A 72089-nucleotide genomic window follows, 5' to 3' on the forward strand; every position below is an offset into this window, starting at 1 on the left:
GTATTTATTCACTGTACTAATAAACTCAATTCATTGTTGAGAACAGTATTTTGTCACTGTACTAATAAACGTTTATTTCATGTTGGGTTAGAAACAGTATTTATTCACTATATTAATAAACTGTCAATTCATGTTGGGAACAGTATTTAGTCACTGTACTAATAAACATTTATTTCATGTTGGGTTACGAACAGTATTTCTTCACTGTACTAATCCACTGTTATTTTATGTTGGGTTAGGAACTATTTATTCACTGAACAAATAAACTATCATTTTATGTTGGGTTAGGAACAGTATTTATTCAATGAACAAATAAACTTATTTCATGTTGGGTTACGAACAGTATTTATTCAATGAACAAATAAACTTATTTCATGTTGGGTTACGAACAGTTTTTATTCACTGTACTAATAAACTGTTATTTTATGTTGGGTTATGAACAGTATTTATTCACTGTACTCAATAAACTGTCATTTCATGTTGGGTTATGAACAGTATTCACTGTACTAATAAACTGTCATTTCATGTTGGGTTTGGAACAATATTTATTCAGTGTACTAAAAAACTGTCATTTTATGTTGGGTTAGGGACAGTATTCACTCTACTAATAAACTGTTATTTTATGTTGGGTAAGGAACAGTATTTATTCACTGTACTAATAAACTGTTATTTCATGTTGGGTAAGGAACAGTATTTATTCACTGTACTAATAAACTGTTATTTTGTGTTGGGTTGCAACAGTATTTATTCATTGTACTAATAAACTGTTATTTTGTGTTGGGTTAGGAACAGTGTTTATTCACTGTACTAATAAACTTCTATTTCATGTTGGGTTAGGAACAGTATTTATTCACTGTACTAATAAACTTCTATTTCATGTTGGGTTAGAAACAGTATTTATTCACTGTACTAATAAACTATTTCATGTTGGGTTAGAAACAGTATTTATTCACTGTACTAATAAACTGTTATTTTATGTTGGGTTAGAAACAGTATTTATTCACTGTACTAATAAACTTCTATTTCATGTTGGGTTAGCAACAGTATTTATTCACTGTACTAATAAACTGTTATTTCATGTTGGGTTAGGAACAGTATTTATTCACTGTACCAATAAACTGTTATTTATGTTGGGTTAGGAACAGTATTTATTCACTGTACTAATAAACTTCTATTTTATGTTGGGTTAGAAACAGTATTTATTCACTGTACTAATAAACTGTTATTTTATTTTGGGTTAGGAACAGTATTTATTCACTGTACTAATAAACTGTTATTTTATTTTGGGTTAGGAACAGTATTTATTCACTGTGATCGGATTAACACATTTGATTTCACTCTGTTATCCCTTTTCTTTTTTAAACAGAAATTTACATTAGGTTAATAAAAATGTTTAACAATTAAGCAAAATGAACAAACACTCAACATTACTTACAGTCTTGTATATTTAACAATTTGCAGTGAAGTCCTTATAAAACACTAATAAATAGGCTGTACTGTTGCCTAAATTCGTCTTTTTGTGTGTGAGTTTGTCTACAATAGTAAAACTGTTCCACATGTCATCATTCTTGGCTAGCATATTTCCTTTTGTGGATACAATCTGTTGTACTGTGTTAAGTTTTAGTTTGTATTTTCATCAGACAACTGATCTGTTGCTAATCTTTCTAGGTATTTATACTCGGTATTTTCTGTCCTTATTAAGTGATATTAGTATCTTCCTCAAGTGATGCCTTTAGCAGCACTGTGACTTGTGGTTGCAAGACCTTTGAATTAGAGTTCAGAACTCCTGGGGATATTATCTTCCTGTCAAAGCAATTTGTTTGTTAACTGGTTTTCTTCCTCTGGATCACTGTTTGAGTCAAACGAAATATGTGACTTTTTTTAACTTTCTTTTTGTTCTGTAAGGAACTGTTCCCTGTTTTTTTGTCTAGTTGGAAGTGTTTTTTTTTCAAGCTTCTCCAGTGGTAAATGACATTGTAACAGCAAATATCTGTAGGTGACTCGACATGTACCTCCACTGCTCGCTGGTTTCACTTTGTATGTGGAATAGGGCTGTCTGTGCTTTTACCAACAACCACTATATGGATTTTATCTTCCCAATGAGACTAAATCTTTTTCTTCCCCTCTTGGTCATTTTGTGAATAATAATCTGTCACAAATCATGTCCATGGAATGTGTCATAATCATGTCCATGGAATGTGTCATAGTACTTTTCCTTTGTGTCCATGGAATGTGTCACAAATCATGTCCATGGAATGTGTCATAGTACTTTTCCTTTGTGTCCATGGAATGTGTCATAGTACTTTTCCTTTGTGTCCATGGAATGTGTCACAAATCATGTCCATGGAATGTGTCATAGTACTTTTCCTTTGTGTCCATGGAATGTGTCATAGTACTTTTCCTTTGTGTCCATGGAATGTGTCACAAATCATGTCCATGGAATGTGTCATAGTACTTTTCCTTTGTGTCCATGGAATGTGTCATAGTACTTTTCCTTTGTGTCCATGGAATGTGTCACAAATCATGTCCATGGAATGTGTCATAGTACTTTTCCTTTGTGTCCATGGAATGTGTCATAGTACTTTTCCTTTGTGTCCATGGAATGTGTCACAAATCATGTCCATGGAATGTGTCATAGTACTTTTCCTTTGGTTGCCTTTGAAAAAACATGCTGGACTTATTTTTCCTTGCCATTCTATCACATTGAACAAGAGGTCAGTGGAGAGTCTTGAGGATCTATGAAAGACTGGGTAATAATCTAAGAATCATGTTGTATTGCTACATATACAACTGTATGCGTTCACAGTCATTTCCAATTAGCTTTCTGTCATAATCTTTGACATGGCTAATTGTGCCCTGTTAAACGTTTCAACCTCACTGTTTCCCTGTAGGTAATAGGGTGTCATGTGAAATGAGGACCTTCCAGAGTTATTTTTTTAAACAACAGGTTCATAAATTTTCCCCCAATTTCATGGTGAATTTTACTTTGGAAACTGAATTTGAGTTTTTGTATATATTATCTGTGGCTATTATTGTGCATAATGGTCCACTGGACAACTAGATTTAGTCATATCCTTGTTTGCAAGTTTCCAAGTGCAGAAAATTCCTGGACACCATTCAAATAAATGTGTTGTGATGGTGGTTGTAGGCAATGGGGTTATGGTTGGTCTTTCAGGCTTCTTTTTCTTGGTGACTTGGTCAGTTTATTCAGAATGCCCTTATGATTACTGTTCCAGTTGACATCTGTGTAAAATGATAACTGTCCTTGCTGTTTTGATTTTTGTTCTTGTGTTTTTTTTTTATATATAAATAACCACTTGCAGTATTGTTGCTGCATTCTCTTAGGAAGACAGTGATGACATGAAAGCATCTTTCGTACTTGTGATAGGTCTCTTCTTCTTTACTGCTTACACTGGAGTAATCTGAGCAAGACCCATGGTGTAGTCATCTTCAGGAATCGTCTTTTCCAGAAACTTCATTCTCCTTTAGAAGTACTCATATTTACTGGTTATGTTCTCACCACCACTGCTAACAAAGTCAGGACTGTTTGTCAGGAACGACCGCGTGTTATGGTGGTTAGGTCCTCTCCACTACTAATGATAACCCCTCCTTTACTTTCCACTATCCGAATTCAACGCTGATAAAAAAAAAAACCAATATGCCACTTATCAGTAGCATGTCCCTGTAAAGGTTACTTTTTATACAGCGTTACATAATTGGAATGTTTATACTTTTCAGTTTATTCTCTTAGTTATAATTTGAAATTTTATTGTTTTAATGCCTGCCATGATCAGATGATCAAGAACCTGTTGTTAATTGATAAATTCACCACCAACACAAAAGTTACTGGTCACTACTAGTCACGAGCAATAAGACAAGTACTAAGACGTTACAGTGGTTCATTTTTAACAGCTAGGCCTTATGTAGTTAGTATGTGTTTAATAAAACATTTAATTTTAAATATACGTTTCTCAGAATGAGAAAGTGTTAGTTCAAGCTCAACATTCCACTTTTCTGTTCTTTCTCCTGCTGAGAAAATAATCCAACTGCTATTTCTTCAAGTTGAGAAAGATAAGTCTCTAAAACAGATTCCATATTGAAAATGTCTCGTCAGTTTAACAGAAAATGAACATTAGTCGAATATCCGGGTGACGTGTGGGTTTATCGTGGGATATATTTGATCAACCACTAGAATACTCTGCCATTGAAAAAAAAACGAACACTATAATACCAGTAATATCAATCACTGTCTAAACATTTGTGATGTAGTGTCTTACTTCGCATTCTTCCAAGTCAACCTTCATTCCTGAGAAGAATTCTAATTTAGAATGCTGGAATTTCTTACCCTTAAACTACAAAAACCAGCCCTTGACCGAAAGATAAACACAAACTATCTTAAGTTGTGAACTTGGATCATTAAATTTAAAATAAGTCATTCTGGGCCAGAATAAAAGTAAAAGTGTAAAAATATAAACACTTTATCAATTTGATTATGAATTATATTATTTTTATAAACTGGTATACTTACTAATAATTATTTTTATAAACTGGTATACTTACTAATATTAGTATCCAACGAGAGTAATAAAGTTGATACAAGTGTACATACTACTGTTCTTTTGAAGTTTCAAGAAATTGTTGTTTAAATAACGTAAATGACAGCTTGTTGTGCTCTGGTATGAAATAATACATTTTTCTTGACGTAATAATACTTTTGGAAAGATTAGTATGAAGTTGTACCGATAGCAGCGCCCCGCATCAAAACGGAACTGTTGACTGTTATAATGTTTTATCTGTCCTATAAATAATAACAAGAAGCTTGCACTTATATTTGATTGTAAATATTAATTTAAGACAACAACAAAATCTGTCTTATCCGTTATCTATACATCAACAGATACGTGGACTATCGCCTCTTGATCTTCTTTCTATCAGTATACAGTTATATACTAACATCAACTTGGATAATTTACCTATGTTAACACGTTTACAATCACATACAGAATCATGTCGGTAGTGTCTATACATTAAAAATTACAACTGTAGTAACTATACTCTCAAACTAACATACAAAACCATGTCAATCGTAACTAGTTGGGGGCCTATTTATTGAAACTATGTATGTTTCATATTTGGTGAGTTAGACGCCCACTCTAAAAAGTGTATGTGTATTTGATATTTGACGAGTTAGTAGTTCGCGTCTAGAAACTGTGTGTGTTTGGTGTTTAACGAGTTAGTAGTCCACTTCTATAAGATACGTGTTTTATATTTGACGAGTTAGGAGTTCGTATCTAAAAACTGTGTGTTTGGTGTTTAACGAGTTAGTAGTCCACTTCTATAAGCTACGTGTTTGATATTTGACGAGTTAAGAGTTCATATCTAAAAACTGTGTGTGTTTAACGAGTTGGTAGTCCACTTCTATAAGATACGTGTTTGATATTTGACGAGTTAGGAGTTCGTATCTAAAAACTGTGTGTGTTTGGTGTTTAACGAGTTAGTAGTCCACTTCTATAAGCTACGTGTTTGATATTTGACGAGTTAGGAGTTCGTATCTAAAAACTGTGTGTTTGGTGTTTAACGAGTTAGTAGTCCACTTCTATAAGCTACGTGTTTGATATTTGACGAGTTAAGAGTTCGTATCTAAAAACTGTGTGTGTTTAACGAGTTAGTAGTCCACTTCTATAAGATACGTGTTTGATATTTGACGAGTTAGGAGTTCGTATCTAAAAACTGTGTGTGTTTGGTGTTTAACGAGTTAGTAGTCCACTTCTCTAAGCTACGTGTTTGATATTTGACGAGTTAAGAGTTCGTATCTTAAAACTGTGTGTGTTTGGTGTTTAACGAGTTAGTAGTCCACTTCTATAAGCTACGTGTTTGATATTTGACGAGTTAAGAGTTCGTATCTAAAAACTGTGTGTGTTTGGTGTTTAACGAGTTAGTAGTCCACTTCTATAAGATACGTGTTTTATATTTGACGAGTTAGGAGTTCGTATCTAAAAACTGTGTGTGTTTGGTGTTTAACGAGTTAGTAGTCCACTTCTATAAGATACGTGTTTGATATTTGACGAGTTAGGAGTTCGTATCTAAAAACTGTGTGTGTTTGGTGTTTAACGAGTTAGTAGTCCACTTCTATAAGCTACGTGTTTGATATTTGACGAGTTAGGAGTTCGTATCTAAAAACTGTGTGTTTGGTGTTTAACGAGTTAGTAGTCCACTTCTATAAGCTACGTGTTTGATATTTGACGAGTTAAGAGTTCGTATCTAAAAACTGTGTGTGTTTAACGAGTTAGTAGTCCACTTCTATAAGATACGTGTTTGATATTTGACGAGTTAGGAGTTCGTATCTAAAACTGTGTGTGTTTGGTGTTTAACGAGTTAGTAGTCCACTTCTATAAGCTACGTGTTTGATATTTGACGAGTTAGAGTTCGTATCTAAAAACTGTGTGTTTGGTGTTTAACGAGTTAGTAGTCCACTTCTATAAGCTACGTGTTTGATATTTGACGAGTTAAGAGTTCGTATCTAAAAACTGTGTGTGTTTAACGAGTTAGTAGTCCACTTCTATAAGATACGTGTTTGATATTTGACGAGTTAGGAGTTCGTATCTAAAAACTGCGTGTGTTTGGTGTTTAACGAGTTAGTAGTCCACTTCTATAAGCTACGTGTTTGATATTTGACAAGTCAGGAGTTCGTATCTAAAAACTGCGTGTGTTTGGTGATTGGCGAGTTAGTAGTCCACTTCCAGAAGTTGTGTGTACAATCATCATATACTTCAGTAAATAAATCAAATTTCGATATGTAATTTAGGTGATCTCATCACGTGAGTTTCAAACTGTGCCAAATTAATCGTACATCGGAACGTTTTATATATCTAACAAATTATAAAATTAACGGACCGGTAGTGTTTACGATATTTTCTATCTAGAACATTGTAATTTCATGAGGGCCTGATCATGTCGAGTTTGTTTTTGGCGCTAAACGCTGTATTCTGTTCACCTCAAGAAGTCTAGTTTTGGCAGTGTTAAACCACAGAATTATCACTCATCCACTGGGCGACTGAAATAATTAAGTGACAAAATATATAAATAGCAAACTTTTTATCACTGCATCTAATAAGGTATGAAAAGTAACTTAAAGCATCTGAGTGATATAATTTATGTTGTGTCAAATTAAATAGTTTTCTCTTTATAATTTATGTGAAGTGGTATAAACCTTGAATTTAAAATAATACAGAGTGAACCGAGTATGTTTGTTTGTTTGTAGTATTTAAATTTTCTTTTGTGTGTTTACCTTTTTCCTTAAATGGATAAGCAGTAAGTTTATAGCGCTAAGAATCAGGTTTCAATATCCACAATGAACAGGACACTGACACGTGGGGGCGTTATAATGTTACGGTTAATTCCACTATTCGTTGGTAAAGGAGTAGCTTAAGAGTTGGCGATGGGTGGTGATGTCTAACTGCCTTCCTCTAGTTTTACACTGCTAAATTAGGGACGGCTAGCGTTGATAGCCCTCGTGTAGCTCTGCGCAAATAAAAAAAAAAAGGCAAACAAACTGATACCTCGAGTATATCTCTAAGTACACGAGTTGATCTTATGGTCGATCTGGCTTTCGGATCTCTGCATCCCGAGTCCAAATCCGTGTGATACGATAAAATATTTGTCGCAATTTAAACTGTGGGTGCGTTACAAGAGTTACAGTCAATCACTTAATGTGGATAGTGGGTGTTAAGGTGTTCTTGTTGACTGGCCACCTTCCCTATGGTCAATAGCTCAAAATTAAGGATAGCAACAGAGAGCTTTAATAATTTTGCTTCAAATAAAATTATAGGTACATAAATTCAGCTTGTATGTATTTTTAGTTTTAAAGCTTATTTTCCTTATTAAAGATAATAAATAACTTACCCAATTTTTACGCCACTTGTACCTTTGTGAGATTCTTTTTAATCACATGCAAGTGTGATGCGTAAGAAAATAATTATAATTTATTGCAAATTTTTGGTCTTAATGTGTAAATTCTCCTATTCTTGTGGAGCAACAGACTGTTTAGGCTTAGTAAACTAAGTGTTTCCGTGTACATAAGGTAGTTTGTTAGTTAAACAAAGTTACACAATAAATTATATATACGCTCTGCCAACCACGGGTATCAAAACCAGGTTTTTGATGCTGCCAGCCCCCAGGCTTACTGCTGAACCACTGAAATGGGTGGCATACGTATTTAAAAATAGATGTCGCTAATCAGAAAATTTGTTTCCAAGTGTTACCAGCCAGCAAAGACGATTTTAATGTATGTGTTTTATGTTTTAGCTTAGAGCTCAGTTATTACAAAAACTAGTAACAGTGTCTGTTTTCTCTAAAATGATATTACAAAATACTATTTCTTCTCTTTTCAATGTTCAAAAAAACCAGCGTAAGTTGCAAGTGCATAAAATATCTATTTTTGAAAAATGGTCATTTCTGTGGTGTAAAACATATATTGGTTTGGTAAAATCATCGCTAAGCACGATGTTGCTTGGTATGTAGAGATGAGCTGAGAAAAAAATCGTCATACATTCAATCTGTTAGCTTGAGATGCTTACAAACAGACAAAATTGACTTGTAGCCTAATTTGAGCATTTGACTCCATTATAGAGTTTCACAACTTTTATAACAGTGATACTATTCTATTCTTCTACCATATATATTTTGGTGAGGAAATAATAAAAGGAAACTACTACAAAGCAGTGACTTCATAAGCATAAATTATTTCCATGTTTTTTAAATTAAGTTGCTTTCCTGCTAGCCAGATTTTTCTTGTGTAACGACCGTTTGTAACTTTTAATTGCACAAACATGATATCCGTCAAAGCAATACAAGTGAAAATAAATAAATAATAATATAAATTAATATTCAAGTTATTAACAAAGTCAAATGTTTATGTAAACGACATATCTGTGTTCATGTTATGAAAATCTGAGTTTAAAAACACCACTTTATTAATTATTCAAACAATTCCCCATATAATGGTCTAATTTTCTTCAGATTTTCAGTGAGGCTGAGCTAAGCAACTGTGTATGTATGGATGGTATCATTCTTCATGGATTTGAATTTATATAATGTCATTCTGGAAAATGTTTATCATCCTGGAAGAATCATTTCGGCTACAAGGCCCTTCCAGTATAATCCCGATAGAGAAAGTGACAAAATTAGTATGGTTTTAATTATATATATATCACTACTGAATTTTAAAAATAAAACAAATTTCCGTTATCAACGTATTTCAACGATTTTTTTAAAGAAAGGAAAAACAAGTAATATTTAAAAAAAGGTATGTATGATGTAGGGATGACAATAGCAAAAAGTACAGAAATAAGTTAGGGAGGAATACGTAAAACTGTACAAAAACCGGTACTGTTGATATACGGTTTTAAAACTGTACAAAAACCGCTTTTACGTATTGAAATATAAACGTTTTCCATTTGAATGAATTTCACTGGGGCGTTTTTTTGTTGTTGTTTTTTTTTTTTTGCTTGTTCTTGAAATATCTTAAAACCTGATTAGGATTGAGTATATGTGTGGCGTATGCCTGTTACTGTTGTATGCATATTGTTGGCAAAATATGTAGCTATAGATGTGCATTAGTTTGTAGTTGTACGTTTTAAATCGGCCATGAGTTAGGCAATGTTGCTATTGTGGTCTTATCTTCTTGTTTGTTTGTTTTTTTTGTCCTATCGTTTTGTATTACAGCGTCCTGGCATTCTTAGTCAGTTATGATTGGATACAAGTGCACCCTGGATGTTGACATGTTTGATAGTGAATTTTTACTTGAAGTGTCCTGTGACGTAAGCATTTTTTTTTTCCTCTGGGGCTAGAAAGATTAGTAAACAGTCGTGAGTTTATTACTCACTCTCAGGTTGTCAATGTTTGCTTGTCACAACTGTAACTGTTTTTTACCAGTTTTAAACAGACTATTCCCAGCTGTTCTAATCCGGGGTTGAATTCCTCGAAAAGGATAGAGCAAATGTACATTATTGTATAGCTTTGTGCTACAAACGATACATAAACTCGACCAAACTAGGCTTGACCGCCTATGTTATTCATGGGGATTTTAGTGTTGCCTCCTATCTCTACAAACCCACAAAGGCAAATATGCCCGAATCTGTACAATATTTCTTAAAGTTAATCTAACACTTGAATTTTAACCCATTTTTATTTGAGCAAATAACATCTTGAAACATATAATTTAAGTAGTTTAGGTTACGAAAGAGTGAACATACGAGGGCTGTTAAAAAAATACGCGGACTGTTTGAATTGCGCAACTCCAGTTGGTTCTGGGGGAATCCGCTTGGTGTCGCTAGGTTTGCACAGATCAGCTGATTACGACGCCATTTCCCGATTGCAGATATCTTCATTTGTGTATTAGCTACGCGGTTTTAAGTGAAGTGCGATTTTTTCGTTTGGCGGATTTCAGAATGAATGACCTGAAGGAGCAACGACTTCCTGTGAAATTTTGTGTTAAACTTGGAAAATCTGCGACTGAAACTTTTGCTATGCTTAACACGGCTTACGGTGATGTTGCTATGAATCGTACGGCATGTTTCAAGTGGCATGAACGTTTTAAGGATGGTCGACAGTCCATTGAAGATGATGAGCGTCCTGGACGTCCTTCCACGTCAACTGACTACCCACACGTCGACAAAATCAACACCCTGGTGCGGGCAAATCGACGTCTGACTGTCAGGAAGCTTGCTGAAGAGTGTGGGATATCAGTTGGATCTTGTTACGAGATTTTGACCGAGAAATTGAAGATGCACCGCGTTGCTGCAAAATTCAGCCCTCAGAACTTGTGAGTTTTTGGCCAAACACTTGATCACTGTTCTTCCCCACCCCCCTACTCACCTGACCTTGCTCTTTGCGATTTTGTCTTGTTCCCCAAACTCAAAAGACCCTTGAAAGGAAGAAGGTTTGAGACGATTCCCGAGATTAAGGCAAATGCGACGAAGGAGCTGGAGGACATTACAAAAGAAGCGTACCAGGACTGTTTCAACAAGTGGAAACACCGTTGGGATAGGTGTGTGCATTGGGGAAGAGAGTACTTTGAAGGGGTCCCAGACCTGTAACTTCTAAATAAAGTACATTTTGTTTTATGACGTCAGTCCGCGTATTTTTTGAGCAGACCTCGTACGTAAGAGTTTCTTTAAAATGAAAACGTACAGACAAGCTAAATAGCCTTAATCTCTTTTTCGGAATGAAAACATACAATTATGTGTTTACGTACATAAGAAAACACAGCGTCATATTTCACACCGATAAAAATTTTGTTCTCCTCTAGTTTTATGGTTTTATTATTTTAATTTATTTGTTGATATATAACATCGGAACGCTAAGGAACGACCACAGATGTGTCACTAATTTTCACATGAAGTCAAACAGATTTCTAACATTATTACAGGTATTATAGTGAGGTTTAACAGTGCTTAAAAAGAAGGAAACTCTTTTGAAATAAAACAAATAAAGATTTTATTTAAAATACATATTTACTGAAAAATATTAATAACAAATAATTACAATAAATTAATAATTATAACGTTAAGCCTAACTGGAATGTTTTGGAGGTATTTTAACGTGAACCTTTCTCTTCACTCAGTTAACAATTAATAACGTAAAGTGTTGACAGGAGTGTTTCAATTGCTTTATAGAAAATGTGTAAACGAAATAAAACAGTTGAAAGAGCTATAAGGACCTCCTTAGATGATACTCATAGAAAGTTGCATGCAAAGTTTTGTGTTATTTAGAGTTCATAAGAAGAAAACTACTTTAGAAATATGACAGGCAGGCATGTCCGAAATTCTCTACTGTTACCAGTTAACGTTATGCAAGAGAGTTGTGATAACTATGTAATGTTTAAGTTGTAGGTCAGAAACTTAAAACACCAGTTTTCAACTTTCTTTTCTCCATTACAGCATTTGATGTACACCTCCGTGCTATCAACTGTCTTGGCACATCGCTCACAGAGGGTACGGTGGGCGCTTCTAATAGCACACTTATTAGTGATTTTGTGCAGCAACTTTGGGGGATTAATTTCTTCGTAAGTAAAGTCCACAGGTTTCTGGGCCCCAGAAGTAGGTAGAGAAACAATCACGATAAGAAGTGACAGCAAACAGATATTTGAGATGAACATGTTGGATACCATCTGAAACAAAACAGTAGTGGGAAAATATCAATATTAATTTTAAAATTGAATGTATTTTTGTCACTTAAGTAAAAACAACGTGCACAAAATATCTACGCTTTCAAGGAAAAGAGCACCATAAAAATGGAGAGACGTTTACTGTAGTCGTAAGCATACTAATTAATTAGCTTTTCAATATCAAGTAAGCGATAATAGTACTACCTATGTAAGATTTAGTTTGTTTTGAATTTCGCGCAAAGCTAAATTTTAATCTAAGTTTCCTCATAGTGCGATGCGTTATCTTGTTTGCATACGTTAACGATAAGTGCTTCCATCTAGTAGTTAGAAAATTGAACACGGAAAATCTGTGTGTTTTCTTACAGCAAAGCCACACCGGGCTACCTGCTGAGCCCACCCAGTGGAACTGAGTCCCTGATTTTAGCGTCGTAAATCCGTAGACTTACCGCTGTACTAGCGGGGGACACAGAAAACCTAAAATCTTAAAATTTACGTGTAATGTTTATTGATTGTAATTCGTGTATCAGATAATTACATGAAATATTTCCTAATTCTTTTAAAAATCTATGCTCAATGTTCTTGCATACTGTCGCTGCCTTTGCTACTCGAAATGGACAAAATATTGGACACTCTGTTAAAATGTTTATCCTCAATTAAACCTTATTACTATCGGTCTTCTCGACAAGTCATTTTTATATGTTATATCGTTTTATGAAATTTGTTACCTTTCTCTTCATGACAAATGAATAACTAATATCCTAAGTACAGGTAAAGGCACAAAAATTACCCAATTAACATTTTCTGCAAAACAAATATCATAATTACTGAAAACAAAATCCAACTTACATTTAATTTTGTTCTTTTGTTTGCTTCTTTTTGTGTTTTCTTTTCACTTCAAAACTTGAAATAAATGGAATTCTGAAAGAAACAATTTGTCCTTGTCAACTATATGGCTATCGGATATTTTACGTTTATTACCAAGAGCAAATTTATCGCGATCAACAGATGGCGCTACCATACTACCATTTTACTTTTTTTTTTGGTTGCACTGAAGAGAAACTAAAACATAATAAATTATATTTCTTTACGCTTTTTTACTGCTATATAGTGTCACTCAAAGAAGTGCCTCGTCTAAAATGAATGGGGAATAAAAACCTGGCGTTTTGTACAGACTTCTTACTCGAACTGACTTACGACGAGTACAAAAGGCAAGCCTTATTATGAGGAAGTATTATACTATGTACTAAGAATCTCTTTTGACAGTAATTGGAATGTGGATATAATTTCGTGGTTTCTGTGTTGTTGATATCAACTTTATTTGTTTGTCTGTTTAAATCTATTACCGTGGTACCTATACGCAAGTGTTTGGATCTAGTCTCGTGTTTCACACCTAATTGTTTCGATCTAGTCCCGTGTTCTCTACCTAATTGTTTGGATCTAGTCCCGTGGTCCACACCTAATTGTTTGGATCTACTCCCGTGGTCCACACCTAATTATTTGGATCTAGTCCCGTGTTCTCTACCTAATTGTTTGGAGCTAGTCCCGTGTTCTCCACCTAATTGTTTGAATCTAGTCCCGTGTTCTCCACCTAAATGTTTGCATCTAGTCCAGTGGTCCACACCTAATTCTTTGGATCTAGTCCCGTGGTCCACACCTAATTGTTTGGATCTAGTCCCGTGTTCTCTACCTAATTGTTTGGATCTAGTCCCGTGTTCTCTACCTAATTGTTTGGATCTAGTCCCGTGTTCTCTACCTAATTGTTTGGATCTAGTCCCGTGTTCTCTACTTAATTGTTTGGATCTAGTCCCGTGTTCTCTACCTAATTGTTTGGATCTAGTCCCGTGTTCTCTACCTAATTGTTTGGATCTAGTCCCGTGTTCTCTACCTAATTGTTTGGATCTAGTCCCGTGTTCTCTACCTAATTGTTTAGATCTAGTCCCGTGTTCTCCACCTAATTCTTTGATTTTACTTCAGTATTACATCATGTTTTTAATTCTTCAATTATCATCATTTAACAAGTCCTCATCTTATTCCACTTTAAGGTGTAACGTAGAACACTACATCATCAAGTTATCATCATTTAACAAGTCCCCATTTTATTCCACTTTAAGGTGTAACGTAGAACACTACATCATCAAGTTATCATTATTTAACAAGTCCCCATTTTATTCCACTTTAAGGTGTAACGTAGAACACTACATCATCAAGTTATCATTATTTAACAAGTCCCCATCTTATTCCACTTTAAGGTATAACGTAGAACACTACATCATCAAGTTATCATCATTTAACTAGTCCTCATCTTATTCCACTTTAAGGTATAACGTAGAACACTACATCATCAAGTTATCATCATTTAACTAGTCCTCATCTTATTCCACTTTAAGGTGTAACGTAGAACACTACATCATCAAGTTATCATCATTTAACTAGTCCTCATCTTATTCCACTTTAAGGTGTAACGTAGAACACTACATCATCAAGTTATCATCATTTAACTAGTCCTCATCTTATTCCACTTTAAGGTATAACGAGGAACACTACATCATCAAGTTATCATCATTTAACAAGTCCCCATCTTATTCCACTTTAAGGTATAACGTAGAACACTACATCATCAAGTTATCATCATTTAACTAGTCCTCATCTTATTCCACTTTAAGGTGTAACGTAGAACACTACATCATCAAGTTATCATCATTTAACTAGTCCTCATCTTATTCCACTTTAAGATATAACGAAGAACACTGCATCATCAAGTTATCATTATTTAACAAGTCCCCATCTTATTCCACTTTAAGGTATAACGTAGAACACTACATCATCAAGTTATCATCATTTAACTAGTCCTCATCTTATTCCACTTTAAGGTATAACGAGGAACACTACATCATCAAGTTATCATCATTTAACAAGTCCCCATCTTATTCCACTTTAAGGTATAACGTAGAACACTACATCATCAAGTTATCATTATTTAACAAGTCCTTATCTTATTCCACTTTAAGGTGTAACGAGGAACACTACATCATCAGGTTATCATCATTTAACAAGTCCCCATCTTATTCCACTTTAAGGTATAACGTAGAATACTACATCATCAAGTTATCATTATTTAACAAGTCCTTATCTTATTCTACTTTAAGGTGTAACGAGGAACACTACATCATCAAGTTATCATCATTTAACAAGTCCCCATCTTATTCCACTTTAAGGTGTAACGAAGAACACTACATCATCAAGTTATCATCATTTAACAAGTCCCCATTTTATTCCACTTTAAGGTGTAACGAGGAACACTACATCATCAAGTTATCATCATTTAACAAGTCCCCATTTTATTCCACTTTAAGGTATAACGAGGAACACTACATCATCAAGTTATCATCATTTAACAAGTCCCCATCTTATTCCACTTTAAGGTATAACGAGGAACACTACATCATCAAGTTATCATCATTTAACAAGTCCCCATCTTATTCCACTTTAAGGTATAACGAGGAACACTACATCATCAAGTTATCATTATTTAACAAGTCCCCATCTTATTCCACTTTAAGGTATAACGTAGAACACTACATCATCAAGTTATCATCATTTAACAAGTCCCCATCTTATTCCACTTTAAGGTATAACGTAGAACACTACATCATCAAGTTATCATTATTTAACTAGTCCTCATCTTATTCCACTTTAAGGTATAACGAGGAACACTACATCATCAAGTTATCATCATTTAACAAGTCCCCATCTTATTCCACTTTAAGGTATAACGAGGAACACTACATCATCAAGTTATCATCATTTAACAAGTCCCCATCTTATTCCACTTTAAGGTATAACGAGGAACACTACATCATCAAGTTATCATCATTTAACAAGTCCCCATCTTATTCCACTTTAAGGTATAACGTAGAACACTACATCATCAAGTTATCATTATTTAACAAGTCCCCATCTTATTCCACTTTAAGGTATAACGAGGAACACTACATCATCAAGTTATCATCATTTAACAAGTCCCCATCTTATTCCACTTTAAGGTATAATGTAGAACACTACATCATCAAGTTATCATCATTTAACAAGTCCCCATCTTATTCCACTTTAAGGTATAACGAGGAACACTACATCATCAAGTTATCATCATTTAATAAGTCCCCATCTTATTCCACTTTAAGGTATAACGAGGAACACTACATCATCAAGTTATCATCATTTAACGAGTCCCCATCTTATTCCACTTTAAGGTATAACGAGGAACACTACATCATCAAGTTATCATCATTTAACAAGTCCCCATCTTATTCCACTTTAAGGTATAATGTAGAACACTACATCATCAAGTTATCATCATTTAACAAGTCCCCATCTTATTCCACTTTAAGGTATAACGAGGAACACTACATCATCAAGTTATCATCATTTAACAAGTCCCCATCTTATTCCACTTTAAGGTTTAACGAGGAACACTACATCATCAAGTTATCATTATTTAACAAGTCCCCATCTTATTCCACTTTAAGGTATAATGAAGAACACTACATCATCAACTAAGTTATACTCACCACAAGTTTCTAGAAGGTAACAGTTTTTGTTGTTAGCTGAATCTGTCTGATTCTATATATATTATACTAGAAATCCAGTTTTCTTTTACAAATTATTGTTATTCATACTAGAAATGGCTGAAGCGCTTTCGTTTGTTTCAGTTGAACAAACAGTGATATATATATATATATATATACAGACAGCTGCAGTGTTCTAACGAATGGAAGGACCATTCGCTGTGCGTAGGTTGTGTGATGTCAGTAAGTAGGCGGATGTTGGTGAGGGTTCTTGACCAATCGTATTCAAAAGTTTTTTTAAAGGTTGACGTCATGCGTATATGAACCCTATCCATCTTCTTCAGTGTTAATGGAGGTGTTGGATTTGCGTAGATATTTACCTTCAACCAGTTTTGTGTTTCAGAAATATAAAAATAGTGTAATCTAAGGTAATGGAGATCCGAATAATTCTCAAACACTGACCAAAGTCAACTTAACTCATATGTAACTTCACTATGACAACACGCGTTTTAAGTTCGCAGAATCAGTAATATTATGTTTGTTAATGCGAAAGCACGTTTTTTAACATAGAGTAACCAAATCCATTTTAGGACCAGCTGAGACCAATTTACTTGTTTCTTTATATCACCCCCTGAAAACCGTGTGGCTAACTGGTGCTATCCACAGCTCAGAACAGTGTGACCAATTCTCCTTATCACCAACTTAGAAATAAAAAAAAGTGGTAAATTTTAGGCCAGTGACATAAAATATTTTACGACGAATCTTTACGTTCTTTAAGGTGTTGGAAACAAATTATTTTAGGTTTTGGTTTTGTTTAAAAACAAAGTTTGCCTTCCACCAGTTCAGTGGCAATTTTAAAGTTGTATATGCTTAAAGCCGGGTTTCGATATCCGTGGTAGGCGTAATACAGAATGCTGATTATATAGCTTTGTGTACAATCATAAACAAATTATATAAACATATATCTGATTTTCTTTGAAATAAGGATATTTTGTTGTCAAAGAGGGAAAATCAGTTTAAAACCATATTAGTGCCTAAGTTATTCCTAAATTTATTTAGTTTACCATATTTTTAGATGGTAATACCGAGATAAATCTTTATATTTTAGTAATTGCTGCATGATGTCGCCTTCAATTTATACATACAAAATATTATTTTGTCAATTTCGACTATAAAATCAAGTCGCAGGTAATATATCTAGGAGTTGCGCAATTGAACACTTTTACTTTTATGAAGCAGAGGGTTCGATTCCCCTCGGTGGACTCAGCACATAGCTCAGTATGGCTTTGTGTGTTTTCTTATTGAGAGGGCCTGACGTGGCCAGGTGATGAAGGCATTCGACTCGTAATCCAAGGGTCACGGGTTCGAATCCCCGTCACACCAAACATGCTCGCCCTTTTAGCCGTGGGGGCGTTACAGTGTGACAGTCAATCCCACTATTCGTTAGTAAAAGAGTGGCCCAAGAGATGGCGGTGGGTAATGATCACTAGCTGCCTTTCCTCTGGTCCACTGCTAAATTAAGAACGGATAGTTGTTCTTTTGTTTGTTCGGAAGTCCGCATAAGTTTAGTAAGTACTAAACTCAAACAAATGATTAAGTGTTAGAGTGGTTACCAGCAAAAGTCCAAAGACTAGTTCCATTGCTGCGTGTGTCTAATATTGGGTGATGAGCAGAGCACAGACATCCTACTGTGCTGCTTTGTGCTTAACTTCAAATAAACAAGTATAATTTTTATAATAGTCAAATGAAATGTTTTTTTTTATTTCAGAATGTTTGCGTTAAGCTACATAAAAGTACTTTCATTTAGCCTTTAGTTTGAAACTACCCACAAGTACCTTTTTGATTAATCTTTTCTAACCGAATAATGGGTTTGTTTGTTTTGAATTTCGCGCAAAGATACGTGGACATTATCTGCGCTAACCGTCCCTAATTTAGCAATGAGAGACTAGAGGAAAGGCAGCTAGCTAATCAGTAACTTCGCCGTCTACTTTTGGGTTATTCTTTTACCAATGAAATGTGGGATTGACTAGGACATCATAACATTCCTAAGGCTAGAAAAAGAGCATGTTCGAACCAGCCACCCTGCGCGAGCCTAGCACCCTAACCACCAAGCCACATCAGATCCTCTGAATATTGGTAATTAACTGGCATTCTTACAATGTGGTCACGTCCTTAGAGTGCGGAGAGCGCTTTTGCGTCAATGGGAAGCGAACCATAAATTTACCGATTCACAATCCGAGTAAATTAACCCTTAAGCAACGCCAAACTGCCTATAAAATGGTCGTTCTAAATTGTGTGACTGTTCCTGACTGAACAGTATGGATAACTTTAAATTTCGAGAAACACTGGATGCAAACTGATATAAATGTTGAGTAAACCATTAACAGACTAGAGATAACTCGTGTGTTTCTACTTGAGTTAATTTTGTTTTGGAGCATTACAAATGGAACTGTAATCTTGGAAACATGAACATCGGTTCGAAACATGGATTAACAAGCACTACTACCATGCTCTATGTAATTATTCATAGCCAGTTGGTTAGGGCGCTTGACTCTCAATCTGAGGGGGCGGGGGTTCGAATCCCGTCCCACCAAACATGCTCGCTCTTTTAGCTGTATGGTCGTTATAACTTTACGGTTAATCCCACTATTCGTTGATAAAAGAGTAGCCAAAGAGTTGACGATGGGTGGTGATGACTTGCTGCTTTCCCTCTAGTCTTAAACTAGTAACTTAGTGACGACTAGTGCACATACACTCGAAAGGAAACAAACAAACAAACGTAATTACCAGTTGTTAAAGTTGTAGCATTGCATAAAAAAGTCACTGTATAATTTATTATAAAAATAAAACTACTTTAGTCATTAAAATAAAAAGGAGGAAAAATGGTAAGATTTTTTTAAAGATAATTTCACGTTTCTAAAATGTTTTGGTCATTGTTTTCTTTTGGTAAAGTTCCAGTGATTGTATATATCCACATGAAGAGCGGGAAATACAAAGACCATATAATTATACTGGCTGGAAGAACCCGACTTGAAGCAGAACATCACGAGCCAACAGCAAGTACTGAAACAGTGTAAGAAAAACAAATCCGACATTCAAACTTATTTTCACTCTTAACTGTTTGCGTATCGTTCTCATAATATTATTCTGAGCCGTTGTGTTAAACAATAACATGTTTATAATACTGTTATAAATATAATTAACGTGATGCTTTCTGTTGAAATAAACATTATTGGCTTCCCTGTAAAATAACAACCTGCTTACGTGAAACTGTTTAATTGCTTAATCAGTTATTTGTTACGTTTTCTTGTTAAATATCTGTTAATCAAAATGCTCTAAATGACATTTATAATAAACAAATATAAAAGTGTAATATAGTATATTAAACCGATTTTGGATCCTCATCACGTCGTTACAGTTTATGTCGTCACGTCCAACTCTTTTGTATCTGTCAATCACGCATCTTATTAGTATCCTAAAGTGTAAATTACAAAAGGCATCATCGTGCGGTTGGAATGTCCAAAACACACCATTCTTCCCGGTAAAATGTCCATAATTCATCTAGCATACAGAGATGACGGTTGACTAGCACTCGTTTCCGCAGTCTGCTCGCACAGAAATCCATAGACAATGCGTTTGACGACCTAACTCAGTTTGATTTCTTCAGCTGCTTAAAGATATGTCGTGAAAGCAACTTGTGTACACGTGATTTTTGTCACTTTTCTAGATGAAATACTTTATATTATGTGAGGTAATATTCCCTAAAACAAGTCTATGACTTTTGCTACTGACCTACATGTTCATGGACTTTCATCTTTTTTAAGACGAAACACTTGTCTTACTACTACAGGAGTAAAACTTTCTGCAAGTTTCTTTCTGAATAGTTCTGGTGCATCAAGTTGATCCATGTTTGTTTATTTCCCAATGCCATTAATACAAGGGATATTTATGTCTTGGAAATTCTAAATTGCCGGTCATAAAACATCTCTATGATGTGATTACCGTTTTCGCTGGCGATTAAATTACGTTTTTAAAAAGTGAGACGGCGAGTGCAACCAGGTCTTTACCCTTTTCATTCTGGCCAGAAGGTGTAAATTTGTGAGGATATGACCGAATCATAGGACGAATTCCTTTATGACCTTGATCTCCTACCATCAAGGTCAAATATCTCACAAAATGTTTTTTTCTTTGTTTTACCGGATGGACCACTGAGTAAATGTCCTGCTAATGTTATCGATCAGTGTTTCCAATGCGTGTTTGTTTGTTTGTATTTAAGTGCAAAAACTACACAATGGGCTATCTGTGTTCTGCTCGTCACAGGTATTGAAACCCAGTTTTTAGTGTTGAACTTCGTATACCTACAGCTGTTCCACTGGGGACTATTTAAAATATCGTAGAAATGTTAGGAAGTTCAACTCAGATTCCCCAATCACCATTATTGAGCTTTCATTCTGGCAAGCAACGTTTTAAACGGGTACAAAGCAGAACGTTACATAACGTACTTCAGACATAAATATAATATAATTTTAACGTTATACTAGCTGGCGTATCCGTCCTCTGGACGAAAGTTATGTAAATTCGTGATTAATGGAAGTTATTTTAGGACATAAAAAGTTGCTTCCATGTATGTAACCAGATCAATCAATACCATGGAAGAAATTATTTAGAAAACTCCTCTCTTCCCTGTAGCAGGCTTAGTTCTGTCCTTTAAAACAAATTCAGTCCAGGTGGTCTTCAGTCAAAAAAAAAAAAAAAAAAAAAAAAAACGCCCATAAAAGCTGCAAAACTGAAAATTTGTATGTATCTCCCTATAAACCCAATGAACCTCCATACCAAATTTGGTATGTAAATCTCTTCTACTATGACTATCCCATCCTCTTGTGACCCAGCAGGCTTACTTCACTTAAAATCAGATTTCAATACTTGTGGTGACCCTGTGCTTAATAACAAACATGTATTTCAAGACTGCTGGTGTGGGTATTAAAACTTCTATTAATATAAAATAGAGATCAAAACGTTGTTCTCTACTTTAATAAAAGTTTTAATACCCATGTCAGCCGTCTTGAAATACATTTTTTACTTCAAATGGGTTTCTCGTCATCACGAAACAAACAAACATTTTATATTAATGGGAACTCTCACATTAGGCTTTTATAGAACTTATAATTTTTTTTTACTGATCAAGTAAAAAAGAAAATAATATCTGTAGAATCTACAGATATTAAAAGATAGTCTTGTTTAAGTTATGCATGATTCCGGTTGGAAAAATAAATTATTTTGCATAGTGACTTCTGTAATACCAAAAACTTTATTTGAGGTATTTTTTAAGACTCTCAATATGGCAGTGTTGTGGCTTCCCCGTTATGTGGAGTTAAATGATCCGACACACAACCTACTGAACCGATGTCATACGTCTTATGTTTGTTTGTTTTGAATTTCGCGCAAATCTACTCGAGAGCTATTTGCGCCAGCCGTCCCTTATTTTGCAGTGTGAGACTGGAGGGAAGGCAGCTAGCGATCACCACCCACCACCAACTCTTGGGCTACTCTTTTATCAACACATAGTGGGATTGACCGTCACATTATAACGCCCCCCACGGCTGTAAAGGCGAACATGTTTGGTGTGACGAGGTCAAACGCCTTAACCCACCTGGCCATGCCAGGCCCAGTCATCTTTTACAAAGGCCTACTTGAAGGCGTAAGTTAGTGGAAATGTAATATATATGTACAAATTATAGTGACCATAATATATATGGTCATAATGTCTCCTCGTGTCCAAGTCTAAACTTAGCCTACAAATTCTTCTTTTCGATCGTTTAGGTTTTATTTGTTTGTAATTAAGCACAAAGCTACACAAAGGATTATCTGTGCTCTGCCCATTACAGATATCTAAACCTGATTTCTATGTTGTATGTCGAAAGACATGCAGCTGTGCCACTGCAGAGCCGATTGTTTAAAACAATAAAGTTTATTAAGTTTAGTACCTTTCCATAAACGTTTTTTTTTAATCATTTGTGTAGCTGGGAGTAAAAGGGCATGGAAGAGCTAAGTTGTTTGAATTTTTGTGCTATTTAATCTTCAGACAATTGTTTTAATCAACGTTTCGTCTTTTCGAATGTAATTCCAATCAGTTATGTATATTAACGTTGAAGAAGCCGCAAACGCGAAACATTGGTTTATTTGGAATTAAGCACAAAGCTATAAAATGGACTATCTGTGTTCTGCCCACCACATGTATCGAAATCTGGTTTCTAGGGGTGTGAATCCGCAGAAATACCACTGCGCCACTGGGATACATGTTGGTTTAAAAATAATCTCTAGAATGTTAAGATAATTCCTATAAGTAATAGGCTTAACGTTCAGCTGTCATTCATAGGATTTTATTTTGGAAATTTAACTTTGAAATAAATAAATTACAAAAATACAGTGAGATGTTTGTATACTAAATTATTTATCTATTTTTTTCATTAAATAAAGTATATATTGCACAGCAGTGCGTGGAGTTTGATACCGATAAGTATTTATCTATTTTTTTTCTAAAATGTAATGTATATCCATGTTTATTGCGAATTTCATACTATATATGAGGTTTCCACACTTAATATTTCTGTAGATCAGCTAGGCCTAAAATGGCAACATTAATCTTGGCATGTTTCTCTTGTTATTTAAAATATGGAAAGAACGAATACTTGTGTAAACCAAATGATTACTAAAAAACCGCGAGAGTGTGCTGAAGGAGAATTAATTATATCAAAATAAGAATTTTCGCAAAACAAAAGAAAGTAAATAAAACAGTAATGACCATTGTTGTGGTGCTGTCTTCTTTAAATAACGTTGTTTTTATCGACTATCACAGAGTAAGTTGATAAAAATACAAACATTTATCCAAACTTGTCGTGAATATACAGTTATTTGATGATGCAGGTATAGTTCGTGAAGTTTTGACTCTTCATCTATGAAAATCATAATACACTTCGTACCACCCCTATACAGACCCCCGCTAGTCCAGCGGTAAGTCTCCGGATTTACAACGCTAAAATCAGGGGTTCGATTCCCCTCAGTGGGTTCATCAGATAGCCCTATGTGGTTTTGCTATAAGAAAACACACACACACCACTATAAGGTATTAGGATTTAAGAACCGCAGAAACAATTAGGCTTAATAAGAACAAATTACTAGTATACTGTTGTTATATTTTAATTTTTTTTTAATTTAAATGTTAGTTGAAGAATGTATAGCATTAAAATCAAGCACGTTAATAATAGTAGTTTTAGAATACATGGAATGCTTACGAGGACGCCAAGAATTTAGTTTCATTGGCTAGTGTCTAGATTAGGGACATGGTTTATAAATATGACAAATAAATGTTGAGAAAATTACAACTTATTTATTGAGAGCTTTTCAGTGTCCAGTAAGCTTTAGTGAGTTTGCTAATTGTGTGTCAGAAAAGCTATTCAATGAGAATTATTGCGTTTGTTTCATTATGACTTGTTATGTGTTTATTTATCTAAACACAGCTAAGTTAGGTGTAGTCTCAGTTTTTACTGTATTTGAAGTTTAGCCTACTTATAGTGTTTAAATGATGTTTGTTTGTTTTTACTTAGGCCTACAACTTGTGTCAAAGTGAAAGTAGTCTATAGCGAACGTTGAGGAAGAAATAAATTAATTCTTTATTGTTGCATGTTTAGCATTTCGTATTATTTTTATTAAACATACACCAAAAACTGCTCAACAATAGAACAGTTACAAAACGATTTGTATACTTTTACTGATAAGGTGTTGGATTTTTGGTTTCTCTAAGAAATATTATAGAGAAGCAAATTCTTTTTCAAAAAATAAAATTCGTCACTGTTTTCCTGCTTTCCAGGTCAGTCATCTCTTACCGGCATACATTGGCATAGATAAATTATACAAAATAATTCGTTATTGGATAACACCATCAACAAAAAAGGAAAAACCACTTTCGGAATTTACTTATATCTTAGTCAGCGCAGTATAATATAAACCTGTAACATCATAGGACGAAAAGACCTCTTGAATGCCATCATTTGTTGGCGGAAGACGATGAGTGTAAGGCTGTGTGATTAAGACGCTTGACTTGCACACAGTCTGAAGGTCAAAAGTTCTAATTTTCCTCATCAAACTTACTCGTCCTTTCAACCTCATGGGCACAATAATATGACGGTTGATTCATAGTGTTGACTCGACATCATCCCTCTCGTTTATCACGGTTAGGCCCGGCATGGCCAAGCGTGTTAATACGTGTGGCACAGATAGCCCTCGAGTAGCTTTGTGCGAAATTAAAAAAAAACAACTTATCACGGTTAACGTGGATGACTCTTCCGTACGTTTGCACAAAATTCAAAACAAACTAAATCGTACCTTTGTAAGGTATATTTTTAAATCAGTAATTTAAATATGAGTCAGAGGGAGGGTGCTGTGTGTTGGAATAATGATGTTGAGATTCAAAACTTTAAGTTCAGAAAGTTCTAAAAGTTTTCACGTCAGATATTCTAATAAATACAGAGTTCTCTAAAGTCTTGAGTAGATAGAAAATATACTAGATAGTAAAGTTTATTTTTGTCTGTTAGAAGGAATCAATTAGCGTGGCGCAGTTAATGTTATTTATCTAGCTTGAAGAAAAAAGTTTAACAAAAAATAACCTAATTTGTTATCGTTACCTTGAATCGATTTTTAAGAACAACGTTACAGTTATACTTAACGAAATTATTTAAAGAAAAGAGTTACATAAGAAAGCTTGCTAGTAACTACTACGTTACCTGATCACTATCGCAATTTTTTATAACCATCAGAAATTACTTGAAATTAATTCTTATTGAAAACTTACTTGATTTACATTTTAGGCCCATTAATTTTTTAGTTTTTTAAAAACTATAACTTTTATTATTTGCTTAATAACTTTCAGTACTTGTAGTATTTATATTATATCATTTATTTATATACTTCTATATTTTTAAATCCATGTTTGTGTAACGCCAGTGACTATTTCACAATTTCTAGTTCGTACTTTGAAAATTGAATTCATCAACCATTAGCCAATGATATAAGGCTAAATATTACGTACAGAAAAAAATTCAACTTTAGAAACGCAAGTAATGGTATACAAAAAATGAATTACTACATATTCATGAGACTTTAGATGTTTTCCTGTGAGATAAAAGTTGTATTTTTGTTCTGTTAACTAATGATACCAATTAAATCAGATATATTTGTTGTTTTTTTTACTAGGTGCAAAGGACATGAGAACAAAGATTGTAAGATACCTACAGTGCAGCGTGACGTAGTAACTACTAGTAAAACCAGCTTGTTTTATAGTATTGACTGTTGTTGTCAAACAGTTGGCAATGGTTCAGATCTTTCCAAGAAAGTAGAGGTAATGTTATGTCACGAACCAATGAGCAGGATTTCACTTTACCCTATTAGCATGGGGAATAATTTCGGACAGCTCTCGCGGGGTAATCAGAAGGTCCTGGATATGGTGTTCGTTTGGAACGCCTCCCAGTTGCAAAGCGAGACATCCTGATTTCGATATTACAAAAACACAATAAACAGTCTTTTGGAACAATTTTGGTCAATAAAGCATACCAGAGACATAAAACCTGTAACTTATCTACAGCTCGAACAGAATCAGTAAATATTCATTACCAGTTTCGTTTTATAAAGTAGAAAGCTTCAAATATTAAAAACAAAAAAGTTGTCAGGTAATGAGGAAACGAAACATAAGTTTCGGAAGCGCGAGCGTGAAGAAAAACAGAACCATATACTTCAGTGGTCTCCAATAGGAGGCCCTCGAAAGCTTGATAACTTGGCCCGCACTATGATCAGACATTTCATGAGACAGCGTTTTTAATTATTATAAACCTCAATAGCAAGAAAAACGTTACTTGGGTTATGATACAAGGCATTATGGTCATCATCTGATGTGATACAGTGTGGAAGACAACTGGTAACATCTGGTTTAGCCCATTTGTACAATAAGATATGTGTGTGTGTGTGTTGGAAGCTATAAATATCTTCAGATATATGAGCATATTGACCGTCCTGTTATCTTACTGCAGAGTAAACTACGGTTACAACCAGAAGTAAAATCAAATGCCTGAGGTTGAAGTTTTGAGTTAAGCATGTATTTATCTTACAAACAAGAACATAACGTAAGACAAAAATATATGTATATTTATACAGTTAATGCCGTACAATGAGATCCCCTACCGGAAGACACCTAAGCTTGACGTTAGTTTGAATAAGAAATGACTAGTTTTTTTATATCAAAGAATTTCTGTGTGGAGATGCCAGTACACCAGCCAGTTTGCACTTTCATGGTTTGATTTGGAAGTTTGGAATGATAACACGTAAAGTATAATGTAATTTTATGATCGTTATTGAAACAAGTGTGACAAATATTTCCAAATCATTGAACAACGTCACTGTTTAATCAAACACAGACGATGAGGTGTCACAGTTTACTGAGATGGCTCTTAAAGATGAACTGAAATACTCTCTCTTGTAATATTCTGACATGGAATATCCCATTGATTGTTTTATTACTATTATTTAATAAAATACTTTTAAAACAAATAAATTATAGAAGCAGAAAGCGCTTTCTATTGAATTATCTGCGAATTATAATTCCTAGTGAAATAAAGATTCATATATTTTTTTCTCACAGCTGAAAGGGCGACCATGTTCGGTCGAATAGAATTTCGAAGCTTTAACTCACAGATTATGAGTAGAGAGCCATAATCATGCCCCCACCACCAAAAAATAGAAGAAAAATGGATCGTTTAAAGCTAAATGACAAATTTGAAACCGTCGAATGAGAACCATCTTAAAATGGACATTATTATTTTTTTCACTAAAACATAAATAAAATTATGTTTTATTATGGTATGAACATCAAACCTGAAATTCTAAACTCAAATACACACATGTATATTACATTTGGTTTTTGGTTCTAATCCTGAAACTGAAACATAAAAATATTTTTTAATTAGGTGTGTCCTGATCTGGAAATTAAAATCTTAAATATATATATACGTTAGGTTTCAGTCTTAATTCTGAAACAAACTTAAATACACGTATTTAAATACACTCTCATAATCTGAGAGTCGCGGGTTCGAATCCCCATTGTATCAAACATGCTCGCCCTTTCGGCCGTGGGGGCGTTATAATGTGACGGTCAAACCCATTATTTGTTGGTAAAAGAGTAGCCCAAGAGTTGGCAGTGGGTGATGTAGTTTATCAGTTCAAAATTAGGAACAGTTATGCGTAAGTAGTCTTGTGTAAGTTTGCACGAACATGAAAACTTGCACAGCTATTAGTTTCGGTGTTGCTCCACCCTTGGATGTTTTCCTGCTTTGTTTTCATCTCTTTACAGGTACGTTGTATTAACTTTCAACAGTTACCCAACTTCGGCCCTAGAGAATGTTTATATAACTTCCATATAATTCTCGCGTAATCAAACTTATTCAGGGTATCTGACAGACAGGTAGATTTGGAACCACAAAATTAGTCAATAATCAAGTGTTTTATACCTTTTCAATAATTTTTCTCCAAATATTGTTCTGTCGATCATTTGATTAATAAAATCAATATTAATGCCACCCTACCCCCGCCCCAGCGGTAAGTCTATAAACTTACAACGTGACGTAGTGAGAAAGGCGAGCACAGATAACCCGTTATGTGTTATTACACTTAACAACAACCAAACCAAACTCAAAATTAATACTTATATTCTTAATGAACTACATATGATGATGTATATGGCAATCGAACTTTGTACGACCTCAAATTCCTGCAAAGCATGTGATATTTCGAACAGAACTAGTGGTATTGATAACACATGTCTGTAGGCGTTATTCATTTCTTGGTGGCCTGGCATGGCCAAGCGCGTAAGGCGTGCGACTCGTAATCCGAGGGTCGCGGGTTCGCGCCCGAGTCGCGCTAAACATGCTCGCCCTCCCAGCCGTGGGGGCGTATAATGTTACGGTCAATCCCACTATTCGTTGGTAAAAGAGTAGCCCAAGAGTTGGCGGTGGGTGGTGATGACTAGCTGCCTTCCCTCTAGTCTTACACTGCTAAATTAGGGACGGCTAGCACAGATAGCCCTCGAGTAGCTTTGTGCGAAATTCCAAAAAACAAACAAACAAACATTTCTTGGATACAAAATGCGTAAGTGGGTAGAATAGGATAGTATGTGTTCTATAGATAAACAGTCTGTTAAAGTGGTTCGTGGAGTGAAACGTAAAAGCTGCAGTTTTCGAATAAATTCAGTTTTAAAAAAGAAGTGTTAAATCCGCATTTTAAATCAAGAACGAAATGCCGTCACAGTGTAATATTTGTCTTAGTAATGACATATTGGAATTAATATTTTATACATATATGAATTCTGACTGGTGGGGAAATTATAAAACATTATTTTTTACAGTTATACGCAATTATAATTTTACCGTAAACAGGAAGTGATGTAACCTATTCTTCTGCTAGCTTGTGTTATTTGCTAAATAAATATGTTACGCCTATCGATATTTGCAAGTATTGTTTATCAAAATTCATTTCAGGGTTAAATTACATAATAAATTATGTAATTTTAAGGAATTGAAGAAAATTACAAAATAAATAAACAGCTAATATTATACTATATAAAATTACAAAATAAATAAACAGTTAATATTATACTACAGGGTGGCCCATAAGTTACTACCCATCCATATGTTATTATGTTATACGAGGGCTGTTCAAAAAATACGCGGACTGTTTGAATTGCGCGGCTTCAGTTGGTTCCAGGGGAATCCGCTTGGTGTCGCTAGGGTCGCACAGATCAGCTGATTACGACGCCATTTCCCGATTGCAGATATCTTCATTTGTGTATTAGCTACGCGGTTTTAAGTGAAATGCGATTTTTTCGTTTGGCGGATTTCAGAATGAATGACCTGAAGGAGCAACGACTTGCTGTGCAATTTTGTGTTAAACTTGGAAAATCTGCGACTGAAACTTTTGCTATGCTTGACACGGCTTACGGTGATGTTGCTATGAAGCGTACGGCATGTTTCAAGTGGCATGAACGTTTTAAGGATGGTCGACAGTCCATTAAAGATGATGAGCGTCCTGGACGTCCTTCTACGTCAACTGACGACCCACACGTCGACAAAATCAATACCCTGGTGCGGGCAAATCGACGTCTGACTGTCAGGGAGCTTGTTGAAGAGTGTTGAATATCAGTTGGATCTTGTTACGAGATTTTGACCGAGAAATTGAAGATGCACCGCGTTGCTGCGAAATTCAGCTCTCAGAACTCGTGAGTTTTTGGCCAAACACTCAATCACTGTTCTTCCCCACCCCCCTACTCACCTGACCTTGCTCTTTGCGATTTTGTCTTGTCCCCCAAACTCAAAAGACCCTTGAAAGGAAGAAGATTTGAGACGATTCCCGAGATTAAGGCAAATGCGACGAAGGAGCTGGAGGACATTACAAAGAAGCGTACCAGGACTGTTTCAACAAGTGGAAACACCGTTGGGATAAGTGTGTGCATTGGGGAGGAGAGTACTTTGAAGGGGCCCTAGACCTGTAACTTCTAAATAAAGTACATTTTGTTTTATGACGTCAGTCCGCGTATTTTTTGAACAGACCTCGTATTCAATAATACTAATGATGAGTTGAAGGCAGCTGTTACCACGGCATTTGGAACAATAACCCCTGCTATGTTGAGGAAAATGTCTCACAGAACATGGCGTCGCATAATATTATGCAGCGAGAATGAGGGACACCACACAGATACACTGGATACATAAGATATATGAATGGGTAGGAACTTATGGGCCACCCTGTATATAAAATTAAAAAATAAATAAACAGTTAATATTATTCTATATAAAATTCAGGAAATTATTAAATGAAGAGAAATATACTGTTATTAAAGTGCACAAGTTTTAAGATTTATATCTGTGTACAAACAAGTAAAACAGATAATTTCAAATTATACAATTTTAAAGAATTGGAGTGGAGAAATGTACAAACAACATAAACAGATTGTCGTGAAATTACTCGACCTTTAATGTTTAAAGAAATGTACTCAAGTTTCACGTTAGGTAAAAATTATAAACAGTATGATCTACGTGATTTTTAAGAATTGAATAAATATACGCTCTATTTGTGCTTCTGCAGGTTCCCCGAAAGTGCCCTGTTTCAAGAGTAAATAAAACCAAAGTTAGAGTTACAAATATTTTTTCTTTGCTTTTGAGCTTCACGTCATGCTGTGTTGTAACCTACAGTGTACATAATTCTTCTCGTCATTCGTATCACTTTCAGTTTTTACTGACTCATGACAATATGAATTGAAACGTGAAGCACCCCTTGTGTGACGTTATTTTAGTGTCCACTGACTGAATGACGGACAACACATTACAGTATAGTGGTGTTAGAGATTAAAACAAGTGACTCCTCCAGACATCCTTCGGCCCCATTTCAGAGAAATCACACAAGTAGATGATTATGTGACAGTTCGAGGCCCGGCATGGCCAGGTGGGTTAAGACGTTCGACTCGTAATGTGAGGGTCGCGGGTTCGCATCCCCGTCGCGCCAAACATGCTCGCCCTTTCAGCCGTGGGGGCGTTATAATGTGACGGTCAATCCCACTATTCCTTGGTAAAAGAGTAGCCCAAGAGTCGGCGATGGGTGGTGATGACTAACTGCCTTCCCTCTAGTCTTACACTGCTAAATTAAGGACGGCTAGCACAGATAGCCTTCGAGTAGCTTTGTGCGAAATTCCAAACAAACAAACAAACGTCAATAAAATATTTTTTGTGAAAAAAAGTTTGTATTCTCCTAAAATTTATGGGTTTTAATTCATTTTGAGTCACCATTAAAGTAACCTAAAAGAATTTAGATTATTATATACATATGGTCGTTATAAGAGGTCTAACTGTACTTCTTACGTTTGCTAACTCAAACTGTGCTGATGAGAACTTTAAACAAGCAAGGTGCAGTCCACAGCAAAGGGTACGGCCAATCAAGAAAGAGATTAAACTTCTACGTCACAGATATTCTTTATAATTTTAACTTTGGTGAGAAATAAAATAAACCTGTAATATATAAATATAAAACAGCTAACAGTGGATTTTGGAAAAATAAATATATAAATACACAATGGATAAAATAATAATCCAGTGACATATTTATAAGAGTTTATTGTTTTGTTTATGCCAAAGCTGTTAAAGCTATATGATGCTATCCATAATTTTGAACTGTTGGAAGACAGCCGGCTGATAGCACCCACTGCCAACACTTGGGCTACCAATTTAGCAACGAATAGTGCGATTAAATACCATATTATAAAGCTTCCAGATGCTCAGTGTATGGTTTCGATCCCGCAATCTCCATATTGCGAGTTGACCGTCCGAAAAGGCGTTAAAGCTTTCAACAAGACAAGTTTAAAATGAGATTGAACACAGAGTAAACGGTAAATAAAACTCGTTTAGAGTAAAGTCCGATATAAACAATCATGTGTTGACAATAATATATTTGAAAGTAATTTTTTCGTTAATTTCTTGGTTGGACTTGTTGTTGGGTGGTAATTCAGCCAATTTCCAGTCTCTCTCGTTTTAACTGTGCGGTTTTGATGACTAGGACTTGCACGTAGGAAACACTAGTATGACAAGGTGAACTAAAGTGTCTAGGAACTAGGAAGTCAGTGGAACCTTTTCCTATAGAACTAATCTGTTCTCGTGTTCTTTCTCTGATATGTGGTTTATGATAAAATAAATGAGGGTTGTTTTTTTTCAAATTGTCTGTACCTCTAAGCTCAGTTAGTTAGATAATCGACAAATTAGTAAACGCTCACATATGTTGTTGATGACGCACCTTAGGGTAATCACAGTTCCGGTTCGTGAAAGTTAATAACCGCCTCTCACGATCTACCAACAGGTCGCAAGTCACTGTTTGAGAATCACTGTAGTTGAGTGACTCATTCAAACGTGGAGCTGAGATGTCTCCCAACAGGGAGCGTAGGTAGAACTCGTGCCAAGAACTGTAGTATTGTTTGAAACGTAAGGACAGGAATCAGTACTTCTGGTACATTGGTGAGTTACAATAATGAAAGAATTGTTGTATTGTAGTTTTAAACCGTTGAAATTTGAACTACATGGGTATGAAACTAAAGATCTAGTAAGCATGTAAATAGTGGGAGAGTCTAGTAAATATGTCAGTAGTGGTAAAGTCTAATAAATATGTCAGTAGTGGCAGAGTCTAATAAATATGTCAGTAGTGGCAGAGTCTAATAAATATGTCAGTAGTGGTAGAGTCTAATAAATATGTCAGTAGTGGTAAAGTCTAATAAATATGTCAGTAGTGGTAAAGTCTAATAAATATGTCAGTAGTGGTAAAGTCTAATAAATATGTCATAAGCAGTAAAGTCTAGTAAATATGACAGTAGTGGTAAAGTCTAGTAAATATGTCAGTAGTGGTAAAGTCTAGTAAATATGTCAGTAGTGGCTGAGTCTAATAAATATGTCAGTAGTGGTAAAGTCTAATAAATATGTCAGTAGTGGTAAAGTCTAGTAAATATGTCAGTAGTGGTAAAGTCTAGTAAATATGTCAGTAGTGGTAAAGTCTAATAAATATGTCAGTAGTGGTAAAGTCTAATAAATATGTCAGTAGTGGCAGAGTCTATTAAATATGTCAGTAGTGGCAGAGTCTAATAAATATGTCAGTAGTGGTAAAGTCTAGTAAATATGTCAGTAGTGGTAAAGTCTAGTAAATATGTCAGTAGTGGTAAAGTCTAATAAATATGTCAGTAGTCAGTAGTGGCAAGGCGTGGTAAAGTCTAGTAGTCTAATAAATATGTCAGTAGTGGTAAAGTCCAGTAAATATGTCAGTAGTGGTAGAGTCCAATAAATATGTCGGTAGTGGTAAAGTCTAATAAATATGTCATGTCAGTAGTGGTAAAGTCCAATAAATATGTCAGTAGTGGTAAATATGTCAGTAGTGGTAAAGTCCAATAAATATGTCAGTAGTGGTAAAGTCCAATAAATATGTCAGTAGTGGTAAAGTCCAATAAATATGTCAGTAGTCCAGTAAATATGTCAGTAGTGGTAAGTCCAGTAAATATGTCAGTAGTGGTAAAGTCCAGTAAATATGTCAGCAGTGGTAAAGTCCAGTAAATATGTCAGTAGTGGTGAAGTCTAATAAATATGTCAGTAGTGGTAAAGTCTAGTAAATATGTCAGTAGTGGTAAAGTCTAGTAAATATGTCAGTAGTGGTAAAGTCTAATAAATATGTCAGTAGTGGCAGAGTCTAATAAATATGTCAGTAGTGGTAAAGTCTAGTAAATATGTCAGTAGTGGTAGAGTCTAATAAATATGTCGGTAGTGGTAAAGTCTAATAAATATGTCAGTAGTGGTAAAGTCTAATAAATATGTCAGTAGTGGTAAAGTCTAGTAAATATGTCAGTAGTGGTAAAGTCTAATAAATATGTCAGTAATGGTAGAGTCTAGTAAATATGTCAGTAGTGGTAAAGTCTAGTAAATATGTCAGTAGTCGTAAAGTCTAGTAAATATGTCAGCAGTGGTAAAGTCTAGTAAATATGTCAGTAGTGGTGAAGTCTAATAAATATGTCAGTAGTGGTAAAGTCTAGTAAATATGTCAGCAGTGGTAAAGTCTAGTAAATATGTCAGTAGTGGTAAAGTCTAGTAAATATGTCAGCAGTGGTAAAGTCTAGTAAATATGTCAGTAGTGGTAAAGTCTAGTAAATATGTCAGTAGTGGTAAAGTCTAGTAAATATGTCAGCAGTGGTAAAGTATAGTAAATATGTCAGCAGTGGTAAAGTATAGTAAATATGTCAGTAGTGGTAAAGTCTAATAAATATGTCAGTAGTGGTAAAGTATAGTAAATATGTCAGCAGTGGTAAAGTCTGGTAAATATGTCATAAGTAAATATATAAGCAGTGGTAAAGTTTAGTAAACAAGTCATAAGCAGTAAAATCTGGTAAATATATCAATAGTAGTAATGCTCAGTAAATATGTCCGTAATGGTAACGTCTAGTAAGTTAGTCAGTAATAGTTTATTTATTGCCAAAGATTCACAAATTTAAGTATCCTGGACACTCCATTATTTCGGCTTCCAACTACCTCACCAAACAACCATCTGATTATATAGATGGTGTTCTGCAATCCCTGGTCATCTCTCTGCCTTCTTATGTTGGTCTAAAACGCCTTAAAGTATTTCATCACACGAAATACCTTCACTATGTATGTACAATAATGGTATGCTAACTCTAAAACACGTTATAAACGAAAGAAACACTAAGTTTTCAACCACTGAAACACTTCTTCAAAAAACGAACCAGTCCTTGCTAGGATCAGCTTCAAACACAAAAACCAGTTGTATCAATAACTCAAATAAATATACGCGATAATTAACACAAATCTAGATACGTCACTGAAAATAAAACACTAACTGATTTATCGCTATCAATAGTTTTTTGGTTCACTGCAAGCTTACTTAGCTAACTGACTAGCTCATTTGTATTTATAACCTGATCGTGTTTATCGATTCTTCTCTAAATCGCTAGATTCTTAACATTAAATTTAGAACTTTATAGGCCTACTTCTACAAATTTAGTCAATCTTAACGTCATGCACCCTCTGACTAATAAACACATAACAAAATTCAAAATAAAACTTGCAACATTATTGTTAGCATTCAAGAACAATTAGAGATAGGAAAATTATTTTAGGCACACTTGTACTTACGATAAATTTAAATAAAAGAAAATTGAAAATGAACATAATATCGTATGGTTTAAGTGTTCATTTGATAGTTGTTTTTTTTCCAGTTAAGCCAGACACTAAATTTTGTATTGGAAAGCAGACAGTTATAGTTTTAAAAATGAACATCAAACAATCTTGTTATAAGAGGTAGAAAATATTAAATATTGTAAAATAACAATCTTCATTGTGAAATTCAGTGTATTTTTCCAATGAAGAATGTTATTTTACAATGTAATCGAATATTTTACTTACTAGATTTACTTTTGTACAAACTCATAAATATTTTCATAACTCACTGGACGGGCTCTTTCGGGTTTTTTGGTAAAAATAATGCGAAGTCCAGTCCACGTATCAATAACGAATTAATTTACTTTTACATGTTACTTTCACTTGAACATAAGTTGTAGGCCTAAGTTCATAAACAACGGTTCAATAAACATTCTCACCAATGGTACTTTACTTATGTCCAACTTAGTTTTGTTTGATAAACACACATTAACTCACCAAGTAACTGACAGGCATAACAGATATAATAAATATTGAAATAAAACACTCATTGAATAATAATTAACTTCACTAGTTAATTATTTGTATTTATAAATCACGTACCTTTGTATTCAGATATTTGACAGAGATTTTCCATTAATACTCAACCAAAATTATAATATTGAAAATATAGCTCAGTTCAATTAGATTACTAGGAGGCGCAAAGCCTTACATGAATTGAATTACATAATTAAGATGATAAATCGTATAGAAATGTGTTATCGTACAAAACTGGTCTAGCCCAGAAAATATTCACTATAATTACGGCTTTACACCTATTTATCTGTTATCGTTTACCCTGTGTACGAAATTGCGTGCTCGAAAAAGAAAGACCAACGTAATATGTCGTAATCATTTTATACAAATATCTCAGTAACGAGACTGTCATCTTAACTTACAAAGTAACTAGTAAGCTAAAAATATGGTTAAGATGATAACCTTTTTACAAGTTGATACTAATATACAGATTTTCTGGTGGTATAATATAACGGGAGAAATGTTACTTTTCATTTATAATCCTTTGTTGTTGTGTGGGCTGCACTTTGTACAGGTCTAAGCTGAAAGTCTGAAAATGCTGACGACTGTATATTAAAAATTAAAGAAACGTTTTTATTTCGACTTTGTTATTTTTGTGGCAAAATAATGTCTGTTTGTTTTTTAATTTTGCGCAAAGCTACTCGAGGGCTATCTGTGCTAGCCGTCCCTAATTTAGCAGTGTAAGACTAGAGGGAAGGCAGCTAGTCATCACCACCCATCGCCAACTCTTGGGCTACTCTTTTACCAACGAATAGTGAGATTAACCGTCACATTATCACTCTCCCACGGCTGAAAGTTCGAGCATGTTTGACGCGACGGGGATGCGAACCCGCGACCCTCACATTACGAGTCGCACGCCGGGCCCGCAAAATAATGTCAAACTAGCATATACGTCTTTGTGAAACAAATAGTTTTTGCTACGATTTAAATACTATAAATTAAAACTAAGCCATATAATATTTTAGTAATATATATAATAGTCTGTATCACTCTGTATACCCTGAACAATTAACCATAGAAAACACAATTATATATCAAAGTACTTATGTAAGGATTTCAACATCGATTCAATAGTCTTCAGACTGTTTAATCGGTCAATCTGGAAAAACAAGTTAAAAACAAAAATGTTTTGTGTGTGTGTGTGTGAGAGAGAAGGAATTTCTCGTAAAATAAACAAATGGGTCTTCATCCGTCAACTGAGTAAAAAAAAAGGAACATGAACGGAAAGTACGCTTGAAGAAAGAATGCTATTTAAGTATAGATTTGTTCTTTGGTTTACATATATTTTTTCATGTCGATGTTACATAATTGCATGATTTTGCTGTAACATGTCGAGTAAATTTATTTGAATTGAACATCTCTCAATTTTACACTTCTTATAGAAATAACATTTGTCAACAAATGTTCACTTTATAAGCGATCTTTTCTGGTGCTGAATTAAACGACAAGAAACAATGACATCAGCCAGTAACAAAACAACCATTTACTAAACTCCAAAACTTTATTGCGCTAGACGCACCCATTGAACGAATCCAAAACATTTTTGCGAACAATGCATTACAGTGAGCCCCTTTTGCTTAAAACAAATGCAATGCAACTTTAATTTTTGAAATAACGCATGGAATGACAAACAACCCACTACACTATTATATTACACATACGCTCTGATCCAAGGAATTGGACTGATTGCACATTTTATTTGTCATTGTTTTTAGGAAAATTTCCATTGAATTATCGGTCGAATTGACAGACCTTGTAATCATTTTGTACTTGTGTATTTTACAGAGTAAAATAGTTTTGTTTTGATTTATATACCGATTAATTTTATTAATTTCTACTTGAAAAGAAAGTGCAAAAGCAACGGAATTGAAAATATTCTACGAACACGAGTTACTTGATCCAACATAAACACTTAATAAAGTGACAAAATATGTGAGGAAGAGATTAGAAATAAGAACAATTTAATGAGCACTTTTCTTACTAAACCACAAGCAAGTCCAAATGTAGTAAAAACACTTCGAAAATACTAAGAAAAAGAAGGGTATAAAATAAAATATGACACGAGAAGACAGAAAAGGCCTAAAACTTGTCAGAAATAACGACGACATTGTCATTTAAAGGTTCGATAAAGTATGATTCTTTAATGATAAATATATTGAATGGTAGATCTGAGTTCACTCAGTCAAATACTGACCTTAATCCAACGTACAACAGATTAAATGAGCAAACTACTCAAAATATTGTTAAAAAGATAAAACTTACTTTTAAATTTTGCAAACAACCCAGTTTATAATACCAAAAAATTTACGGTTTACAAAAAGTCCATAAAAACTAACAACTTTACACTCGATTGTGTCTTCTTATAGCTCTATAAACTACAATATTGGTAAATTTTTCAACTGCATTTGGGAACTTTGTTTTTTAAAAAAAAAGCACCCAATTAAAAATACGCCATATCTCCTACAACACATAGTTTAGAGAGTAATCTCATTATGTTTAGCATTAATGTTGTAAACCTCAAACTCCTCTCCATGGGGCAATACAACTTACTGAAAGAATTATTTCACAAGATCCTGAAAAGAAAATCATCATAAAACAGGAACACCGAATGAAACTGTTACACCAGCCACGTTTATTTATTTGCAATACAACAATTCGTACTTCCTTCAATTACACGGATTTGCCATGAGAAATCTATTGTCAGGTACTTTGATCACTCTTTTCTTACATCACATAGAAAAACATGCCATAACCACTTCTGTATGAAAGCCCGTATTTTAGCATATATGACGTTTTTTGTGGCTTTACTTGACAAGATGAACAAATAAAATTATTTCAACACATAAACAAACTACGTAAAGGTATAGATTTCACAGTGAACAATGAAAACCGCTACTTAATTTTTTTAAAACGTTAAATCACACGAACTCCCCAAGGTTTCACCACTACAATTCACAGAAAAAAATAACATACAGCGGAAATTACATAAACTAGTCTTCTGATCATGTAATCCACCTGAAGCCATGTACTCTAAAGTCTCCTAAATGTTACACACACTATAAGCAGACGCAGAACACAGATAAAGAAGTTACATAGTTAACTTAGTGTTTTGCTGATGTTAAATACTTACCTACAAAATTAGTTATCGAAACTATTGATGAATTTAAAAAGTAGCGACAAGAGATGCTAGACAAAGAAACCCCCAAAAAACGCTTCATAAAGCAAAGAAAACGTAAATATTTGTACTATCCAATATACAGAAAATACTAGCTTACTTCTATCAGAAATTTCGAAAAGACTAGCACTTAAAGAAAACCTGAACATAACGTCATTTCATTTCCACCACTGGAATGAAAATTAAACACATGTTAATAAAACTGTATAAGGAACAAACCTCACCAGGAAACACCTACAAAATACAGAATAACAGTTGTCCATTGTTTACACAGGTGAAACAGGATGTAACTTGAAGATCAGGTTAAAAAAACACCAAAAACCTGATTCCTGATTCCATGAGCATGTGAGTAAAACCAAACACAGATTTTCTGAACAGAATGTCACATGAACCAGACTAATAGAAGGAAAATCAGAGAAGCTTTGTTAACAAAGACAGATTTTCTGAACAGAATGTCACAGTACTAAAACATGAACCAGACTAATAGAAGGAAAATCAGAGAAGCTTTGTTAACAAAGACAGATTTTCTGAACAGAATGTCACAGTACTAAAACATGAACCAGACTAATAGAAGGAAAATCAGAGAAGCTTTGTTAACAAAGACAGATTTTCTGAACAGAATGTCACAGTACTAAAACATGAACCAGACTAATAGAAGGAAAATCAGAGAAGCTTTGTTAACAAAGACAGATTTTCTGAACAGAATGTCACAGTACTAAAACATGAACCAGACTAATAGAAGGAAAATCAGAAAGCTTTGTTAACAAAGACAGATTTTCTGAACAGAATGTCACAGTACTAAAACATCAACCAGACTAATAGAAGGAAAATCAGAGAAGCTTTGTTAACAAAGACAGATTTTCTGAACAGAATGTCACAGTACTAAAACATGAACCAGACTAATAGAAGGAAAATCAGAGAAGCTTTGTTAACAAAGACAGATTTTCTGAACAGAATGTCACAGTACTAAAACATCAACCAGACTAATAGAAGGAAAATCAGAGAAGCTTTGTTAACAAAGACAGATTTTCTGAACAGAATGTCACAGTACTAAAACATCAACCAGACTAATAGAAGGAAAATCAGAGAAGCTTTGTTAACAAAGACAGATTTTCTGAACAGAATGTCACAGTACTAAAACATCAACCAGACTAATAGAAGGAAAATCAGAGAAGCTTTGTTAACAAAGACAGATTTTCTGAACAGAATGTCACAGTACTAAAACATGAACCAGACTAATAGAAGGAAAATCAGAGAAGCTTTGTTAACAAAGACAGATTTTCTGAACAGAATGTCACAGTACTAAAACATGAACCAGACTAATAGAAGGAAAATCAGAGAAGCTTTGTTAACAAAGACAGATTTTCTGAACAGAATGTCACAGTACTAAAACGTGAACCAGACTAATAGAAGGAAAATCAGAGAAGCTTTGTTAACAAAGACAAATAATTCTGCAAATTACAAATACCTGTGTTCGTCTGTTTACATTTTTATCATTAATTCCACACACAATCCTAAACTTATAAAAATATTTTTCATGAAATATTCTACAGTTTTTATATTTATTCATCTTTGTATTGTTTCTGTTAGACATAAATAATCTAATATTCATGTCGGTTGATATTTACATGAAGATTGTTGTTGTTTTGAATTAAGCACAAAGCTACACAATGGGCTATCTGTGCTCTGCCCACCACGGGTATCGAAACCCGGATTTTAGCGTACAAGTCCGCAGACATACCGCTGAGCCACTGGGGGGCTTACATGAAGAAGTAACTACAATCGGTTCTAGAATTTAAATATACATGGTTATATTTTTAATGTTGATCAATAATTACAAACTTCTTTATTATAAAAACTTGTAGACTAGATAATGATCGCACCAGTAATCGCAAAGTTGTAACTTTTCCAAAAACTTATCTTATTTACTGTAAAATGTTATAATAAAAAAACAGTAACATTAAATTTTAATATCAAAGTCACGTAGAGGCGATATAACTGTGTTATCTCTCTACCCTCGTTTGTATTATTTTTCGCACTGCCATCAATACGTCATTTCACATTTACCAAATGTTGTCGTATAGGCTTATTTTCTAAAAATACGCAAACTGTGTTGTCTTTAATAAAACATCAAAGTGTGATAGTTCTAAATGTAAGCAAGATGTGTTGTCTCTAGCAAAACATCGAAGTATGATTTTATATTTGTTTTTGTGGAAATGTTACTGGCAAGAGGGCAGGCAACCAGTCAGAAGTACCCATTCACTGTCACTATTATAATCTACAAACTTATACAGACGCGAAGAACATTTTATGATACCGTATTGTTTTGAACGTGGATCGGAAACTTCAAAATCCATCCAGAGCCCTTATATTATGTTCAATTATTATGAAAGATAAAATATCTTCCAGTGGCTCAGTAGCAACCTTAAGGGCTAATAATGTTAAATGTCTGGGTTAGATCAATGCAGTAGCGCAGAGTAAGTAGCCCTTGTCCAGCTTGACTCTTAAAACTTTGGTAAAAATTATTTTACTTTAGTTATGATTATAGATATTGTTAATTTGGACCAGTAATGTTTTTACTAAAATTCAGAAACTTATGTTTGATTTATATTCGCTTCGTTATGAATATTGTTGTTTCTGTTGAGTATTAAGCACACAGCTACACAAGGGGCTATCGCTGCTCTGCCCACCACGGGTATCGAAAACCGGTTTTCAGCTGTATAAGTCCGCAGACATACTATTGTGCCACTGGAGTATTGTTTCTTTTGAGACATAAATGGTTATCTTTATTTCAGTGTTAACCCTAACTGGTTAGATCTCTCTCATTGTAACAGTTTTAAATTAGTGGTAATCTATAATCTGAGCCGAAAACAAAACGCATAGAATGTTTTAGCAGAAAGATTAGCTCACCTAAAGATGGACAAGTTGAGGCGCTGACTTGAAACCCGCGAAGGAGAAATCTTCCAGAAGAGAGCAATGAGTCAGATGACACCAGCAGCACCATTTATAGCATTCTTGGATTGGACGAAACTTAGCGATGGCTCTGTAATTGGTCCAATAAGCTTCAAGGATGACGTCAGACTTAAGCTCGGGAAAAGGCCTTTCATGCGATAGTAATTAAAGTTAAACTCAGTTATTCCTATAACATTGTATCTCTACGTATTTTTTTGAATATCTATCACGCTATCGTAAAATATTTCTATATTGATTTTGAAATTTTAACAAGATTAGATACTTTCTTTAAATTTATTTGTTACACATTTTAAGCCTTCTATAAATATTTAGTTGCAGAATAAAAACAAAAAAATCTACATTTCATCACAAAATATAAAGTTTAATCACATATAGTAAGTAATAGGTAATTTTTGTTATTGTAATGTACCAAAGCTAGGCAGAAAGGTTTGATTTACAAGGGCACAAATAGTCACACTTGACAACGTAGCCTTCTTTTTCCTCCCAGCTGGTCAAAGGTAAATTTGCTGGTTTAAGGCAGTGCAAAATCGAGTTTCAATGCCCGTCATGGGCAGAACACAAATAGCTCGTTGCGTAGACAAAATAGTTTATTTTTAATGTTGTATTTTATGTAGAAGTATCAATATCAAACCCAATTTTGTTTTAAAGCTGGAAAAAATACTATATATTTCTTAAGACGAGTAATTGCTATATGTTTACACTTTCAAACGTTAAAAAAACAAACTGATTTATTATGTTTTTGAAAGAACACCCTAACTCCTTCCCAGTTGATCAGCCATAAATCTGATTAAAAAAGCGAGATTTTACTTACCGTGGTAGGTACAAAACTGGTGTGTGTGTTTGTGTTTACGAATAAACTGACTTACAGTTGGTTGGTGTTTTATGGCGATAATCAACCAGGTTATCTGCGCCAAACCGGTAAAAATAAACGGACAGTAAAGAAAACTTATTAAAATTCGTAAATAGGAATTACGTTAAAACAAAATAAAGTCCGTTAAAAGGTCAGTGGCCTTTAATAATACTAAAAACATTTATAGGGTGAACAGTATCGTCATCACCAATGACGCTGTCTAAAATACTGTCGTTGTTGAGAGTCGTAACGACAGCATGACAGTAAAATGTGGACCTTTGTGACCTAATTTAGCAGTGTAAGACTAGTCGTCACCACCCACCACTAACTCTTGGGTTACTCTTTCACCAACGAATAGCGAAATTGACTGTATCATTATAACGTCCCCACGCCTCAAAGGGCGAGCATGTTTGGTGTGACGGGGAGTCGAACTCGCGCCCTTCAGATTACGAATCGAGTTCCCTAACCACTTGGCTATAGCCAAATTTACAAGTTTAGGCTAAAAAATAACAACAACAATAACTGTTGTATTGTATTTTATGTAGAAAATAGTTCAGTTTCTGTTCTTTAATACTAAGCACTGAATGTTGTAACAGGCAAATAAGTCGCATAAAATTATTTAATAGGATGCATTACGCGGGTAAGGCCTCTCGTGGTTAACATTACAGTAAGGAACTCGATGTGAGTGTTTCGTAACTCTATGTTTTCAAATGTTATTCAGCAGCTGAAACAACAGCAGTAAGCTAACCAAAAGTGAGTTGTTTTCTATTTTTAATATAATGCGTTTCAAAATTAATAATTAATTTTTGTATTCTGTTAGTATCGGTATGACGTTGATGCCTGTCCTCTCAATACTTAAACATTTATTTCTGCCGTGGACAAATATTTTCCACTATTTATCAGAACGATGGACCAAATAAACTCATTGATTTACCAGATCATAACCCGGGTGTGGACATATTATTTATTATGATAACATCAACAAAATCTCCAAGTCGATTAATATAAAAAACAATCAGTGATGACGAGAAACCCACTTGTTGAGAAAATTTATATGCAAACCTCTTTGTGAACCTGACGATGACCGAAGAAGGTCGAAACGTTGTTCGCTTTTCTATGTAAAAGTGTTTTCTCAGCCCAAACGAGCCGTTTTTGCATATAAATAAAAAACAATCGTTCCCCAGTCTCAGGCCCTCTAGTGGGACTTCTCTTAAACATTTGAGCTGTCACAAACAATTGTATTCAGTTAAGTAATATGTTTTAAACAATATGAACATTTGTAAATAATATTTATGCCCCCCAGTGGTGCAGCTGCTATAAACTGGGTTTCGAAACCTGTGGTGGTCAGAGCACAGAAAGCTCATTGTGTGTCTTTGTTTTTAATTCCAAATAATCAATAAATCAATATTATTTGTATGAAATATTTTATCTGACATTCAGTGATGTCGAGAAAACACACTTGTAGAGAAAAATATAAATGTAAAAACGCCTGGTTTGGGTTGAGAACATTTTAAATACGTTCAAAAATGTTCTCAACCCAAACCAGCAGTTTTCACATTTATATTTTTCTCTAACATTTTGTTGCTGTAAAGACTGAAAACTTTATGGGTTGTTGGGTTACCATTATTTCGGTCATTTCTAAATTTAAAAGTTCTGGTATTTGGTTGAAAATGTATTTGAAATTTGTAAATCTAATTATAATACAGTTACAAACTGCCAAATCTCAAAATAGATTATTTCTATGGTGTACTGTTCTTCCTGTAAAGTAATTTATCTAAATAATTGTATTAAACTGTTCACTGATAATTAGACTGTGCTTAAAATTACTGAGTTAGAGATACTGTGCCTTTTTGCTCTGCATTCACTTCAGTTCTTTATCGGGTTCTCATCCCACTGTTATTTTATGCAGCCCCAAACAATAAGTGCTAGAAAACGGTTGTTGTTTTTTCAGGATTTTCAAAGATAATTATGACAACGATGTTGTAAATGTCTAACTATTAAATCAAGAAAATTAATGGAACATTTATCGAATTGAAAGTTAATTTAGAGAATTGGATATTTTGAATAGGATGCTTTAAAGGTATATTAAAGTTGAGAACGTCGTGTTAAAACGATTTTGGATCACCATCACGTCATTACAGTCCATGTGGCCAAGTCCAGTCATCCTTTATCTGACGACCTTTCTTCTTACCATTAGCAAGTCACGTATTTCCCATTGCAAAAGGCGCCATGCTATAGGTGTCACATCCAAAGGGTGTCATTCCTCCCTGCATTCTTTCCATTGTTCGTCAAGTGAATGACAACGATGGTTTCCTAGCAGCAACTTCAACAATTTGATTGCAAGTAAATCCATAAGCAATATCTGGAGAAATGTTTCCATATGCAATAGCATGAATACCAGTTTTATCTTGCATCTTCTTAAACAACTTGTTTACACATAAGTTTTGTTATTCCTCCAGACAGACGTCGTTCTTGATTTGCTACATACTTTTGCATACGGTTCGTGGGTGCCACTGACCACAGGCCTTTGTGCTAGAGTCATACCATTTTGTTTTCTAATGTCATTAAGCACAAGGGATTTCCTCATCTTGAAAATGTTAAATCCACAATCAGATCACTACTTTATGACCGAAGTGCTATTATATAACCTTTCCCAAAAATGATAATCTTTGGTAGTATTACACTATTTACGTCATACCAAGCAATGCCCAAATGTAGTTCTGGTACTCTCCGTTCCACCGCGACTTTACACTGGTTATTGTTGTCACGTGACATGCAAATTTGCATAGCCACAATCGATTTAATATAACGTACCCAGTTATATCTATAACTCGCTTGACTGTTGTAAAATAATCAAAACATAACTGACTGAAATTTTACACATTCTCACTGGAGTTTCCCATCTCTATAATTCTTTAATAAGAAATTCAAAATAGAGAAAGCTAGGCTTTAAAATCTGTGATGCTCAAAGCATGCTAGATGTTTTTTTCCTTTTTCATCTTAAAGAGGTAAACATTTCTTATTCGCTTATTTCCATATTTTTCACACATACCCCCCCCTCCCAAACACTTCTGTATCATAGGCAGAGAAACAAGCGGGCCAGCCTCCTAACGTTTATACCTAGTGGGGGGTTGGTTAATAAAAATGTTATTAATTTTAAAGACGTCATGCACTACATTACATGTTCACATGGCTGAAAGGTAAGCTTGAGTTTTTATAACGTTAACAATCGAGACTCGATAACCGCAGTAGACACAGCGCAAATAATCAACTGTACAAATGTATCTCAGGACTACTGGTATGGGTATTAACACTTTTACCAAAATAAAGCAGCGAACAACGTTTCGACCTTCTTAGGTCATCTTTAGGACGGCTGGTATGAGTACTAACACTTTTACTTCAAGTGGGTTTCTCGTCATCACGAACCAACTGTAAAGCTTTACCCTTGACAAGAAACCAGTAAATCCACAATTGAATAAATCTGGTGAATGGTTGGCTTAGAGCAGAGCCACATTAGGTTATCAACTGTGTTCACCACGAGGATTCGAACCCAGGATTTTACTATTGTAAGTACGTAGGCTTACCGCAACCCCAACACTCATGAATGGGAATTGGATAAATGAATGCAAATGTTTAATATAATTTTGATTTTTTTTTGTTGGTTGACAAGTTTCTCAATCAATATTTTATTTTTCTCTTACGGTTTTTAGCAAAAACTAGACTGTGGGTTATCTGCTCTTTTCACCGTCGGGAATCAAATCTTGGATGTTAGAGTTATAAATCCTTAAACTTTCCGCTGCTCCACAGAGAGAGAGAAACAAGGAAGGTAGACAATATGATTGAAGAATAAATTTCAGGATATTAGCCTCTGGATACAAAATGATATAAAAGTTTTGAGTATTTAAAATTTGTGAGTCACTCTGCACGTAGGCCTGGCATGGCCAAGCGCGTAAGGCGTGCGACTCGTAATCCGAGGGTCGCGGGTTCGCGCCCGCGTCTCGCATAAACATGCACGCCCTCCCAGCCGTGGGGGTGTATAATGTTACGGTCAATCCCACTATGCGTTGGTAAAAGAATAGCCCAAGAGTTGGCGGTGGGTGGTGATGACTAGCTGCCTTCTTACACTACTAAATTAGGGACGGCTAGCACAGATAGCCCTTAAGTAGCTTTGTGCAAAATTCCAAAACAAACACTCTGCTGATTTGAAAATTTTGAAGCAACTTTAACTTATTTTACGTAAGGCGTTACACAAGGTAGTAGAATAAATATGTCAAAATAAGTGTGTTGAGTTTACACAATAGTCGTATCTTGTGGAACGAGGGTCGTGGAATTAAAATTTCTGTTCTATCTGGAAATTATTAACACTTGTTTTGTCATTAGTCTGAACTCGTTGGGAAGAGAGAGTTTACTTTAAAAGTTTATAGTTGGATTAGACCATAAAGTACATGAAACACTGAAGTAAAAAATGATAAAGTGGAGAAATTACTTAAGTTTTCTGGAATAATAGTTCTATTTAATCTGCACGTGTTTATAGTTCTCAGTACGTTTCTTCCTTTGTTGTCGTTACATGAGTTTTATGTCCACGATCTCTGTAGAAAACCTAATTAACTTGCTTGAAAGTTCAAATTTTTCACGGGTTTCTTCTAGCGGAATAAATATATTATTCAAAAACGTGTAATCTAACAAAAAAAAATTAAATATCTGTACATAAACATCTTGAAAGTAAATTGTTTTCTTAATATATATATCAGAACGTGTTTGCAAGTACAATGTATTTTTTCTTATTATATTTTCTCCTGTTTTCTAGAACATATTTGCCCAAATAAAAAGTAGAAAACAATGTTGTTGAGTAAAGTGCCAGCAACAATGAATTATTCATGATCATATGAAAAGCTAAACATACGCCAGCGTTATGTGCTACAATATTTTACTGTACATTTAGCATTCAGCACTTGTATGCAATGTTTGTTCCTTGTTGAAATATTTACATTTTTTATCAACCAGACCATGACCGACTATTTATTTCTGTGTTTTGTTATTTCTAAAGTTTAAAGGCGAATAACTTCTAACTACGGGTTTTCAAGGTTACTCGTATGCTTGGCAGTTATTTGAAAATAAAAATTGTCGAATTTTGCGTATAGTTACTCAAGAACTATCCGTGCTAACGGTCCATAATTTTGAAGAGATAGACTAAAGTGAAGACAGCTAGTCCACACCACCCGCCACCAACTGTTGGGGTACGTTTTACCAACGAATAGTGGGACTGACCACTACATATAACGCTTTTAAAACCAACAGGGTGAGCATTTTTCATGACGGAATTCGATACCGCGAACAGCAGGCCTAAAAATATTGGTAAAATGACTCTTTACATGAAACAGTTATTTGACTTTTGTAGATAATGTTTAAGTATATAATGGGTAAAACATAGTGTTGTATAAAATTCATAAGCATACAGACTGGCTTGACCTAGTGATTAGCATACTCGGACGATGAACCTGAGAGATCGAGGCCGGTAAAAAAACATTCTCCACATTTTGGGTACGTGAGTGCACTATAAAAGCGGCAGTCAAATTCAAATATTCAATCAGACAAGACTAGCCTGAAAGACAGCAGTGGGCACTGTTGACTATCTGCCTTTCTTCAAGTCTATCAGTTCAGTATTACAGACGACTATAAAGTGATACCCGTCACGTAACGTTACGCGAAATTCTCAAAAAGAAACAAAAAAATATTAAGCCTAAAAGTGACATCACTTTTAATACTGACATCAGTATTAAAGATAACTCTCAAACTGTTTTGGAAAATATACTAACCAAAATACAACAAAAAATATAATTTAAAAAGAAACACCAACAAAAAACTTAAGCCTACAATGTTTTTAACTTTAAAATTGCACTTAAGTATTTAAAGTATGACAATATTCAATTAACCCTTACAGATTAATGTTTATCGATAAGTGAAACACAACTCTCTACTGTAATATACCACATTTCGTTTTATGTTTTGCATCGGTCTTTGGTAACATATTCCACTTCACTTTCTTTTCTGCTCTCCAAATAACTTTATATATGTTAATCTATTATACTTTTCTTTCACTGAAATACCTTTAAGTATCATAATCCACTACTTTTTGTTTTTTTATTCTATAAGTATGTTAATGCACCATACTCCACCCCACTTCAGTTATTTATTCTATAAGTATGTTAATGCACCATACTCCACCACACTTTAGTTATTTATTCTATAAGTATGTTAATGCACCATACTCCACCCCACTTTAGTTATTTATTCTATAAGTATGTTAATGCACCATACTCCACCACACTTTAGTTATTTATTCTATAAGTATGTTAATGCACCATACTCCACCACACTTTAGTTATTTATTCTATAAGTATGTTAATGCACCATACTCCACCCCACTTCAGTTATTTATTCTATAAGTATGTTAATGCACCATACTCCACCCCACTTTAGTTATTTATTCTATAAGTATGTTAATGCACCATACTCCACCACACTTTAGTTATTTATTCTATAAGTATGTTAATGCACCATACTCCACCCCACTTTAGTTATTTATTCTATAAGTATGTTAATGCACCATACTCCACCACACTTTAGTTATTTATTCTATAAGTATGTTAATGCACCATACTCCACCACACTTTAGTTATTTATTCTATAAGTATGTTAATGCACCATACTCCACCACACTTTAGTTATTTATTCTATAAGTATGTTAATGCACCATACTCCACCACACTTTAGTTATTTATTCTATAAGTATGTTAATGCACCATACTCCACCACACTTTAGTTATTTATTCTATAAGTATGTTAATGCACCATACTCCACCACACTTTAGTTATTTATTCTATAAGTATGTTAATGCACCATACTCCACCACACTTTAGTTATTTATTCTATAAGTATGTTAATGCACCATACTCCACCACACTTTAGTTATTTATTCTATAAGTATGTTAATGCACCATACTCCACCACACTTTAGTTATTTATTCTATAAGTATGTTAATGCACCATACTCCACCACACTTTAGTTATTTATTCTATAAGTATGTTAATGCACCATACTCCACCACACTTTAGTTATTTATTCTATAAGTATGTTAATGCACCATACTCCATCACACTTTAGTTATTTATTCTATAAGTATGTTAATGCACCATACTCCACCACACTTTAGTTATTTATTCTATAAGTATGTTAATGCACCATACTCCACCACACTTTAGTTGTTTATTCTATAAGTATGTTAATGCACCATACTCCACCACACTTTAGTTATTTATTCTATAAGTATGTTAATGCACCATACTCCACCACACTTTAGTTATTTATTCTATAAGTATGTTAATGCACCATACTCCACCACACTTTAGTTATTTATTCTATAAGTATCTTAATGCACCATACTCCACCACACTTTAGTTATTTGTTCTATAAGTATGTAAGTTTTGTGTTTATATATTTTAATTTCTAACAATGTATTTTCGTGTAGGTTACTTTTTGACTTGTAGCCACAATTCCAGCTTCTTTTGTCCAGTAAATAGTTTGGTTCCTGCTGTTGGTTTCTTTATATCTAAAATGTTTTTATATAACATATTCAGCACCCTGTATTCTGACTCAGTGATTTCATGTTTTATTTTTTTAATAAAATTTTAATTAATTACAGATGAGGTTAATCTTCCTTATAAAACTGAAGTTGATTATTTCTTTAGAATTTTCTTAATATACTGTCCGAAATCTCTTCGTGGTCAAGCACCATTATACGCATGCTCCGCAGTCAGATAGGTTTGGATCTCTTTCCTCTAGTGTAATGCTGGACTGTGAAAATCTTTACTAGAAGACTATCCAGTCGAAGGGATCATTTTGTGGACAAATTCTGCTGCACCTTCATGTTCTCATAGAGACTTTTTGTAATATAACAATGAAAAACATGTCAGGAAATGTCACCAACCCGCTTAATCAAATACGTTATCGGAAATGTGTGACGATTACTAATTTCATAAAGGTAATGACGCACGTGAGGGTACTTGACTATGAAAAGTAAGAAAAAACATATATACATAAAGAGAGATAATATTGACTCACCAGAGGCCACTAGTGGTTATATAAAATGTTTGCAACAAGAAAAAATACCTTTAAATACAAATATATTTCCATTTGTTTTAACGGCAGTGTATCTTGTGCTTTTTTTCAATAGCAAAGCCACATCAAGCTATCTGCTTTATCCATCGAGATTAATCAAACCACTCATTTGAGAGTTGTAAATCCGCAGACTTACCGTTGTCCCAGGGGTGAACTTTTAACAACTTATAATATTTTGTACGTGATCAATAAAAAAGCAATAAATATTTTATTTAATACAAATAATTCATATTGTATTATATTCAATAAATTATAATTAATGTCTTATTGAACGAGATAAAGAACCGATACCTTCAAAGCATGATACTAGCTTACACTCACTCCGTCTCTATAAAGACAAAGTTTTTGTGAATCAAACATTCGGCAGTAGTGTAGCAATCTTTATATACAGTTATTATAAAATAAAACAATTTATTTAATTTTAAAAATCAAGGTAGGTAGACATGGTAGCTGCGACTACTGCTTTGAGACGATAAAGACACAAACATTACTGTATTTAAATGCGAAGACTGTTAAAACGAACTTAGGCTTGAAAGTCAAATAACACTGAAATGAAACAAAAATCGAACTTCATCAGTTGTTATAAATGAAACTACTTGAAAGATGGAATGAATACGACGTGAAAGTACGAAATATTCGTGCATTGGAATCAGGGTATATTATTGCGCAATGTGACAATTATAAGGTATTCCTCAACCCCCAGCGGACTTACAACGCTAGAATTCGGATTTCGATACCAATGGTGGGCAGAGCACACACAGTCCCTTTTGTAGCTTTGTATTTAATTACAAACAAACAAATCCTCGAACTCTACGTGACAGTCGCAAGGTAGCGCCCAAGTTTCACGTGACAGTCATTCACAACGGGCCGTCACAGTTCCGTGTGACACTCACTAAGTTCCGCTCAAGTTTCACGTGACAATCACATGTTGCCGCCCAAGTTCCAACAGGATTAGTAACTTTATAAGATGTATAGCAGCAAGACACATTTCAGGCTAAATTTAAGACATAAAACATGCACTACAGGAGCATATTCTTTGGATATTATGAAGTTTAATATTAGTAAAGGACTATAATTTTTTTTAAATCCATATTGTTAAAAGAAAAGGTTGTTACCCTAAGAATATAGCATACATAACGTGTTGAGAATGGGAGGTTTGAGAGTTATTTTCTGGAAAGGGGACCGAAGGCGGCTTTGAGGAGGTCACTTGTTTTAACCACTTGCACCATCGTATAGTAGTATGTTGTCTGTCAGTCAATAGTCATTAATATAACGTCGCATAAGAGACACTTAACGTTCTAATATTTATTGTCGTGACATCAGTAAAACCTGTGCATGCAGTGAATAACAGTAAGAATTATACAATCTGTAGGTTTCAACATAGCATGGCATATGAACTAGGTTACAACATAGCACTGCATATGAACTTGAAAAGCGAGAAATAAAAATATTTGTCACTCTTAATTTTTTATTATTATTTTGGTTTCATTTAATCTTGAAACAGAACACTTTCAGGGGACGCTGCAGAAGTACAAATAATATATAACGGAGTTAAAATAACAAAGACAGACATTATAGTGCAGTCGAGTTTAGGGTAACTTCCGATATAGGACAATTGTCAGTCAAAAGCTCTGAATAACCTGACTGCCCAACAGGAAACTCAACACGTACGCTCTAAGGAAGATTATCCGGATATGGAACTAAAATCCTGATTTAGTATTCTAATTGTTGTTCCATTCTTAGCCTAACGTAGACGAAAATGTTAAATTATAAACACATATTTTATAAACCACTTGTAATAATACCTTCTTTGTTGTCGTGTTTTTCTTTGGTCAAAGATAGTTCGGTGCACAAGGCCTACCTAGACTCAACATTTGACCGTAAAAAAGCTGTGGTCCACCGGCAGTTGTCCAGTCCTGGTGCAGTTAAAGTATTAAAGAAGGTAGTTTACGTGCTGTAATGTCATTACGATAACAAGGATGTGCATTACGAGAGCGACAGTACAGTTACAGAATTGATGAAGAAATAATTCAGTTTATTTGAATGTTAAGCTTTGATATTTATATAGGGACAATATAAATATTTAATATGTAACAATTCTTTTGCCATTTTCTGAGAATTGAAATACTTCCCTTGACTACAGGCCTGGCATGGCCAAGCGCGTAAGGCGTGCGACTCGTAATCCGAGGGTCGCGGGTTCGCGCCCGCGTCGCGCTAAACATGCTCGCCCTCCCAGCCGTGGGGGTGTATAATGTGACGGTCAATCCCACTTTTCGTTGGTAAAAGAGTAGCCCAAGAGTTGGCGGTGGGTGGTGATGACTAGCTGCCTTCCCTTTAGTCTTACACTGCTAAATTAGGGACGGCCAGCACAGATAGCCCTCGAGTAGCTTTGTGCGAAATTCCAAAAACAAAACCCTTGACTACAAAAAAGTGAGTTACTCAAACCTGGTTGTTTGGTTATTATTATTATAGTTACGAAGGCTATTTATTTTGGGTTTATTGTTAATTTATCCTTATAATTCACAAATGTTAATTTTTTTGTAAATTTGTATTTAATAACAGAAATCAGTTCATGTGTTTTCGGCTTGAAAAACAAATATTTACCAGTAAAACACATGTTCTAAACCAACTCTTTACAGAGAAAGTTACTGGTAAATTACGTGTTCGAAACTAGTTTCTTATAAAATCAATCTATTAGTGAGAAGAGAACTGGCTTCCTGAAATTATCTAGACATGCTGATCATATGTTATTTCTCATCTTATACATAACTTCTATAAATACTATTACTCCTCATTTGTTTTAATGACCAATTTATTAAAAATTAGATTAATTTCAGCTTTTAAAATTATTAGTCCCCTAGAATTTTCTGCCTACCACCAACCCGAGTGTAAAACGTGGCTACGCCATTTCTAGTAAGGAACGTGCTCGAAATTGACTTCTTATCGAATGTTTCCACCATAAAGGCACGTGGTGTTCGAAATTGTCTCCACCGCGGGAAGTTCCGAGTGATAAAGTCTAATGTTACGAATGTAATAAACGAGGAGAGCTTAGTGTTACAAAGTCATTCAAACCGTCACTAGAAAACCAACAGTTAGAAATGTTTCTGGTGAAATATATGTCTGTTTATTGATTTTATGAAGTTGCAAAACACGTTTTCACTGTTTTTTTTACTCAAATCGGAGAAAATAACTTAAAAAAAAACTTTACACACACCCACATGTTAACGTTAAATGTGTTTTGACCACCACATGATAAAATAATTACAAGATGTAGATCTGTTATATTTTCTCGCCCGTGTTCGACGTGTCTTCATCAGGAAAGCGAACGCCAAAAGATGCGTGGGTAAATAATTGTCCGTCTTTGCTTAATCCTGTTACTGAGGTAAGATCGATATTTCTCAATTTAAATATAATAAACAACTTGAAGAAAATGACTCTTTTTTTTTTTTAGTCCTTTCACTGTCTCATCAGTGTCAGCTTTGTGTCTCAACGGAGTAGTCAACTTAATATCCGTGTCATTCGTCGCCCCTATGTGTAATTTAGAATCTGCCAACACGAAGGGGGCCACAATCAAATAACCAGCCATCACTCTTGCTAGATTGTCTGAAGGTTTTATTAAAAACCGTCTTTTTCTCTCGAATTAACTTTTACTTGCTAATGACTGTTGTAAGGACACAATTTTCCTCGCCTACTGGTGTACCTTTCTCAGGAGTTTGTGTAAAAAAAAAAGTGTTATTTCTGCATAACAGGTGATCTTGTTTATATCCCTTCTTCCATGTACTTAGCTGTACAGCTTATAACCTTGACGAGTTTAGTTTGTTTGTTGGAATTTCGCGCAAAGCTACACGAGGGTTATCTGAGCTAGCCGTCCCTAATTTAGCAGTGTAAGACTAGAGGGAAAGCAGTTGTTATCACCACCCACCACCAATTCTTGGGCTACTCTTTTACCAACGAATAGTGGGATTGACCACAACATTGTAACGCCCACACGGCTGAAAGGTCGAGCGTGTTTGGTGTGATAGGGATTCGAACCTGCAACGTAGTGAGTCCTCTTATATGACTCCATGGTGGGTGGGGTCAGTGGGTACTGAAGTTTCTCGATTTGTATGAATCTTGTTGGCCTGTGACCCTCCTCCAAAAAAACAACAACAAACTATAAAAAAGTCATTGATCGGAAAGTGACCACGTTTGAAAGATTCAGAACAGCAGTCACCCCCTCACCATTCTGCTGCTGTTCCTCGTTTTTGTTTATTCTTTGTCTGACAAACCTTTGAGATCAAATGCCTTCCTCTTGTATTAAGAAGGGATTAAAAGGGCTTATTGGCTCTCTGAAGCTGGTGAAGAAGCTATGTTCTGGTGATATCCTGATAGAAATATCTACATCAAAACACATAGAACTCCTCCTGAAATCAAAGGCCATTGGAGTTATATCTTTTGAAATTACTCCCCATATTACTTTGAATTCATTTCAAATAGTTATTGTTGAGAGAGATTTAAAAAAACATCCCCTAGTCCGAGATCCTTGTTAGATTCGCCAGCCAAGGAATTTCTCCTGTATGACATATTTCCATTAATAAAGATGGAATTATGCTGTCTATCAATGGTCATGTATTGATGTTTACGTCACCACATCAGTCTGCCACTGTCAATGAGGTTAACTGAACTCTAAGGTACAGCTTATATTTCTAACCCTCTTCGATGTACCCAGCATTGGCAATTTGCAAATTCCTTACATCTTGTCGTGGTTCTTTGATGTGTACTCTTTGTGGTGGTAAAACACCATGATTATTACGAGCCACACTGTGTCAGTTTTGGTGGTTTCCAACACTCTCACTTTCGTTCTTGTCATAAATGGCGAAGGAGAAAAAAAAAAAAGCACAGCACTTTAGGACTGTAAACAATATTTCCTATCCAGAGGCTCAGAACTTGTGGTCCCTCGTTCCCTCGTGCTGCTGCACTCTGTTCCACTATTATAGTTGGAGTACAAACAGATATTTTTCTGCCTTCGTTAGAGTATTTTTCACAACGAGTGATTTACCTTCTGTCGATGCACAAGTTGACAAATGTACTTCAACTCCTCTCTTTATCTCCACCATCACATTCAGTGATTGCTCTGGTCCATCTCCTTTGGCTCCGAGGAGTAGAACCGTTATTTGGTCTCACCCACATTCACTGGAATCTCCCTTTTCTGACAGAGTCTGCCCTATCGTCCAAAATTAGGTTTCATGGAGGTCGACAGACTTCCTTCTAATCGACAAACATCGTGGTGACAAACAGAAGATTTCTCTGTCCAGTTCTTCTTCATTTGCTACAGTGAAACTGTTGAGGTTTTTGTTCTAATTTGAATGAAATTAAGGCCTTGGTCAATTCTTATTATCTTGTGTGTCTCCCCTTGCAAGAAACATTCCTTTGGCCTGTTGATACAGTCTGTCACCTTTCAGTGATTTTCCTTGTACAGAAATGACAGGTTGTGTAATAATCCAGTTCATGGAGGTTTGGTGCTCCTGGCTGATCAGCATGTACCCACCTTGTCTGTGTCACTCAGTATGTCTCTGGAGGCTGTTGCCATTCATATCTCTATTAGTTGCACCAGCACTGTATATTCTCTTTACCTGTCTTCAGGAGACACTTATGATCAATCAGTCGCTGGTTAATTGGATATTCAAGGTCTGATTGATCATAAGGGAAGACTTTAATGAGATGGTACTGATATTAATGAGAGGGATCCTTATATAGGGTATATGCTCTCAGGTCACAACCTTTCTCTCTTCAATATTAGTTCTTTTACCTATTTTTATGCATCTATGATCCATCTATTTGTTCCCCTTCACTTTTATCTCATCTTTATTGAAGTGTTGACAGTGACCCACGAGGCAGTGATAATCCATCGTTTTAAGGGAAAATTAGCCATGGTCGACACCACCCAACCAATGTATCACAGTAGAAGCTGGAGCAGGCTAACTCGTTCTCCTTCACCACTCTCTCACAACTTGATCACGCTCTAATTAGTTTTCCATCTATTAACGACTGTGTGAAGATAGTAGCTTGTTGTACTATTGAAGCAGCTGCTTATTATATCCCCAGAATTTTTCTCATTCATGGATGTCTCTTTCTTGCCAGCTGGCGTAGAAGGCTTTGGCAGATATTTTAATCTTTCTAGCAATGTTGTTTTCCAGTGGGTTTGTGTCCTTACTCGGCAGGTCAGACATCAAGGCCAGAAAAACCTTGAATTAAGTTCACCATAATCATCTCTTCTATCACCAGTTTCAAGGTTGTCTGGGACAAGATTCAGAAAGTCAGTGGGAAATATACTTCCACCCCTTTCCATCCTGCACTCCAATGACCAAGAAGTTACTGAAGTACAAACCATCGCCAATACTCTTGGGTCATAATTTTTAAACATTTCCAGTACTTCTGTTTTTTCTCACCCTTTCTTAGCCATCAAGTCTCGGGCTGAGTGACCACCTCCTTCTTTTCAGGCAATATGTCTCTATGATTATAACAACCCATTTACATAAGTGAAACGTAAGCTTGTTCTTTATTACTTTGGCAGTACATTACTGGACATGATGATGTCCACTATGAGATGTTGTGCCATCTCTTTCCTGCCTATCTTGCTCTCATGGTTAAAAGAAAAACGTGCTTTCTGATGTTTAGTGCAAGGCTACTATTCTCCATTTTTAATACCTAGGAAGGATCCAGAGATTTCTTCTAATTGTCGTTCATTTACTTTGACTAGCTCTCTCTATAAGGTCTTGGAAAGGATGGGTAATGCACATCTTATGTGGTTCTTTGAATCAAACAACCTTTTCTTACCCACCCAATATGGTTTCGTCAACAATGTATCACCATGGACCACATGATTTGTCTCGAAATATATATCAGGGAAGCTTTCCTCAAGAGAAATCATTTTGTTTCTGTCTTATTTTATCTTGAGAAGGCTTAAGACACTACATGGAAGCTTGTGTGACGATTTCCTTATTTTTATTTGTAATTTATTACTTAACAGGCAGTTCCAAGTCTGTTTGGATTCAGTCTTGTCTCGTTTTTTCACACAAGAACTTAGAATTTCTTGAGTCGTGTTTTGAGTAACAGACTTTGAGCATTCACTTTATATTGTTATCAATAGCTTCTATATCAACGAACATGAGGTTTATTGAGCAGAAATTTCAAACTTTTCTCACTCGTTTGTTGAGGTAGAGCAAAGAATTTCCCTTTATCTTCTTTGAAAACCGTTTGAACACATCTTTATCATTAATGGTGTTTACACCCTCATACTGAGCTCTGTCTCCGTAGTATTGTTCTTCCTATGGTCTTTGAGTTACATTTCTTGGGGTTTATGTGTAACCCTAAGCTTACTTTTATATCTCACATTAAGCGGTTTCGTATCAAGTGTACAAGTACAATGAACACCCTTCAAGAACTCTATTACAATCCAAACTAGACTATCGGTCTCTGGTTTACGATTTTTCCGGGTCCTCTGACCTGAAGATGTTGGATTCTGTACGTCATGTTAGACTTTGGTTCTGCATGGGGCTTTCCATACTTTTTCAGTCCAGAGTTTCTACACTGAGTTCAATGAACATCCACCTTATCCTCGATGTTTGTAACTTTCTTTATGCTACCAAGCTTTGACCCTTACCACAACTTCCCATCTGGGCTTGTGTCTTCCTTCCTCAGTGGGCTTTGCTCTTTTAGAATTGGTGATCAGCAATTCCTCCATTTGGCCTCCGTAACCAGGCATATTCGGCTGAATTTGATGACGTTACTGATACAAATCAAGTACACTAACTGTACTTTTTACACCAACACTCTTAGCTTTCTACTGGCCTTGGAATTGTTTAATGTCATTTCTCACCCTGTTCTCTCAGACATTCAGAAATAACTGGCACAAGTTTTTCTATTATCTATATCTGTCGTTTTTTTCTGGATACCTGGCTGTGTCGGTATTTTAGGAAATGAGCATGCCGACACTGCAACTAATTCTGTATATTCTAGTGCTGTCAAAGCTGTGTCTGTCTCTTGTGTGGACTATGATATTGAGTTCAAGGACTGGCTTTGCACCAGTTAGCAGTCAATTTGGGGTAAGCAACTAAATCATTGTTTGTTTGTTTGTTTTGGAATTTCGCACAAAGCTACTCGAGGGCTATCTGTGCTAGCCGTCCCTAATTTAGCAGTGTAAGACTAGAGGGAAAGCAGCTAGTCATCACCACCCACTGCCAACTCTTGGGCTACTCTTTTACCAACGAAAAGTGGGATTGACCGTCACATTATAACGCCCCCACGGCTGGGAGGGCGAGCATGTTTGGCGCGACTCGGGCGGAAACCCGCGACCCTCAGATTACGAAGCGCACGCCTTAACGCGCTAGGCCATGCCAGGCCCCAGATCACATCAACTGTTCTTGTTTGATCATCTACTTTCCGTAACGATCGACGGGAGGATTTGTTTGTTTGTTGTTATTTTTAAATTTCGCGCAAAGTTACGCGAGGGCTATCTGCACTAGGGTTTTGTTATTTTTCGTACCATCTACCTTCGTATTCAAAACCCAGACAAACAACATATATCTCAGCCCGTTGGATGTAAATCAGCATTCACAATTCTTATGTACTCACTTATAAAACAAATCTAAGGATTGGTTAACATTAAGACTCATGAGTTCAATTGTTTCATGCAAATATGTATTGCTTTTCCACCAATCGCACTTTTATAAAGAGAATGAATTATTCTATAAATGTCGGCTGTTTGTTTCGGTTATTTTGAATTTCGCGCAAAGTTACAAGAGGGCTATTTGTACTAGACGTCCCTAATTTAGCAGCGTAAGGCTAGAGGGAGGGCAGCTAGTCATCACCACCCACTGCCAACTCTTGGGCTACTCTTTTACAAACGAAATAATGTACACAAAGTAGGTAAAAATTTAAATATAAGTAAAAATGCCAATAGCCACAAAAAGCTAAAAACACATTCGAGTTGGACAGTGTCGCCATCGACAGTAACACCAACGTTAGGGGTAAACCCTTGGAAAAGACATGTCCTAAGATGGTGCAACTGCTCACATTCGTAACGACAGAACGTTTGTGTGTTTGTTTTTTGTGTTTTTTTTTCTTATAGCAAAGCCACATCAGGCTATCTGCTCAGCCCATCGAGGGGAATCGAACCCCTGATTTGAGTGTTGTAAATCCGGAGACATACCGCTGTACTAGCGGGGGCACGGCAGAACGAATGTAAAACGTTAGCAACTGTGACTCGAATAGCACAAAGGCCACACATTAGTGGATCAATCCCACATAAAACTAATGAGTAGCCTAGTGAAGACAACGTTATGGTTCGAATCCCCGTCACACAAAACATGCTCGCCCCTTTTGAGTGGTGGGGGTGTTATAATGTTACGGCCAATCCCAAAAGAGTAGTCTAAGAGTTGGCGGTGGATGCTAACGACTTTAGAGGATAGCCTTCCCTTTAATCTTACACTGCTAAATTAGGGATAGCTAGCGCAGTTTGCCCCCGTATAGCTGTGCGCGAAGTTCATAAAACAAAACCAACCTGACACCTCAGATTGCACTCAGAATACTCTGGTACCCGTCACTTGTACAAAGCTACAGAGTGTTGACCTAACTTACTAATTATAAAAAGCAAAATGGTTACCTAAAGTGAGTTTCTTGGTAAAGACACATCAAAGTTAAGTGCGCCTACGTGACTCACTTATTTCAATTGCACTCGTAAAATGAATTGAGGTTTATTATAATAATTAAGGTTGGTTTAATTATTTGTTTATTTCTAGTTAAACACAAAGCTACACAATAGGTTTTCTGTGCTGTACCCACCAGAAGTCGTTTTAAGTCTTTAGACTTGTAACTGAGCCATAAGACACAGGCTGGTTTAATTAAAATAATGTAATACTGTTTATTTATAGTTGAACATAAAGCTGCACATGTTTAGAAAGCCGGTTCCTAGCACAAACAAGTAATATTGTAATTTGTTCTTTTGTTTAGCTGTTTTGTATTATTTCATTCGTGTAAGAAGATTTACAATAATCAATTTATTATGTCTTCTTTGATATTCACTACAGCCATGATCTCTTGTAGGCATACATTCATAAATAATTTTTCAACATCAACTTAACTTCAAAAACAACATTTCAATATGAATTGTGTGACACGTAACCTACTAAGCTACTGATAGCAGAAAAGAATTCAATAACTATCACTATCCGAGGATTATAATATATAGATGAGACGGTCTCTTGTCTCTTATTGTTATTTCCTTTCCTGTTACTGGGGGAGTTCACAATAAGTAGGTGGTTGAGAAAATCCACTTATGCTTTTTTTCCTTAGAGATCCTGTGGAGGCGGTCTCAACAGAAATCCTGAGTTCTTTGGTAGGTTAATTTTCCACTGGTAATTTTTCCCTGAAGCTCCCCAACTCACAGTTCTCTCGCTAACGTTCTTTCAAACACAATCACGTTGGATCTTAAAATGTCAGTCCTATTGAATTCTGGAAATTATATCACCAATTCTTTTTATCACACTCTGCAGATAGCCCGAAGTGGTTTTGCTATAAGAAAACGAACAAACAAATGTTTTTGTTATAGTATATAATCCTCTCCAACATCTACTTAAATTTAGAAATCTTTCTTGTGATGAGAATTATCCAGACATACCATTTCGTCTCGATGACATTCAGCCCTATTAACGTAAATGTAATGATAACATTTCATTTCGTCAGAAGCTAATTTTTCAGATCAATGAGAGCTCTTCCAACTATGAATTTCCGGGAACTTTCATAATATTTTATTATTAATAACCCTTTTTATGAGTATTTACTTCTTGATGAAAAAATACCACCTTCCCTGTTCTCACTGGAAATTCAACCTTTGTTACAGCAATTGCTACGTAACCAACAAATCAGTCTGAAACCTAAAATCTCACTCAGAATATTTTGATAATTCTCATGAATATACCTCAAATAATTATCTTCTCATTTGGAGCAGATGGAGAATTCACAATCGAATTTTGACCTCTAAGTTTTGTACTGTATATTTAGCTCTTAGATGTTTATTTGATCTGGTTTGCCAATCGGGTACTGTCTTATTAACATCTGTTAATTTCTTGCAGATTTTCCTTATTTATAACAATCTTTCTGGTATCCTTTGGAAATTCTCATTCGATACAGGTTTTTGTTTGTAGTTCTAGATAACATGCCCTTTCGGTTTACGCTTGAAACAGTTACTGTCTTATGGTTTATTTCCTCCTTTGGAACGTGAACAGTTATCTAAATAATCATTTCACTTCTTTACTATCATCTGAGGAAGTGTATTTTCCCACACTACTCTTAATGATACTGTAACATCCTTATTCGCTTATCTGCAGCGTTATGGATTGAAGTCACATCGTCAACTGAAGAAATTCTTTTAAAATTGTGCACCTACTTTGCTTCATTCTATTTATCATATCATCCTCGTCTGTTAAGGAATCTATAAATTAGTCACAAGCAAACAATCTATCATTTCATGTGTAGTGTCCAAGTAAGATAATTGGGTAAACCATTTCAAATCTTCTGCAGGTTTGACTGAAGTATCTTCTTTATTCTGCACTCTGCTCTAGAACCTTTCTTTGTATATTTCTTACTGGTGTATAACTCAAAGGACCAGCATGACCAGATGGTTAGAGCGTTCGACTCCCCATCACAAGAAACATGCTCACCCTTTCAGTCGTGGATGCGTTATAATGTGTCGGTCAATCCCACTATTTATTGATTTAAAAATTAACCCCCAATTGGCGGTGGTTAGTGATGACTAGCTTCCTTTCCTCTAGTCTTTCACTGCTAAATTAGGGATAATCCTCGTGTAGCTATGCGCGTAATAAAAAACCAGACACGTATAACTCAAAATCAATTGGATAAGACAGTTATCAATGCTGGAAGGTTATTTAATTGAAGCTGGTCCCTTTAAATAAGTAGCAAGATGAATAGCTTGCTACTCACTATATCATGTGTTAAATCTGAAAATTATCTTAAAGAGAGCCTGATGTGCTTCTCATGTCACCTTTCCATGGTAATTCATTGGTTTCTCATTCAAATGTTGTAAATGAAATGGACAGATAAATTTTGGAAACGGAGTTGATAGTGTATTGCCTGGATTTCTCCAGAAAGGTCTTGCAGATTGTATAATAGTATGGTAATATGTGTGGACCAACTAGCTTCTCCTATTTCATATTTCGTAGCAAAACGCGTTTTAATTTGGAATTATTGATATGCAGAAAGGATTGTTTGTTTGTTTTTGAATTTCGCGCAAAGCTACTCGAGGGCTATCTGCGCTGGCCGTCCCTAATTTAGCAGTGTAAGACTAGAGGGAAGGCAGCTAGTCATCACCACCCACCGCCAACTCTTGGGCTACTCTTTTACAAACGAATAGTGGGATTGACCGTAACATTATAACGCCCCCACGGCTGAAAGGACGAGCGTGTTTGCTGCGACCGGGATTCGAACCCGCGACCCTCGGATTACGAGTCGAACGCCTTAACCCACCTGGCCAATGTAGAAAGGAAGTGACTGGTTTGATCTTTGCATTTACAATTAATTTTCTGGGTGTTTTAATCTGTTTTTGATTATATTCTACCTTAATAATCTCTTATGTATTTCTTTGACTTGTGTGACTACAACCTTTCCATATTTCATCAGTCTTTCTGTATTTCAATTTTGTTATTGTAGCCTTTGTGTAGTTTTCAACCTTACTGTTGTTGTCCCTCTGTACATTTCCATCGACCTGCACTACAACCAGAATTTTGTTTCTAAATCATCCTTTAAATATTACATCTCTTTCTTTAAACCCTAATTTTGAATCCTTATCTCTTTTATTGGAGTTATTTTAATTTTCTCTCTCTTTCTTCACGAACTTCTAACTTTTTCATCATCTCCAGGTACCCTAAAGTTGATGTACTACCTATTTAATTTTACCAAACTAATCCCACGTTTGATACAACGTTGTAACGCGTTCTATAATTTGGCACATTCTTTTGTATAATGTGATAAAAATAATACCATATCCAGTACATTTAACGAGAACAAACTGAATTATTTCTAAAATAAATGTTTGTTACAGCTACACGTAGTTGTAGGCCTAGTTTCATAAATAATATATTACACACTAGCCCTAAAAATAATAGAGGTTCACAAATAACATGTCAAATAGCAACTATGAAACTAATGGCAGTACGTGTTAACTCAATTAAGTTACGCCGATTAAACAAACACAAATGATGCTATAACTCAGAATACTAATACTGAACAACATTTTTAAAACTGAACTAAATGATTCATTTATAACTGATTGTACACTTCTCTAATTAATCCGCTACTGATTGCTTGTATCTGTATCATGCTCTTGTTTCTACACATTTCTGAACTGTTACATCATCATTATCATTTCTCTCCAGAGAACAAATAAATTGTAGCATTAACAATATAGCTTACAACAATATAATACACGCCAAAGTGTGTAGCAAACAACATGCACCTGGCTGAAAGGTGCGACTGGCGATACCAGACCTAAAAAGGTTGGAACCATTGGCTTGAATCACTTAACAATAAACAGTATGTGCATTCTTTTATAAACAATAGCAGATTATTAACAACAAACGCTTTTGCTATTTTAGTCACTTATCAAACCCATCGTAATAAGTTGTTCGCTACTACTATATAAACTAACTTCTTTCAAGAATATACAGAATTATTTTGGAGTCCATACACAAAAAATAAATGATATATATTTATATTAAAGCAATTTTCTTATTTGGAAGAAACAATTGTTAAAAATGCTAGTTTTTTATATACTTGTAAATAATATCCTAACACAAGGAGTTCGACTCGTAACCTGAGGGTCGCGGGTTCGAATCCCCGTCGCACCAAACATGCTCGCCCTTTCAGCCGTGGGGGCGTTACAATGTGAAGGTCAATCCCACTATTCGTTGGTAAAAGAGTAGCCCAAGAGTTGACTAGGTACTTTCCCTCTAGTCTTACACTGCTAAATTAGGGAGGGCTAGCGCATATAGCCCTCGTGTAGCTTTGCGTGAAATAAAAAAACCAAAAAACAAATCGTAACAGAAAAATTATAAACTTCATAAGCAACGCGTTTACTAATTTATTTATGTGTGTGAATGTTGATAAATTTGTCCTTGATTTTGAAACGCTCGAGGTTACTAGCTAACAAAAATGTGTTGAAACTGTCAAGAAAATTACAACTTGGGAGGTTATTTGAATACAGCTCTCCTATTCTACGAGTTAATCAACACAAGATAAAAAAGTATAATAGATTAGCTATAATTTTATTTTCGCTTCAAGCACAAAATTTACTTCGATTAAAGTTATTACTAAAAAATCATGAAATCATTCATTAAGAAAATCCCATGTTTATGTTTTACCAATTTTATGCTTTACACGAGTTAAATTTCACTAGATCCACACTGAAATCGGGAGTTTTATTAAATAAAGTTTGGATATGGTTTCATATTTTGGTAAGAATTTTTAATCTATTTTTCATTATTCTCAATCGGACTATCAAACTTATTAAATTAAGCTATTCTAAGCTTAATATATTCTGAACAACGTTATTTTAGCCGTGCATTTGTTTGTTTGAAATTAAGCACAAACTTATGCACTAAGTTACATATACTCTGCCCACTATGGGTATCGAAGCCGGTCGGTACACACATTGAACAAGATTCTGAATAATGAACAATATTTGTAACGCTGCTACATATGGTTTGTTAACGTCACTAGCTCTGTATTATTTAAGGGCAATAATAGGGTTTTTTTAGTTTGTCTTTAGATTTCGCGCAAAGCTACACGAGGGCTATCTGCGCTAGCCATCCCTAATTTAGCAATTTAAGACTAGAGGGAAGGCAGCTAGTCATCACCACCCACCGCCGACTCTTGGGCTACTCTTTTACCAACGAATAGTGGGATTGACCGTCACATTATAACGCCCCCACGGCTGAAAGGGCGAGCATGTCTGGCGCGACAATATAAGTTGAAGAGGCCTATCTGCTGAAAACTATGACCAACCGATTGATTTATTTCAGTCTGAGGTAAAAATTATAATAGAATAAATATAAGAAAAACTAAGGCACTAATGCACGACACCAACCAGTTTCCAAGGTTCATTAGATTACTTTTTATTCATTCGAATTGAATAACTACGACTAAAAGAAAATAAAAATTGGTTGAAGTGCAACAATACAAACAAAACAAAAGTCGGATTGGAGTAAATACAAACAACAATATATATTGTAACGGATTTATTAATATATATATTTACTATGTTTCAATTACATATATATTTAGAAATACATGTAACTTGTATTATTAAATGTGTACGCGGGTCCGAATCCCCGTCACACTAAACATGCCCTTTCAGCTGTAGGGGCGTTATAATGTTTCAGTCAATCCCACTATTCGTTAGTAAAAGAGTAACCCAAGAGTTGGCGGTGGGTGGTGATGACTAACTTCCTTCCCTCTAGTCTTACACTGCTAAATTAGTAATGGCTAGTGCAGATAACCCTCGAGTAGCTTTGCGCGAAATTCAAACCAATTAAATGGGTATTATCCTACGTGCGTATGTAAAAATACCAGTGATTACCAGTTTTATTAGCCAACTGAACTTTCCAGAACCTCGCCTCATTGGATCTAATCGATCCCAGCCCTGTAAAGAGGTCAGTCTTTTAGTATTAAAGTCGCGTGAATCTCAGTACTTTAATACAAGCAGCACTGACGTACTCGTTCAGCACGTCTACAACCACGCCTCCAGCGAAGATCTCAACACGACATCAACTTCCCCACTCGCCGAGCCTTTTCGCGGCTTTGATCAACTCGTACCTCAGAGACCATAAACCTATCAAACGTCAACCAAGGTAATTAGTACTACTACCCTCCGGTTTTGTTAACCATCCTCAAATTCAGCACAAAATTAACTTCAGCCGCGTGTGGGGTGAAGAGAAACAAAAGTTTGTAACCGCTCCGGGTTATTTTTTGTCCCACTTCGGGAAAACGAAATAATAATTTAACCCAAATACCTACCAAGAAGCGGCAGACAATATTGTAGATTTGCTATATTTAGTGAACCATAAACTGTTTTAGCTGTAACTGTGATAAACGCTTATTTATTGAAATACTACAGATATTTGACCAGAAAGGTTGATAGATTTCGAATATTACAAACTGTTTAACTTCAGTGAATTAACTTTGGACGCTAGTATTTCTACGGGGGCATTAGATACTTTCGTTGGTGAAAATATCGCGCGTGAACAAGTCAGTTAGTTTCCCGACAAGTGAAATATATTTGTGTATCAGATCAAATAGAAAACTCAGTATTTTGTTTGTCAGTTTGTAAAACTTTTGTTCATAAATAATTATTTGTAATACCCATTATTATAAATTGTACTGTTGTTTGTATATTAAAATATATTTTTGTTAAGAAAAAAAATTGTGTATTAATCTTGTTGGTAAATACCATAAATTTGATATTTATTAACATTCAATTAACTTCTAAATTTATATTAAAAGTTCAGGCTATTTAAAATCATAATACGTAATATAATAAATCAGAAACTCGTTCTGGATATATTGCAGTACGTAAATATGTCTTCTACTACAAAACTTTGCTCCAATGACTTTGAAGACTGACAGGGATTGTGTGTGTTTTGGGTCTTTTTTTTTTATTGCAAGTAACTGCAAAAGAAAAGAAAGAATTATAGATTATTAAATCATTAATTCTAAGACTGGCTTCCTTGTAGTTCTGAGGTGCTTTTGTATCTTACTGCTGGTTATGGAATAAATGTTAACTTACTATCCTCATAATGTTACAACAAATTACTGGGAAGAAGTACACGCTTGAGCGCGTTATATTAAAACGATTTAGAATGTGAAAATTAACAAGTCACGTGATAAACACGAGCGATATAAAGCTTTCGTTAAACATGTAAATTTTGACATAATTTGGCGTTTCGTGAGTAGCGACGCTATCGAAAATGCAACGGTATTAAAGAGATCACAGAAATGCGTCCAAATAAGAGATTTGGGCTTTCCAAGATGGTAATATCCCTCGCACTTAACATTAGAAAACAAGGAAATACAGATGAACTTGAGAGACCAGGACCATTCAAAAAGAGACCTGCAAAAAGTCACATACCAGACAGTGTAAACCAAGGGTGGCATCTTGTAACAGGTGAAAGTCTATGAACTCGTTAGTGGCAAAAGCTACCTATGTGTCTCAGACAACAGTAAACAACATAATAACAATGACCTCTACTTGGAAACGAGGCTAACATGGTATGGATTCACTGAGATAAAGCTTCTGGTCAACCGTTGCTTGAAGTGAGAGATGTGCTATATTTAGTGACTTGACCAATCATGGGCGTTCATATGGAAGGCAAGTGCTCACCCTGGAAAATGAGAAGCACAATTCTTTCTGTATTTATTCAGCCCATGTATATGATTTTTTTTATTCAATTTCACATTACTTTGTCCCCATTACCTTGGAAACGTTTCTCCTCTCTAGAAACATTTCTGAAAGTGCCCCTGTGACCAATATGATTTTTATGGATTTCTGTAGAATCAAGCTGTTACAATATGGTCTGCAAAACAATCTTTCTCATACGCTTAATGGATTATGGAAAGACTGCAGGAAAAGCAGTGTGTTTTGGAAAGGGAGCCTTATGATGAAGCTTTAGCAATGAAAACTATAATCCAAGACTATTTTCACGGTGTGTCCAATAGAAAATGGCCGGATGTGGACACATGGACTGAAATGATTTGATGAGGCTCCAATACCATCTTAATACAGTTTAACTGACATCTGTATTTACTGCTTTAATTATTACCAGGTTCTCAATTTTAAAAAATTCAACTAAATTTAACAGAGCCAAACAAATTGAACTACTCATTAAATACAGCAGTAGACTTCCCTGTTATGTTAATTGTGTATCAGTTTTTTTTGGGACATAAAGAAACAGGTACTTGGAATAATAGAACGAATTTTTCGATTTTACTGAATTTCACAGTCGTAAAGTTACTAGTTACTAAATATTTATTTAGCAGAGGTTCAGCACACGATGCATTAAATAATTAGTTCTCAAACTATTTGTTTTTTACTTTACCCTAAAAATATTTCAGGCTGTGAAGACTCCACCAGAAGACGCGAAATGATAGCAAATTACTGTACATATTCTATCATCAGTATTTTCTATAAACTTACAACCTTCTCCCCTACTACACTCATTAGGAGTAGTGCCCACTAGTTTACGAAATGCTGCATGAAGTAATTAATACACCACTGACATTTAGGAACAAAATAAAGAAAACTAGGGCTATGAGCTGACACTTGATTTATTACCAGACTTTGTGTAAAATAAGGAAAGTCTTCAGAAAATCTTTGTAAAAAAATTAAATTATTTCAACATGACACATAAGAGACCAAGATAACATTTTATTATTATTAGGCAGGTATTTGAAACAAAGGATACGAACCATGTTCAGTATAAAACTGTTACAAGAAAAGCAAAATTAACAACCATTAACCCTTTTAATGGCCCACCAGGAACAGTGGAATAAATAACTATCACCACTGACCAGTCCAGTTTATGATACGTAATTCAAGCAACTGATACCTCACAATTCCGATAATGAAGTTTTAGAACGACGTACACAATTTTAATCATACATTCCACACAAAGACCTTTGTAGGTTCATCTTTACCTTCCGTCTTATCCACTTGAAACAGTATTTATATTGTTGTAACACATCATGGTCAGCCTTATTTTCATCTCTTTTTTTTTTGGGGGGGGGGGGGGTGTGTCTAGGATTGATATAAAATACTGTTTATGTTATAATCTACATTTGTATCTCTAAAAGGAAAAAATGGTCTGGTGGTTTTTCTATTCTCGTTTTTCATTCGCCACAAGCTCCACCAGTCTGAGAGGACAAAAATATGTAAAGTGTTACAGCTTGTAACCTGGAAAGATGAACAGCTTCTTCATTTCTCGCAAGTTTTAAGATGATTTGCCTTTGGCTTAAAAAGCCAAGATCTATGTTAGCTCTTTATTTAAACTGATTAGAGATTTTGATTTTTTTTAAATCAAATACTGAAAATATTGATCACAAGATGAGCGTTTAAATACAACGACAATATTTACATTTAAATTAGCACAAACACCAAACTGATTTTTACTTATCTATAGATCAAACATACCTTTCTGATTACTTGTACACCCTTAATGAACAGTTTAATTCAAGAGCTGAAAAGCAATAAAGATTAAACTACATTTTGAAATAAAAAGATACACGTTATTAATAACCGCTCATCTGATGTAATGCACAAAAGTATATAAGATGAACTAATGATTCCACTAATTATGAACTTGTGTCATTTGAGTCGATTCACAAGAGAAACTTGTGTGTATGACAAACACATCCAAATAGGGGGTAATTTGTAAATAAACATTTTTGAAATGAGTGCATATTCACAAGACAAGCATATAAATAAACCTGAGAACAGACTTCAGGTTGTACGAGGACTACAATACATCCAGCTTTATTGGAAGGTATACGTATACATGTACAATAGCCAAGAACCCAGAGCTTTGTTAGTAGACACAGAGAAAGGTGTACAATAGCCACAGAACCCAAAGCTTTGTTAGCGGACACATATAGGTGTACAATAACCACAGAACCCAAATCTTTGTTAGCGGACACATATAGGTGTACAATAACCACAGAACCCAAAGCTTTGTTAGCGGACACATATAGGTGTACAATAACCACAGAACCCAAAGCTTTGTTAGCGGACACATATAGGTGTACAATAACCACAGAACCCAAAGCTTTGTTAGCGGACACATATAGGTGTACAATAACCACAGAACCCAAAGCTTTGTTAGCGGACACATATAGGTGTACAATAACCACAGAACCCAAAGCTTTGTTAGTAAACATACATACATACATACAAGTGTAAAAGAACCATATAACCTACAGCTTTGCTAGTAGACATACAAAACACAGAATAAAACTTATTTCTGCAACATGACTTTGAACCAAAGTAAAATTTATCTTAGGACACAGTAACAACAATGTAAGAGTCACGTTCCAGAAACAGGAACACATGACAGACAGCATTATATCTTCATTGGTATGCGTGACATAGTATTCAGTATGTTTAACTGTGTTGTTGGTATGCGTGACATTGTATTCAGTATGTTTAACAGTCTTGTTGGTATGCGTGACATAGTATTCAGTATGTTTAACAGTCTTGTTGGTATGCGTGACATAGTATTCAGTATGTTTAACAGTCTTGTTGGTATGCGTGACATAGTATTCAGTATGTTTATCTGTCTTGTTGGTATGCATGACATAGTATTCAGTATGTTTAACTGTCTTGTTGGTATGCATGACATAGTATTCAGTATGTTTAACTGTCTTGTTGGTATGCATGACACAGTATTCAGTATATTTAACTGTCTTGTTGGTATGCATGACACAGTATTCAGTATGTTTAACTGTCTTGTTGGTATGCATGACACAGTATTCAGTATGTTTAACTGTCTTGTTGGTATGCATGACACAGTATTCAGTATGTTTAACTGTCTTGTTGGTATGCATGACATAGTATTCAGTATGTTTAACTGTCTTGTTGGTATGCATGACACAGTATTCAGTATGTTTAATGGTCTTGAAGATCAATCTGTGAATGAACAACCTTGGACGTCAATCCTTATTTATATTTATGGTAAAACTACGAAGGCTATCTGCTGCCATCCCTAACTTTTAAA

The 72089-nt window shown here is 35.0% G+C and overlaps 1 protein-coding gene and 1 long non-coding RNA gene across 3 annotated transcripts; one reads left to right on the forward strand and one right to left on the reverse strand.

The window, feature by feature from the left end:
- Positions 1-11664: 11664 nt before the first annotated feature.
- LOC143226739 (uncharacterized) lies at positions 11665-53254 on the reverse strand. Of its 2 annotated transcripts, XR_013014727.1 has the most exons (4): positions 53079-53254; positions 42181-42370; positions 13013-13084; positions 11665-12169 (listed from the first exon to the last, which is right to left on the reverse strand). It is a non-coding gene; the product is annotated as an uncharacterized LOC143226739 (long non-coding RNA). The 2 variants fall into 2 exon arrangements; XR_013014726.1 differs by lacking the exons at positions 42181-42370; positions 53079-53254 and adding an exon at positions 16735-16891.
- LOC143226738 (uncharacterized) lies at positions 19682-27331 on the forward strand. The gene is made up of 2 exons (XM_076458102.1): positions 19682-19804; positions 25981-27331. Exons 1-2 carry the CDS (start codon positions 19707-19709, stop codon positions 26273-26275), a joined length of 393 nt encoding a protein of 130 aa, XP_076314217.1. The 5' UTR covers positions 19682-19706; the 3' UTR covers positions 26276-27331.
- Positions 53255-72089: the final 18835 nt, after the last annotated feature.

Source organism: Tachypleus tridentatus, chromosome 9 (assembly GCF_004210375.1).
Source record: "Tachypleus tridentatus isolate NWPU-2018 chromosome 9, ASM421037v1, whole genome shotgun sequence".
NCBI classification, from domain to species: Eukaryota; Metazoa; Arthropoda; class Merostomata; order Xiphosura; family Limulidae; genus Tachypleus; species Tachypleus tridentatus.

Bases quoted from the DNA above. Each gene is read 5' to 3' on its own strand.
- LOC143226738 (XM_076458102.1), top strand. From the start codon at position 19,707: ATGAAGAGCGGGAAATACAAAGACCATATAATTATACTGGCTGGAAGA. The intron at 19,805-25,980 runs GTAAGAAAAACA...TTTTTTTACTAG, and splicing joins ACAGCAAGTACTGAAACAGT to GTGCAAAGGACATGAGAACA.